General features: G+C 40.1%; 4 protein-coding genes across 6 annotated transcripts; 2 read left to right on the top strand and 2 right to left on the bottom strand.

Moving 5' to 3' along the window:
* Positions 1-15,675: 15,675 nt before the first annotated feature.
* nefma (neurofilament medium chain a) lies at positions 15,676-20,429 on the top strand. The gene is made up of 3 exons (XM_003444359.5): positions 15,676-16,922; positions 17,721-17,845; positions 17,956-20,429. The coding sequence occupies exons 1-3, from the start codon at positions 15,864-15,866 to the stop codon at positions 19,529-19,531; spliced, it is 2,760 nt and encodes a 919-aa protein (XP_003444407.1). The 5' UTR covers positions 15,676-15,863; the 3' UTR covers positions 19,532-20,429.
* A 2,986-nt stretch (positions 20,430-23,415) lies between these two features.
* On the bottom strand, positions 23,416-26,428 carry nefla (neurofilament light chain a). 2 transcript variants are annotated; one of them, XM_003444424.5, is made up of 4 exons: positions 25,282-26,428; positions 25,036-25,160; positions 24,119-24,513; positions 23,416-24,028 (listed from the first exon to the last, which is right to left on the bottom strand). In XM_003444424.5, the coding sequence occupies exons 1-4, from the start codon at positions 26,323-26,325 to the stop codon at positions 23,673-23,675; spliced, it is 1,920 nt and encodes a 639-aa protein (XP_003444472.1). In that variant the 5' UTR covers positions 26,326-26,428; the 3' UTR covers positions 23,416-23,672. The 2 variants fall into 2 exon arrangements, with proteins under 2 accessions (XP_003444472.1, XP_005451449.1); XM_005451392.4 differs by having other exon boundaries at positions 24,125-24,513.
* A 3,269-nt stretch (positions 26,429-29,697) lies between these two features.
* pgam2 (phosphoglycerate mutase 2 (muscle)) lies at positions 29,698-31,622 on the top strand. Its single transcript, XM_003444358.5, has 3 exons — positions 29,698-30,229; positions 30,346-30,526; positions 31,139-31,622. Exons 1-3 carry the CDS (start codon positions 29,813-29,815, stop codon positions 31,306-31,308), a joined length of 768 nt encoding a protein of 255 aa, XP_003444406.1. The 5' UTR covers positions 29,698-29,812; the 3' UTR covers positions 31,309-31,622.
* Positions 31,623-32,526: 904 nt separating this feature from the next.
* On the bottom strand, positions 32,527-38,739 carry LOC100691353 (syntaxin-2). 2 transcript variants are annotated; one of them, XM_005451389.4, is made up of 9 exons: positions 38,643-38,739; positions 38,282-38,326; positions 37,857-37,956; positions 36,835-36,909; positions 36,380-36,441; positions 36,106-36,214; positions 33,902-33,975; positions 33,641-33,778; positions 32,527-33,549 (listed from the first exon to the last, which is right to left on the bottom strand). In XM_005451389.4, exons 2-9 carry the CDS (start codon positions 38,318-38,320, stop codon positions 33,376-33,378), a joined length of 771 nt encoding a protein of 256 aa, XP_005451446.1. In that variant the 5' UTR covers positions 38,321-38,326; positions 38,643-38,739; the 3' UTR covers positions 32,527-33,375. The 2 variants fall into 2 exon arrangements, with proteins under 2 accessions (XP_005451446.1, XP_003444405.1); XM_003444357.3 differs by having other exon boundaries at positions 38,539-38,696.
* Between the last annotated feature and the right edge of the window lie 32,856 nt (positions 38,740-71,595).

Here is a 71,595-nt window from a genome sequence, read left to right as displayed (position 1 = left end):
GTTGAGAAGGTAATTTATCCATTTAAATCAGCTGTGATGGATCAAGGACACATCTAAAACCTGCAGGGACACCGGCCCTCGTGGACTGAGATTGGGGACCCCTGCTTAAGAGTATACATGACGCAGAGATAGAGAGGCATGTGGGAAAAGAAGGGAAAAGAAAAATGAAAGGGATAAGTATGCTTAATGCTCAAGCACATCAACTTTAATCCAAAGTTTTGGACATGTCCTCGCTGTTCTCATATTTATACAATGGAGAGAGAAGCTGTTTAAAAATGTATAAGGACTTGATGAAAAGGTTCTTCTGCGCAAAGACTAAGGAATCTGTGGAAATATAGTATAATGAAGTCATGATTAGGTCAAGAAGTAATCTGTACAGACACATACTATTTCAGAAAGTATTCAGTCTATTTTAAGTGGGGGTGAGCTTTTTGCCCATCTGTGTACACCAGGTTTCCAAAAATGATAAACAGAGAACATGTGTTTAAAATCTTCGCAAGTCACATCAAATCTTTAGGTCCCTAAAATGGTGTGTCCATAGATGGGATCTGAGATTGCGTGGAGCTATTCAAAGGCAGTTGCTGTCTTGACCTGAAGTTATCCCAGTGGGAGCTTGGTTTTATGATTAAAGTAAATGTTATGCTAAAAGGTCTCAGGCTGTGCTCCCTAAAGACCTCTCTTTTTAACTGCATTTATCCTTCACGCAACACTCATCACAGTATGATGCTTTAACTACCACGCAGTGATTAATTGCCAAGAAAGCTCTAAAAGATAAAGTAGTGTTGAGGTTATCATCCTTATGGGCAGTTCTTTTCTCGACACAGCTTTTTAGAGTTACTACTGTTGTTGCTTACTTAGCTGACTAAGTCATATGTTTTTATGAGTAGTCTTGGTAGTTTGAATTATTTAGTTAATTATCTTTAGCTCTTTAGGTTTTGCAAACTTGCCCAAGCTTCAGATTAATATAAGTTTTGATCTGTCGCGACTCAGTGTGCGGAAAGGTCAGTGTTTACTGACATCCTTAATTTTACATTTACTACATCAGGTTTTTGCTGTATTGTAAGACAGTCATCAAAATCAATTGTCCATTTTCTTCCACTTATCTAATTTGGGCTGTGGGAGGGCTGGAGCCTTTCCCAGCTGCCATAAGGTGAGACACAGAGTACACCCTGGAAAGGTTGCCTGAAATATAGTCAATTAAGTGCTCACAAAACCACATGTGCAATTAATGTTATCCAATGAGCTTACAATATTGAACATTAAACCCAATTTTAATCTACTGTCGACTGCGTCACTGATGACTGGAACAAACAGCTCATCACTGTGCAAATTTCAAACATTGACTTATTTCTGCCCAATTTTGCATTTTGCCAGCCAGGAAGTTGTAAAAACCACTACACTACGGACTAAGGACGTGACTAGAACTAACACTCACAATATCTTTCAATTCCAAAATTCTCAAAACGCAGTAGTACTTGATCTTTTTTTTAGGTATGTAGCATTTGTACCAAGGCTGCAAATTGCGTGGAAATGAGGGTAACAGAATACAATTTTAAGTGTTGTAGTCTATCTGCTGAAGAAGAAAGACACAATTACAGAAAACTACACATGGAAGACAGTGACCAGTTCAGCTGCTGCAATAACTCACCATAAGAAAGGCAGTCCAATTTACTGACGTGCCTAAAAGACCAGCCTCAAGATCTATTAAAAAAATTCAAACTGAGTAAGTTTCAGTTAATATTAGCAACATCCAAAGTGTCAGCCTTCTTATTTCATCCTCACATGCTATTCTGAAATAAACCATGTTCTGAAACTGTCATCAAGCTAACATAATATAACTAACGTTATACCTTGTAGTAATAATAAAGATAATTTATATATTGGATATAATTGAGATAATATGATATTAATGTATGAATTTTGTGACTGTTGTAAATTTTATTTACAGAAATGATATTTTTCTAATATTCTTTGTTCTGATAAATTTATATTTGAGTAGATAAGATAATCAATTTGGTTTTTATTGTGGTGTCATATTCACAATCATTTCATTTTTACTAATGTTGATATTAGCTACTAAATTTCTGGTATTGTAACATTTGACTCTTTGACTTGCTCAGTAATTGCATTATTATTTTTTGCATTTGGTTACTGCAAATAATTGCAGCGACCAACCAGAGTTTGAATATGCAACTCATTCAGTCACTTTTGATCAAAAGGCAAATTGCACAGGTTGCACTGCAATCAGTCTGAGTCAGTCTGCCCGAGTGAGGGCAACTCGTGCAGGATGTGACATATCTCTTTGCAATAAGGATCTTGACTCAAGTGGTTGTATTCTGGTTATGTTGCAGTTATATCGCTGTTAAACACCAACTTTGTCACTATTTATGGAGGAATTTCTGTTTCAGATCTATGTGATTCTGGCTGCACTCACCATGTAAGTGATTAATGTCAATTTCTATTTAATGTAAATGTCTGTGTTTATGCCCATTGTTTTCTCTAGTGTCACAGGGTACAAGCTAATTTATGACTCTCAGTGTTGACCTTGAGCTTTCTCTGACTCTGGTAAACTAGATTTAACTGCCAAATTCAGCTATGATTATCCAGAGAGGTGGCTGAAGAAAAAACAAAATGGTCTTATGAGTTTTTAACAAGGCTGTGACAAATGTTGCCATTTAGAGAAGCGAGCTTGTTGAATGCAACAGCTCAACAGTGTAGACAGGTCCTCTCCACTGCAACAGTGTTCTGCTGTGCTGCAGCAACAGATACAGTTACGTAATGAGTTTCAAAGCAATAGTTAACATTCCTAACACACACACACACACACACACACACACACACACACACACACACACACACCCAAGCGCACACACACGCACACACACACACACACACACCCAAGCGCACACACACGCACACACATGCACACACAGACACCAAATCCGACTTTGTTAAACCTCAGCACCTCGGTTATCACCCCCCCACCCCTTCCTTGCACCCTCCCCTTCTCCCTCCTCCCTCATTCAGCTGTATCATGATTCTGCAGCTCAACCTCTGCAGCATGACTCCACTTTCCTCTCTGTACCTCAGTCCCCCTCTATTTGTTGACGAGTCCAGGAGAAAAAGAAATGGCTTAAAATAACTGGAGGCAGAACTATAGTACTTTCACACTTACACACAGATATCACTGTCCTCTCTTTGTCATACATACAAGCACTGATACTGCAGACTTGCAGCATGACCACAAATTCTTGCATACATACAAACATCACAGACAGCACACTTCATGCTAAGTGGCACTTTAAGCATCACAGACACTTTAATCTTTCCTAATGTGGTTATTGGCAGACTGAGATGTAACAATACATAGCTATGTAATGTAGGACTATAATGTACTTATAATGTAGACCTTATAATATCCTTCAACACTACATAAAGAGCTTCATCCTCCCTGCAGCTCTTATTTAGAGGAGAAAAACCTCCACCTTTGTCTGTATTCTTGACACAGAGATGAACCTGTTATGACACAAAAGCTGAATTCTACTCATTTTTGGAATGAAAGCAAAGGAAAAAGTACAGATTTGAACAGTTTTTTATTACAGTTAAAGCATTAAAAAAGTTTTTGAACACATTTTTAAACCATTATTTCCTAAAAATAAAAACAATTTGTTTTTCTTTTTTTTGGGTTTATTTGTTTGTAAGAAATCTTCAGGTACCTGCAGTTTTCTATGTTTTCCTAATCTTATAGTTGCAAAATTTTCAGAAAATGTAATTTTATATCTGAGACCAAGTGTTTGCAATGTAATACCACAGGAAGTGTGACATATTTTAAAGCATTTTGTCTCTAAAAGTTTTAAGCGTTTTGGTTGCCCATCTGTAGACAGGACAGGAACTCCCATAATCTTGTGATTTGTAAAGATGTGGTTGACTGTTCTGCGTGAACTCAAATCTGCATATATTTTCCCAAATTGAATGTTTGAGGGGTTTTTTCTGACAAATAATTTGATTGGCCATGTTTTAATGTACTAAAAATGTTTGGCTTACTGGATTATAGCATGTCATCGGTATATCTAATTATTTTGTGTTGTTGTCGTTCATCATAATTATGTTGCTCCAGGAACAAAATGGCAACTGACCAATGAAGTTGCTATGATGTCATATCTTTGGAGTGTGGTGGGAAAGAAAAATCCTTTTGTATATAAAACTCTCTTCAGAACCATAAAGCTTTCATTGTGTGTGTGTTTTTTTAAAATTATGCAATATAACAAACAAAGTTTGTAAGGTTGGATTTGCTGTTAGCCAAATTTTGGTTTGCTTGTGATAGTTTTTGATGACATTAGGTACAGTAACTTCTTGGCTAATGCTAACTGAATACTCAAATAACGTGACTGGTGAGTTGCAATGTTGACCATTCACTGACACGGGGATATCAGATTGCGCTTCTGTTATTACTATGTTACTTTGCACTTATTTGTGGGTACCTGCTTATGTGCATGCAACCCATGCAATAAATTTGCATGTTATTCAAACATACTTGCATTAGCTGATACCTTGGGACCCTGCCTTATTGTCCCACTGTACTCACAAAGCAAACATGACTGCAGCTAAAATGCTAACTATGAAGCTTCAAAACAGAGCCTCTCAAACCAGTGTGTGAAGTCACTGTGGCTATGTTCATCTTTTATGTACAGTTTGTGGATTTGACAGTGCCTTTCAGCACCCTGTTAGCACCTGTCAGCACACCCTCAAGTCTTTTTTTTTTTGCTTACAAATGAGAGCCACAAACCCACTTTAAGACAACCAACAGTGTCTACAGTCCTCAGCACCTCAGGGCAATCTCGTCCCAACCTGATCTTGTCCACATCTGCCTGTTTTGCTGCCAGGTGAGGACATGGATACAATTTGATGGATATGAGTAAAGTCAAGCCTTCATACTCGGTGCACATTTGAGTTGACCAGAAAAATGTACCAGATAACACATTATACCATCGCCCATGCTGTGTACATTTCATTAAGAATATATTCTGCATCGTCATGATGCTGTTGAGATGCTATTAGCAAAGTTATAACCAGTTTGTTCATGACAGCTATACTAAGTACTATAACCTAATTATAAAAAGCTAAAGAGCTACAACACTATTTTATAGCAGAAAATGACATTGAAAGTTCATCACAGCAAAAAACATTACACCAAAAACATTAAAGACTCTTACCCCCAAGAAACTTTTAAGTCTCATTACCTTTCATGTCTAATATTTGTGACTGTTTAATTCAGCGTGGTCATGTGTGGGTCTCATTTTCATTTCCATTATTGTGAGTACACATACTGTAATCTATTCTCAAGTCTTCCTTTCAAAAGAGAACTTCATTGTGAGCTAATTAACAGCTACATTGTCTTATTTTTTTTTCTACTTTTCTGGTTTCTTCATTTGCCGCAGCAGAAAATACACACTGAGGTAATTTCCTCATGCATGGGTACTGAATAGACAATCCACAGAGGGCATAACACTAAAATGTCTCAAAAATGATGGAGGTGGAGGATGGAGACATAAAAAGAGAGACAGTGAATCTGCTACTGTGTAGGTGGAGACAACAGAGGAGGGAGGAGGGTTGCAGTGAAGGAGGCTGATGAGTGACTCTGCAGATTAAAACCATAATGTCAGAGCACCACAGATGATCCAGGATATTGGAGATAGATGGCCAGAACTGGAGCCATGCTGTTTGCAAGTGACTGACATTTTTAGGAAATAATATGTGCTTACCTTGCTGAGTGCCCTGAACAGAGAAAACAATTAACAGGAATGCAGTTTAAGATAAACACAATTAACTTTTGTAGTTTAAAATAGAAAAGAGTGGAATAAAAACATCAACACAGATTAACGGGTTTGATATTATCAGTGACTTTACACAGAGAAGGAAGTATTAACAGTTCCCTCTCTCATCTTGTGCACTAGTATTTTTATAGCCTCTGCAGATCGTGAGCATGAGTCAGGTCTTTGGGACCTTAGGGACGCACCTGGTTACTAGATTGTTCTTTTGGATGAATGTTTTTTCTTTGTTTATAACTGCTAAAAAAGTGTCAGATCAAAGGCATTTCAGAATGAATCCTAATGTATTATGAATGTAAGAGGCTGATTTTGTGACAAGATAAGAGAAGGAGAGAAGGGAAGGAAAAACTGACACTGATGAAATAATTAAGTAAGGGTCTCAGAGCATTTTCCCTCAGTGGGGTAATTGGGTTGAGTCTGCTCTGCTTCAGCTGATAGTTCACTTCCTCCTCTAGACGTCCAAAGCTGCTGACTTCAGCTTTAAATACCTTTAAAGACTCAATATGAGGCATTGCCCCATCAGCATGTGTGATGCATCGAGGCAGGAAAAGACGGGACACAGATTTGCTGTGTTCTCCGTGACTGCCTTGACCCTGAAGAATGGCATCCTCTACAGACATCGGGTCTACAGGGGATTTTGTGGACCTATTAGCAAACTGCAACATGTGTAAACGAATTTGTCTCACTGACACTGGTGCCGGGACACATCGACAACTGGCACAGCCAGTACATGCTGACACACATGGTTCAGGGACAACAAGAGCTCACATTTCCAGGAACAACATTCCTGAAGGCAGAGGAAAGATCTTCAGCCATAAACATTCCACACATCCTGAAGGTAGTTTTTATACATAGACCATTAGTTTAGTGTAGTATAGTTTAGCTTATCAAGGTCCACATTAAGTTTAGCAATGCAGCAGCTATTCATCCTGGGGTCACAAAGCTATGATACCATAAAATGAAAGAACAATTGTTACAAACATATGAAATATTAATCAAATTAGTGATTTTGACAGTATTATAGTAAGATAGTAATTGATTAAATATTGTAACAAGCATAGCTCATTTTGGTCAATACGCACTGATCCCAGCTGTCATAGCTGTATTGTTGCTGTGTGGCAGGCAGGATGAGGGCCCAACTGCAGGACTCGTTTGGCCATGGGAGTTTAACTGAAAATGGCAGCTTTATTGCTGGGAAATCCACCATAACATAAACTCACAAAAACCCCCCCAAACAAACAACATGGGAACATGGGAACTAAGGCCTGAAACACCGGAAAACTGGAACTTCAGCAGGACCACAAGAAAACAAACCTGGAACTGAGAAGCTAGGAAACTAAACAGGCGCACAAGGGAAACACACAGCAGTGAGGGTGTACAACACAACAAAAGGGCAAAGGTAAACACAGGGCTTAAATACACAGGGAAATCGTGAACAGGTGGGAACACAGCTGGGACAAATCAGACATAACGAGACAAAGGAAGCAAAGCAGAATACGCTGACATAAGACAAGGACTTCAAAGTAAAACAGGAAGCACGAGACATTCACAAAGATGAAGACTCAGAAACACGGACTTGACACTGAGACATGACTGACTGGATATGCAACATGGAACACAGGGAAGACATGACGTGACTGAAACTAGGAGCTAGAACTACAAATATAATATCAACAGAAAAACCACCAAGAAAACCAAAGCCATGAACAACAAATAATCAAGGGAATAAGTTAAAGAAACAACACCGTGTCACAGACCCAGCACCGTGACATAAGAGTCAGGATCAATATTAAATTAATAAAATTCATAAATTTGATTTCATTGTATTCGACTGAAATTTATTTAGCTATCTGTGAAGTTTATTAGATGAATATGACATTTTAGTTTAATTCTACTTTGCTTGTAACTTCAAATGGCAGTTCATAAGTAACTGAGATCACGCCATTCCTGCTATGGAATATTTTGAATATTTTTAATGGATTTTACTTAAATATTATGGTAGTATGTAATGCTTCTGATACTTTAAATAGTTCTCAGAAATATGGTTGTGAATAGGTTTGTTCTGTCAGTCAAAGAAATTGTTGAAAAAACCATCCTAAAGTACTACTTTAGTACAATAAAGTAGCACTTCATTGTACTACTCTATCATATGACATTTTGTAATACAAAGCTGAATTTGTATGTATTGTCATTATTATTATTATTATTATTAGAATAGCACTAATCTAACTTGATTTTTTTGTTTCACAAACACTGTTCGGGTATTGACCAGAGACTGTAAAAAACAAAAAGAAACTGGATTAATGTTAATGAAGAAAGACTCATGTAGAATAATTAGTTTTTTATTTAAATGCAAACCCCAAATTAAACACACAAACACAATTGCAATAATTAAAAATAAACATAACAATTAGTTCTGAATACTTTTCAAATACTTTGTTTTACTTGTAATGTAGTTTTTTCTTAGCTTTTTTGTGCTTTCTTATTTTGCTCTTCTTTATTTTCTTTGTTTCCTTTTTTCCTTTTTTCCCTTTTATAATGAAGATGAATGTGAGTACTGATTTTTCCCAGCACAATCATTATTGTATCCCTATGCCTAAACAAAAGTAATGAATCATTTAAAACACACAACCCAGTATGACACCATCACATGCTGATTGGTTGTTGTACACCATAAGTTGCATGGCTCTTTGTACTTCTAATGCCTGAAGACAAATAATAGTGACACTTCTATCAGCAACAGCAAATAATTATACAGTGTGGCTTTCTCAAAGTAATTGTAAGGTTTTCACTTTCACTAATCATACTGCTTGCTGTAGTGTGATTATTAAGAGTGTAATATCTGGATATCTGGAGTCCAACACTTTCAGTGACTAATGGCGATCTGACAGGAGGTCTAAGCAAATATTATCATAATATATAGCATAAATAGGCAATCTCATCATTAGTCTGAGCTCTAAATCATTTATCTGGAGCACCAAATGCTACAGATGCTGCTGAAGAAGTATGTTGAAGGGAATCACTTTTTTCAGGTTGCTTTTCAAACATTTTCTAGTGGAACAAGTGATTTGTGTATTTGTGCATTTCACATATACCTGTTTTCCCCTATTGATTTGTGGAAATAATCAAACTGATTTAGAAACTCAAAGGACTGAATATTAGCATTTTCCCTGCTGATGCCTGCTCCATACGATCAGTGTGTGTGTGTGTGTGTGTGTGTGTGTGTGTGTGTGTGTGTGTGTGTGTGTGTGTGAAGTGACAGGCCTGTCTTGGGTTTTTGCCAATCCTTTTCCCTGTGTGAGGAAAATGTGGAACAGTTTTATTTCTGTCTGTGGCTACTTAGCCATCCACAGAGGATCACCTATGAGAAAAAAACTCTGCTCGATATTAACATACACACACACAGAGAGAGAGAGAGAGAGAGAGAGAGAGGGAGAGAGAGAGAGAGCTACTGATGCATTGCAGATAAACTGCAGATCCTAGTGTAACCCCTCCCTTTCTGTTCTCCTTTGCAAACCCCTTCTACTGTTGTTCATCTTTTTTTTTTGCCCTGGCAGTATCCATGACATCACTTGCTCCCCACCTCCCACTAGCACCACCCCGTACAGCTATCTACAAGCTGTCACACCCTGCTTACCTCACCACAAGATGCTCTTACCCTTCCACCTCTCAACCATCCATCTCAGGAGGCATACAGCCAATCTTTGACCTTTGCAGAACACTGCAGACGAAAGTTTTCAGATCCTCTACAACACAAGATTGTTTAACAAATCATTATTGATTTGGCCTTGAGCCAAAAATCCATGGTTGTGCAGACTCTGGCTCTTGTTATTTTAAAAGTGAATTGTTACCCCACCTAAGAAATCTGTGGGAAAAAAAATGTTCTGGAAGTGTAATTTAAAAAAATGACGATTTCTCGCCGCCACCACCAGGACAGTGAAGTCTGGTAAGTTACAGGAGTGGATTCAAATGATTTTAGTTGCAGAATATCATCAAAACCTTAGAAAATTAACGCAGAACTTAAATTGTTTTGTGACAATGTAAGTTTACTTTTGTATTTTTCTCAATTATTTTCGCTCAACCTAAAAGACAATCTACAAATACATTTTCTTCCCTGGTGTGTGCATTAGAGCAGCTTTGAAACCCACCGGGGGAAAAATATGTTAATTAATGTACAGCGCACCTCGAAGGGGAGCTGATGAAGCAATAATGTAAATTCACCACTGACACTCCATGTGCCTTTGAAGTGCAATGTATGCACACACGTACACAAATGCAAATGAAGAAAGCAAGTGATACGGTCAAATATTTTGGCATTGTTTTAGAAATGATGTTATTCATTTTAAACCAAAGGTTTAAAATAAAATTACTGTAACACAGTCTTCAATGCATCACTTCAGAAATCACGCACGCATATATATGCATCAGTACTGAGTTATAACCTATGTAAGACATTTTTACAGTCTGGTGCTTTGAAGGACGCCAATGTTACAACTGCTAGTACTGTAGATGAATTTGACGAGGTTGTCAAGGTGCATGAAAATGTCATGTGTGGCTGTGTGCAGGCAGGAGTGCTGGACCCAAAGTGCAGACACATGGAGCAAAAAGGTGAACTTAAATGCAACTTTAATGGTGGATGGCAAAAAACCAGAAAACATTTGTTAAACTGGGAATACAGAAACTTAAACTGGCAAGCAGATGGCCAGAACACACAGCATGGGATGATGGAGATCATGGCACAGACAAAGGAAAACACAGGGCTTAAATACACAGAGGGAGCAATCAGTGACTGAGAGACAGAAGGGAAACGCAGCTGGAGCAAATCAGGGCTAACGAGACAGGGGAAGCAAAACATGATCGTGGGGCGATCGTGGCTCAAGAGTTTGGAGTCCGCCTTGTAATCGGAAGGTTGCCGGTTCAAGCCCCGGCTCGGACAGTCTCGGTCGTTGTGTCCTTGGGCAAGACACTTCACCTACCGCCTACTGGTGTTGGCCAGAAGGGCCGATGGCGCGATATGGCAGCCTCGCTTCTGTCAGTCTGCCCCAGGGCAGCTGTGGCTGTAACTGTAGCTTGCCTCCACCAGTGTGTGAATGGGTGGATGACTGGGTATGTAAAGCGCTTTGGGGTCCTTAGGTGGGGCTAGTAAAAGCGCTATACAAATATTTACCATTAATAAGTAATAACCTGAGACACGGATTTCAAAGTAAAACAGGAAACATAACACAGAGACGCGGACTTGACAAGGGGATACAGCAGACAGTGGAGACAAAGCAACTAAGAAACAGACAGAAACAAGAAAGCAGAACACGAACAAAGAAACCAAAAGACTAGAAATGATAAATAAAGGCAAAATCAAAGTACAATAATAATGAAAACCCAAAACTCTGGGTCGATGACCCAGGTCTCCTAACAGAAAGAAGATAGTCAAAGATGTGACGTTTGAACATTAACCCTTTCACGCATAGTGGTCACTACAGTGGACAGCTATTCAAAGGCTGTTTTCTTGTATTTGTGTCAGTGTTGATGGTATACTTGCACCTAAACCACTACATTGGACACTGATGTATCACTCCATACACGTCAGTTGTCCACCTAAGTGGATTCTGTGAAAAATTCTTTGAAAAGTGCATGCTTACAAAAAATGAAGTTCAAAAATCTTTTTTTTCATGCCTCAAGATAAATAAAAATACTTAAGAAAAAAATCCTGATTGAGGTTTTCATAATTCATGCATGAAAGGGTTAATCAAATGTCCTATTTTCATATATGGACCTACAATATAATATAAGTGTATACCTGTGAAGTCTCTCTGTACTGAGGAGCTGAGAATTATCAGCAGAAGTCCTAATTACTCTCCTTGTGTTTATGTCAGTCTGTTTATGTCTCAGTGTTAATCTTCCTCTCCTCTGGCTCATGACATACTGCTTCACCTCATGAATAAATAAGTGACAGAAAGGCAACAGGCAGCCATGTTAACTGCATGAAACAGCGAATCATTATTGTGGTAACTATTGCAATTATTTAGTTAAACTATAGATTCCCAGTCCTCTTGAGTACTATTACAAGAAGGCTACATTAAAACCCTTAGGTAAAGTAGATTAAGCTCTAAATATAATACTACAATTAGAGATGACTAAACTTGGTGACTACACCAACTAACACTCGTAAAGTCTCACTTTGAAGCAAAATATATGTATTTTGTAAAAAGCAGTCTTAACTCCTGCTAATTGATGGCTACCTATCTTCAAGTTGGATTTAACCAGAAACTGGGCTTTAGTTTGACAAATGTACTAATAAATTTTAAATTTTAATACTATGCCATGGTTGAATCTGGAAGTAGTCTGATTTATTGACTTCACAAACACGAAGCATTTGTCATTATCCAGTTATTTAGTTCAATTCAGTTTTATTGATATAGCAACAAATCACAAAACACAGTTGCCTCAGGGAGCTTGATGTTGTAGATAACCCTAAAATAACACAGAGAAAAAAGACAAAACCCCAACAATCAGATGATCACCTATGAGGACGCGACAGTGGGAAGGAGAAACTCCATTTTAACAGGAAGAAACCTCTGGGAGAACCAGGTTTAGATTGGACAATTAAACAATTGTTTGGACTTTAGTGTATGTGCTCTGTGCTTGAAGCTATTGACTCTCTGATTTTTTATTCAGTGTAGTTGTACCAAAGCACAAAACTGCTTCACAGTGGGAGTACTTCAACTTAACCAAAACTGCTTTAGGGAGAAATAAAGTTGGGTTAACTAAAAATAACTAAAGATACAGAGAAGAGCAGTAAATGTTAGGTTTTCACTTTATCATTACTATGGTCATATATGTATATATTTTTTCCATTTAAAAGGTAAAAGCAATATTTCTATCAGTGAAATGTATGTATAACTTTGAAAGTCTATAGCTATAACTACATGGAAGTCTACAGAATTATCATTAGTGCAAATATATTATTTTCAATACACAGAGTGTAGAATATGGAGTATGAAATTATTTTATAGGACATTTTTAAGCATGAAATATCACTCAGCTGAATGTAATGCAGAAAGTGAGCATGTGTTCACCAGTCATATAAATCATAAGCACATAAATAAATAATAAATAAATAATTATGACCCACAATTCACTCACTTTAGTCTTAGTTTTGTTTTTCATGACACTTTTAGATGGGAGTATTGACGCAAGTAAGATTATTCAGATAGCCAGGTAACCTCTGAAACAGGATGCGGCAACATCTGTTGATATTTATTGATTAACAGTAATACACCTTTAAGCACTATTTTTTTCATTAGTGAACTACTTTTGCAAATGACCACCTCTAGCTCTACACAAAATGGCCAAAAAATCAACAGCATGTATGTTTACAGGTGAATGTCTTACATATGTATGCGTTATTCTGTTGTTGAGAAAAGTTTGCTATCCTGCTGCTCATTTTTATGATCCACTCATATCCGCTTAATAAAAGGTCACGCTGACCTTGCAGCTTACTGTGAATATGTAACAGTACACCTCTACACTATGGAACTTAAGGTTGTCCGCACCTTGACCCCATTAAAACAGGGTACGCTTCAATACTGTGGAGGGCTCACTGCAGGTTGCAGACTGGGACAGACTGGGGCTGACTGGGATGGGCTTGTCTCCTTGTTAGAGCCTGTTTCTACTGCAGTGCTATTTGAAAACACTCCAACCCTTCTGCAGTGCGCTGGAGCCCAAAACTGATGTTGAATGACTCCCCTTTTTTTGCCCAACCCACCCACACTCACTCTAAGTTGTACATCACACCACCACCGCCCTCGTAGGGCATCCAAAAGCACCTCAAGGTTCTGAGTCGACAGCCCTACAGGAAATATATCTGTCTGAAATCCTGCAGGGCCCGAAGAGAACGTCATGGGACAGTGATCAAGGGCACAGTAAAGACTGCAAACAGAGAGACTGGGGTGTGGCTCTGGAGTATAATCACTTACAATACACGATGGTGCTTAAAATAGGCAGACATGCACAAACAGGGCAAGAAAGTCATTGTGACTTTCTCTGTATCCCTCTCTGTCTTCCTCTCTCTCTTTTTCTCTCGCCGTCTGCCTTTCTGTCTCTGGAGCAATCTAAAATTGGCCAAGCTTGATGCATTTGTACTGCCTGACTAAACCTTTCAGCAGAAGGAAATGAGGGGGGCACAATAAACTGTAGATCAAGGTGATAATTATTATTATTATTCGAAAAGCTTTGAATTCGAAGTGCAATCTCCAGATGTGCAATAAAAGTTTCTGTCATGGTCCTTATGTCCGCACTGGCTTTGCAGGATTTTAAATATGGCTACACTTGCAGAGGAGAGGTTTTAGAATTTTGGCAGAATTAAATAAGCAGTGGATGGAAAAACAAGGCGGATGCAGCTGTTTGTGGTGCATTATCTTCAACAATCATTTTCACATTGACCAAAGTCACCCGATATTTGAGTGAAGCTTCAAGATTGACAGGAGATCAATACCCTGATGGCCCAAGCCACAATGCAGCCAACCTACATACTGAGGCTTCATTTGTTGAGGGTGAAATGTCCTTATCAAATGCTTCGATAACTCACAAATCCCATGCAAAAATCCTACTAACTTGGAAGAAAGTTTACGTGCAGCATGTACAAATATAAACACTGACTGTTAGAGTGTTGTAGCTAAAACACATTTCTGTGTAGGTTGTACAGACTAATTTCTAAACAGTTCTGTAAATTATCCAAGATTATATTTTGTCATGTTGGAGATTAAAAAGAAAACAAAAGTGGGTTAATATTTTAGTTTTCACATTTCACTGAAGTTATCCCAAGTTATTGGATGAATACCTGATGTCTAGACATTCAATTACAAGAACAGACTGTGTCAGGAGTTGGAAAATTCAATGTACTTTAGCTGTGCCTTAACCCAAACATGAAAATTAATCCAGCTTCTCTATGATGATATTTTTCTTTTCACAGAAGTTTGGAAATCAATTAATAGTTAGAAGTGTCGGTAAACAGAAAAAACACTCAACTTTAAAGTTTGAATTATCTGTATGTGTGGCCATAGATGTTTGATAAGGTAAGTTATTTATTTGGGATGGAGTGCCACTATAACTCACTTGGTTGAGCAGGTTGCCCATATACCAAAAGGCTTATAAGGAAGGTACATGCTTTATTCCACCCTGGGCCATTTCCTGCAAGTCATTCCACCTTGATCTCCTCCTACTTTACTATTAGCTCTTTACTGCTCTGTCCAAGAAAGACTAAAAATCCCACCCCCTCAAAAAATGGCTTGTTTTTGATTACCCTGTGCAGGAGTGATCCAAAAAGACAAACTATGGACAATATTAATGTAAACAAAATAAAACTCAATTAAAAACATTGTCAGTTTAAGGAGAAAACAAAATAACAGGGAGAATACAGCATGCAGACACGAACACACCGAACACACACACACACACACACACACACAAGCTGTGGATCACTGGGTGGGCACTCCCTTTTACCTTCTTTATACCGTAATATTGACAAGAAGGATCAGGAAGTTTAATTTTCCAACCGAGAATAAATACAACTGATACTGCTGTTGAACTGCATGTTGCTGTCCATGGTGCTGAACTAAGAGGGGGTTACATTATTCTATCTATCTATCTATCTATCTATCTATCTATCTATCTATCTATCTATCTATCTATCTATCTATCTACTTTGTCAGGTTACTAAGCCGGACACCCACGTAGCCCGTATAGCCCACGTGGTTCAGGCTGAACGGGACCCCGGACCATTAGCAGACGGCCCGAGGGGGATGCGCCCTCCCCTCCCCCTCTTTCAGTGGATGGAACAAAATTGCCTCATACTTGCTTTGGTAGCTGCAGAGCCTCGGATATATAAGGAGCACGCAGAGGAGGTCTCAGTCGCTGTGAGAGCCACACACCCCTCACCTGCACGCACACATACACCCACATAAACGTTCGCCATACTCCTGCACGTCCTGCACCGTCCTCCTTCATTCTTGCGCACATCCCCTTCTGTGGTCTAACCGGATGAGTTACCCGGTGGACACTGTAGGGAGTCCCTTCAGGAGAACTATGGATACTAGAACGACCAGCTATGGCTACAGCCGCTCCAGCGGCACCCCCTCCAGCGGCTTTCGGTCCCAGTCCTGGTCCCGGGCCAGTCCCGGCTCCACCGTGACTACGTCTTACAAGAGGAACGTGAATATGCCGGTAACCCGGGCATACAGCTCAGCTGTGCTGAGCTCCGCCGACAGCGTTGATTATAGTCAAACCTCTATCCTGAACGGAGACTACAAGCGTTCTAACGAGAAAGAGCAACTTCAAGGGCTCAATGACCGGTTTGCTGTTTACATTGACAAGGTGCACTACCTGGAGCAGCAGAACAAGCAGATCGAGGCGGAGATCCAGGCACTGCGGCAGAAGCAGGTGTCGCGCTCCCAGATGGACGACCTCTATGACCAGGAGCTGCGGGAGCTACGGGAGCTGCTGGAGCAAATCCACCATGACAAGGCACAAATTCAGCTCGACACGGACCACATCGACGAGGACATCCAGCGGGTCAGGGACCGCTTTGAAGAAGAAGCTCGCATCCGAGAGGAGACAGAGGCCATAATCCGTGTCCTGAAGAAGGACATGAGCGACTCGGAGTTGGTGAAGTCTGAGTTGGAGAAGAAAGTTCAGTCGCTGCAGGATGAAATCGCCTTCATCCGCAACAATCACGAGGAAGAAGTCAGCGACCTCATCGCCCAGATTCAGGCGTCTCAGGTGACAGTGGAGAGGAAAGACCTCCAGAAGGCTGACATCACCGAAGCTCTCCGGGAGATTCGAAGCGAGCTGGAGGGCCACTCCAACCAGAACCTGCAGCAGGTGGAAAATTGGTTCATGTGCCGCTACGTCAAGCTGACCGAGGCTGCAGAGCAAAACAAGGACGCCATAAAGTCCGCCCGTGACGAGATAGCCGACTATCGCCGTCAGCTGCAGTCCAAGACGGTGGAGCTGGAGTCCGTCCGCGGTACAAGAGACTCACTGGAGAGACAACTTAATGACATCGAGGACCGCCACAACAGCGACCTGGCCAGCCTGCAGGTAAGAAGACAGCCCGGTAAGAGCGGTGAAGGTGGGCTGAGAACAGACGTTTTACTCCGAAACAGTGCGATTCTGTTTTGAAATGTCATAGATTATTCTTAAAGAATTGTGTAGCCTGTTTTTAAAACTTGATAAAAGAGTTGATGTTCTTAATGGGTCACATTTATGTTTTACTGACGCAGCATTTAATCGTGAGCCTTTAAAATCAAATAAAAAAACATTCACAAATATAAAATATTAGTTTCTATTATGTTTGACAGCTTCTGTAACATTTGTCCCCCTCTGCCTAACTGTGACTGTTAAGCACAAACACTTTCCTCTTAAGCAGGCTGATTGTATTCACAAGCTGGAGAGATTTCCAAGAGTCACGAAATGGTTAAAGGGAATCGCTGCAGCAGACTCTCTCTCCCTCTCTCTCTCTCTTGCTGAGTCAGAGGCAATGGGTCGATGCCTTGATTGGCTCTGTCCTTGCATCACACCACTGAGATTTTAGGGCGAGGGTGGGGGTGTATTGAAAGAGTGTGGAGGCTGCCCTTGAAACAGAGGCATTCAACAGCTCTAGAATACTGTATTGCGTCAGAATGTATTAAAAAGCAACAGCCTTGTTGCGCAGAGTCTGCAGAGTTTACAGAAGGACATGGGCAACACTGCAACAGATAATTCGGAAAAACTATTAAGGCTTCAAAAAATATTGCATAATACATGAAGACTGGTTTTGAGCACTAGACCTCGTATTGCATTTAAATTATTTGACATATTCAACCTTATAACAACCTGATTTTTGTGTATTTCACTCAGGAAACAATTCACCAGCTGGATAATGAGCTCAAGAGCACCAAATGGGAGATGGCTCGTCACCTGCGTGAGTACCAGGACCTGCTCAATGTCAAGATGGCCTTAGACATTGAAATAGCTGCATACAGGTACAGGATACACTCATGCACAATTGAAATTTAATTTTGAAACAATATTTGCAGAACTTTTCATATAAAAGCATACTTTAAATATCTGATTTATGCATTTGTTACACTAGGAAACTCCTAGAGGGTGAGGAGACCCACTTCAGCACTTTCCCTTACCGCCAGACTGTCACCACCACTAAAATCTCTAAGCCTAAGTCAGAGCCCACAAAGCTTAAGGTGCAGCACAAGTTTGTGGAGGAGATCATTGAGGAGACAAGGGTTGAGGATGAGAAGGCTGAAATGGATGAGGCCCTGGCAGAGATAGCGCAAGAGCTGTCTGCAGCACAGGAAGGAGAGGAGGGTGAAGAGGAAGAAGGGGAGGAGAAGGCAGAGGGAGAAGAAGCAGAGGGTGAGGTGGAAGAGGGAGAAGGAGAGGAGGGAGGAGAAGAAGAAGAAGTCGTAGCTGTCACTGAAGCCAAAGTTAGCTCAAGTGCTCCCAGCAAGGAGGAAGAGGAGGATGAAAAAGGTGGTGATGAGGGAGAAGAGGGAGAGGGAGAAGGTGGTGAGGAGGATGAGAAGGAAGAAGAAGCGGAGGGAGAAGGTGGTGAGGGTGAGGATGAGGGAGAAAAGGGGGATGATGCAGAGGGAGGTGATGAAGAAGGAGAGGGAGGAGGAGATGAGGAAGAAGTTGAGGAGACAATGTTGTGCACCAAAGCTCCAGAGTCTAAAGCCTCTCCTGACAAAGAGAAGGCTGGAGACAAAGAGGGCAGTGGAGAAGAGGAGGGAGCAGGTGCTGAAGAAGAGAGTGGAGATCAGGATGAAGATGCAGGTAGTGACAAAGCAGCCAAAAGTGGAGATGAGAAGGAGGAAAAAGAGGATGCAGGCAAAAAGGAAGATGAGAAGAAGGGAAAAGATGAGCCAGACTCAGAACCAGCTGTAACCCAGACAGAGGCTCCAAAAACTGAAGCTACAAAGGCCGAGGCCAAGAAAGAAGATGCTCCTAAATCTGAGGAAACAAAACCTGAATCTCCAAAGAAAGAAGAAGCTCCCAAAACAGAGGGATCAAAACCTGACTCTCCAAAGTCAGATTCCCCAAAGCCTGCGTCTCCCAAATCTGAATCCCCTAGGCCTGCCTCCCCCAAGTCTGAATCCCCTAAGCCTGCCTCCCCCAAGTCTGAATCACCAAAACCAGAGTCTCCTAAATCTGAATCTCCCAAGCCTGCTTCTCCTAAAGCAGAGTCTCCAAAAGAAGCATCCCCAAAATTTGGCTCCCCAAAAGCTGAATCCCCAAAGACCGAGACCGCAAAGCCTGAGGCTCCTAAAAGCACTGAAGACAAGACTGAGAAAAAGAGCGAGTCAACAGAAGAGAAGAAAGTTGAAAAGAAAGATGTTGCCATGAACGGTGACATAGACAAGAGTAGCCCTGAGGAGAAAGAGAAGAAGGATGAAGGAAAAGAAGCTGATGTGATCGCCAACGGCGTAGACGAGAGTCCTGTCAAGGAAGACGGCAGCCAGAAGGTTGTGATCACCAAGACTGTGGAGACAATCACCACCGGAGAGGATGGGTCAAAGCATGTCATCAAGTCCGTCACTGTGACCGAAACGGTGAAGGAGGCGGAAGAGATGGTGCAGGAGAAACTGGTCTCTACTAAGAAGACTGAGAAACACTCCACTCAGTCTATCAAGCAGGTGACGGAGAGTGAGTGAGCAGAGAAGGAAGGGGAGAGAACAACACAAGCAATCAATCCAGAACTAACATAACAAAGAAAATCATACAGCTAGAGCGATGTAATAAAGATAACCACTCTCAAACATACAAAACAAGTCAGAGCGAGAAGCCAAAAGTTAAACACTACAAATTTCAAAAATGCATGTTGAGTGAAAGCTTCAAACAGGCTTCACAGCAGACGCGGACAGGAGCAAGTGACTGAGATATTTTATTCTTCCTTATGTTTTTTTTCCTTTCTGCAGTTAGTGGGTGAGCTCATGAATGGGTGGGTGCTTGGGTGGGTGGGGTGTCTCTGCATGTTAGCTCAGGGGAGCGGAATACTTTCCTCTCTGTATGGTAGAAATACACCTTAAAAAGAGTAAATACTAGAAAGCAATCAATAAACAATATTACTGCGGAGAGGGTTTTTGAGTTGAAGCAAAAGTGGGGGACTGGCGGGTTGGAGGGTCCTCGATGCAGACATATGTATTCTACTGACGAAGCCTTACTTGACACGTGAAGATACCAACTGAGCCAAAAAGAAACTAACAACAACAAATACACAGCCGACAGTGACGGAAGAAATGGACGGAGATATGATAAACACAATACCATATACATCCATTTACCGAAGCAGATAAAGCTTAAGAAACCTAAAGAAACTCCTAGCCTTAAACATGCTTTTTATCAGTGTCTGTTATGTTTACCTGAGTGCAACTGAAAAAAAATATATACTGTAAATGATAGAAACATGCATTCCTGTATGCATAGGATGGACTTGAATTTAAATACAGAATTTAATGAGGTGCTACTGTTTGCAATCCCATGACTTTACTCATCATGAACAATTTCCCAGCAGCATTTGCTCAATAAATGTCATAAAGATCTTCAAAACGCCAGCTGTCTGTTGTCATTTTATTATTCTTTTAATCATATTTTTTGCAACTGTATACAACACTGCAGCAATACAGCATTACAGCTACGGAATATTACATAGTTTATTAGCAACTGAATGTAGTTACTGTAAAAGTGTTGCATCCTTCCTTCAAAAAACTTGACATAATTAAATACTAAGGTGGTAGAGGTGCTTGGGAGAGCTGTGGTGCTGTAATAATATTCCCAGGATGTTTTCAAAAAATATCATTTAATATAAAATGTGCCTTTGGTTTGTTTCCTGTCAACAGCAACATAAACCCAGCAGTGACGACAGATGTGATCACTGACAGGCTGGGTGCAGAAAATCAGTATTAAATAGGATCAGTGTCTTTTTTAAAAACCCACCACAAGGGTCCCAAAAGCCTAAGTTAATGACGTGGACCAGCGTGTGTTTGTGTGTGAATGGCATTTTTAAACAAAAACAAACAAACAAAAAAATCACATTAGGAGAGATAACAGAATATTAACTACAGGGAGCTCTTTGAGATAATTGGGAAAACAATGCTATGGGCAATCTTGGTTGGGTGTCACTGGTTAATCATTAGTATCAGCATGAATTTCATTTAAAAATAAATACATGGAAATAAAGTAACTCGTAGTTTACTCGCACTTCTCCGCATTGCACCAGTTTAGAAACATTAAATCCTGGACAAGCGAGTTTGGTTCTTGTTGCTACTTTTCTTTTTAAAGAAATCAAGCGAACTTGGCAGTCATGGAAGCTCATTTCTCTGGCCTCCATTCCTCTCTTTCTTTATCAGTAAACTTTAAAATAAATAAATTTATTAAAATAAATGTATTCTTTGTCTTAAAAGTGAGAAGCGTCACTTTTAAGCATCTAAGCATCCCTTTACTCGATCAGAGCCCAAGGCTGCTGCGCTTATAGACTATAGTATGGCTATAGACTGTATATAAAAGATGGATGCATACACACAATTCCTGCTAATCAGAGGTGGCAAGTAATGACGTACAAATACTTCTTTACTGTGCTTAAGTAGAATTTTTACTTGAGTATTTATTTTTCTGAAAACTTTTAACTATATTTCCCTAAATTTTTAAACAAATATCTGTACTTTCTTGTAGTGTTTTTATTATATTATATTTATATTAAGTTGTGTTTGCGGTACTTCAGAATCTGGCTAGCACTACAGAAGAGGAGGAAGCCTGAAGTGAGGTTACAACAAGCGAAGCAAAGATGAATTTTGCATTTAAGCTGATGATGTTTAAATTCATTCACTGACTTCCAACTTTATACAGTCTAGTGTAAAGACAGTATAAACAAAGTAGTGTCACTGTAGGGGATGGACATCAGCCAGTTCAATCCACAAAGAGCAACAGGTCAGCTGTTCACATCATGTACACCAAGAATATCTACTGAAGCTTATATTAGAAATTATTGTGAGTTTTGATTATTTTCCCCATGCTGATCCAGTACACAGATCACTACAGATCAGGTTTCCCGACCCGCTGAATCCCACTTTAACCCCTGACTTGTTTTACTGTTTAGGTGTGGAGGGAAAGTCCCCATCTGCAACGTAGGTGACAGAAAATAGCTATTTTTTAAATTCTCTTTCACTGCATGTGCCCTGTATAATAGATTCAAACACAGCAGTTTGACTGAAATTAGAATGTAAATGTTAATAATTTCTATATTCTCATATACTAATATTTAATTATTATTATATTAATATAGCACAAGGTTCAATTACCTTTGTACAAAAATGGCTGGTAGAATTGGGTAGCTAGTTGTTACATTGTTACTCTGAGTAAATTCAGAGCCTGTACTTTTTTGCTTTTACTTGAGTAAAAAAAGTTGCTTCAGTACTACAACTTTTACTGGAGTAAAGGCATCTGTACTTCTACTTAAATAAAGAAAGTCAGTACTTTTGTCACTTCTGCTGCTAATCAATGGAGGTAATCAATGCTAATAAACCTAAAATGCCCTAAAAGGCACTCACATCACAAACACTGGTGACATTTCCAGTTCAGTGACTCCCAGTCTACGAACAACAGCAGCCTGTGTCAGCAGACTCCACCCCTTAAATCACTATTCAAATGAAAACATGCCTTTTAATGCTCTGAACTTCACTACTCTCAATTCCTTGTGTAGGGATCCAATTAGATCACAATACTTTAAGGTAATTGGTGACACGAGTAAGACTTTTTTGATATTATTGGGATGATTTTCTTTTCAGTTCTTCATTGCTGTTACACAGTTGTAATGTGGTAGATGAAATTTAGCTATGTGTAAATGCCAACATATATATCTGTGATATTTCTGATAATATACTGAGCATATTACCTTAGCTTAATGAAGATGAATACTTTGCAGCCCTTGATGCTTCTTTTCTTCCTCAAAACCATTTGTCATTTTCCCTTCAATGCAATGTATAATGATCTCAGTGCTTTGAAGGACTAGGCTCGTGACTATCATTGGATGCTATTCTTAGAGGCAATGTGTGATACTTTGAGTAAACTACACAGTGAGTTCAGATACTCACTATAAATCTAGACAGCGTTCAAAAGTTACAAACTTGCTCTGTAACCCAGTATATGGTGAGCAGCAAGTGATTTCAGACAGTATAGAAGATGAAAGTATTAAACTGATTTTACTACTAAATAGTTTTTTTTATTTGTAAGATGAAGATTATGGTTTTTAAGCCACATTCTTCGATGTTCAAAATCAATCTTGAACTACAGCAGGATCTTTTGTGACAGTGTTTATAACACAGCAGGATAGCAATTATCTTAGAGGCAATGTTGTGACACTAAATGTCTGTATTTGTCAGTGTGAGTGCAGTAAGTGATTGGGCTGCTCACCTCTCTGACTGCTGAGGAAATAATAAATCAACACATGTCTCTACATTTCCAAGTGCTTATGAGGACTATATCATAAATCTGTATTCATGTCAGCATAATCTTTAAATCAGGGCTCAAACTCAGTGAGATGCACGGCTTTAAGAATAATTTATTTACCCACCAGAACTCTCACACACATACAATTACATTCACTCAGAACTGTGCAACAAGACCTTTATGGGCTATTTGGAACATTGGTAAGCATTTAACCTTGATTTGTTGCTTTAAATGGCTGTTGGACTGTGTTATTGAGCACCATGTTAACAAGCAGATCTAAGAGGACAGCGCTGTTGCCTCTACCTGTCTTTAAGCTGCAGTTTTTTTGTGGACTGTCTTGACCATAACGCTTTACTTTTTATCCTTTGTGCTCTTCTCTTCAGCTGGCTCAGGTTGGGCAGCTTTCTCTTCATCTTTCTCCTTTTTTGCTTCGGCTTTGTCATCTTTTTTCGGAGCAGCTTTCATGTCTTTGTCATCGGCTTTGTCTTCCTTCTTGGCATCAGCTTTATCTTCTTTCTCCTCACTCTTTTGAACTTCTTCCTCCTGCTCTTGTGCTTCATCTTTTGTATCATCTTCTTTGTCATCAGCTCCTTCTGCTTTTGCCTCCTCTTGTGCTTCAGTTTCCTCCCCTTCATCTTTTCCCTCTTTCTCTCCTTCATTTTCAGCAGCTTCTGCTGCATCTTCCTTTTGCTCCTCTTCATCACCACCTGAATCAACAGATGACAATTTAGTTACCATGACACTAATAATTGATATTTATTTGACTGATAGAACATGACTGAGCAAGTTAAACCAACCCTCGCCTTCTTCCTTATCCTCTTCCTCTACTTCCTTAGCTTCATCTTCTTTCTCACCCTCCTCCCCACCTTCCTCTTCATCTTTTTTCTCCTCTGTTTCTTCTCCCACCTCTTCTTCTTTAGCTTCCTCTTCCTCCTTTTCCTCCTCTTCCACCTCCTCCTCACCAGGTGGGCTGGCCTCTGCTTGTTGGGCGTGACTGGCAGAGATGATGCCTTCAGTGGTGCTGACACTGGAGCTGAGCAGGCGTGAGGTCATCAGGTAGGAGGTGCCAGAGCTCAGGCTGGAGAAGACAGGCCTAGCGAAAGAGGGCGCTGACAAACTGTGGCTGTACAACGGGGACACTCCCCCAGCCATGCCTACGCTGAAGCGAGACTCCTCCCCTTCCAGGAGCTTCCTGTGTAAAACAATGAAAAGAAAGGATGGGAGATCAGTTAAAAGCATCGGTCTTAAATGTAACAGTAAGTGGCCATTTATTTGCTCTCAGAATTATATATTCTGAGATGACGTGCATAAAATGAGGGATTTCGTAGCAAAGCCAACAATGAAGTCATTTTCCACTTTTGTTTCCCCTTTGATGGCCCTTTCCTACCGCTTTTACATTTAATTCAAGTACAATTTGTTGGAATCAGTGTTAAAGATTAATCCTGTAATTTAAATGAGATATTTCTTTATAATATATTTTGCTGTGAAATACAATAGAGATACCTGAATTCCTCAGTACCTTCTAACATGTCTACATGATTCATCTGTCAGACATTAAATGTAAAAAAACTTCACTGACTCTGATACATATCCAAAAACATCAGTTTCATGCATTTCCTAGGTGCCTCTAAATAGGAGTTTCTATATAATTTTGCCACACAAAAAAAACCCCCCTTAATCATTTATCAGACTCACTCCCTGTTTCACCTATTACCTGTATGCAGCAATCTCGATGTCCAGAGCCATCTTGACATTCAGAAGGTCCTGGTACTCCTTCAGGTAGCGTGCCATTTCCTGTTTAGTGCCCCTCAGCTCACTCTCCAGTTCTCCAATGGTATCCTAAATAAAAATCAAAGTTAAGTCTTGTTTTATACAATGAGACAAAGGGAAATAACATACTGCAGGATCAAATGAAAACCTTAAGTAACACACTTCAAAGATCTGGACCACATTTACAGACCTGCATAGCTGCTATCTCTGCACTCTGTTTCTCCTCCATGTCATGCAGCTGTTTTTCCAGGGATTCATTGAGGCCTCTGCATGCATCGATTTCCAGTACGCGGGCTTGTAGCTGGCGTCGGTACTCTCCTGCTTCGTCCTTGGAGCTTCTCACAGCATCAGTGTGCTGGGCCACAGTTTCAGTCAGGGAGCCTACCTTGCTTCTGAACCACTCTTCAGCTGCCTGCATGTTCCTGGCAGCCAGCCTTTCATACTGGGACCGGATGTCCCTGAGAGCCCCAGAGAGGTCCGGAGCGGCAGCCTCAGATTCCACAGCCACCTGCACACCCAGCTGGACTTGGGCCTGAAGTTCAACCACCTCACCCTCATGAATCCTCTTGAGGAAGGCCAGCTCGTCCAGCAGGATTTCCACACTTTTCTCCAGCTCAGCCTTTGCTAAGGCAACCTCGTCGGCCTCACGACGGGCCTCCATCAGCTTGCCCTCAGCTTCTTCACGAGCCAACACCTCCTGCTCATATCGACCCTGCAGAGCACTCAGGGTTTGCTCCAGCCTCTCTCTCTGACTTAGGACAGCCTGTTGTTCTGCCCTAGCTTCATCCACAGCTGCTCTCAGGGACCGGGCCTCTTGCTCATACAGTGCTCTCAGGCGGGATGGCTCAGAGTGCCTTTGCCTCAGCAGCAGCAGTTCTGCCTCCAAGGCACGGTTCTGCTGCTCCAGCTCACGCACTCTCTCGATGAAACCGGCAAAACGGTCATTAAGGTCCTGCAGCTGGCTGCGCTCTTGTGTGCGTACAGCTCGGAACTCGGAGCTGATCTGGGCCGCTTGGCTGAGTTCCAGCTCCAGGGAAGCGGCTGGTGAGGAAGAAGAGTAGAGCACACGGCCAGGAGAGGAGTACTGCAGACGGGAGGAAGACAGTGGGGATGCATGAGTAGAGAAACCAGAGTGGGTTCTCCCTCTAGTTACCACCACACGTGCAGGAGGCTCGGCAAAATAGCGTCTGTACGATGAGGTGGAGTAGTAAGGGTCATATCCGATGCTACTCATGGTTGAGTGTTGGGAGGAAAAGTTGCTCTTCCTCTCCTCTTTCTGTATGTGTGCGTGTGGAGGTGTACGAAGGGCTCGGGTTTAAGTCTTGACTGCTTGCTGCTGCAGCAGCCTGTGCTTTTATAGCTGGATGGTGGGGGCTGACGCAAGCACTTCCTGCACCCTCTGACAATGAAGGCTTGATAGGTTTACACTGCAATGGCAAGAAATGAGAAAGATACGAGCCATGGGAATTCTTGGAGGAGGGAAAAGAGCGAGGGCTAAAAGCAGAGAGGAAGAAAAACAGTTTCTAAATAAACTAGAATATAAAAACAGCTTTTTTCAATAATTTTTAAGACTACAGCAAAACTTTAAAAAAGTCTATCACATGGCCACTTTAAACACATAACCCGATCTTTTTAAGAAACTGTACAGTTTTTACAGTAATTTTATGTTGTGAAAATGACAAAACGTCACTCAAACACATTTTCTGTCTTCTCACTCACTGCAGGAAAAAGGGTGAGGGTGGGGCCGGGGTGTCCTCATTTGACAATCGTGACACAGCATCTCTCCGTGTGGTGGGGAGCAGAACTACAGCCATGGCCTCAAAACACCTGCAATGATCAAAATCCCACACAAACAGATGGCATAACACAATTAAAGGCCTGACTTAGAGTGCAGCTAAAACAAAGTCTCAACTATAAATGAATACAACATGTATCGTACGGTATAGCAAAGCCTGCAGAAATACCATCATTGACTTTGATTTTTGTCAACAGGCTCTGCTGTTTGCTGTTAGAGGTTATTAATTATTATGTGCAGGGTGTGTTTAATACTCTTTTTTGATCCTTTAGTTAAAGAATATTTACTGTGATTTGTTTTTCTGCAGAAGTTGAAAATTGTGTGTTCACCCAAATACCCCCTCTGCTATATATATATAGAACAAATATTCTCAAAAGCATCATATTGTCCATAACAGCGACACAAGATATTTAAAATATTCAGTGACTAGTTACATATTGTGTTGCCCTCATGATTTGAAACAGGAGAAAACATATCCATACTGCTACATATGGCATGTGTGTGTGTGTGTGTGCGCGCGCGCGTGCCCCCTGCATTTGTGAGATAAAGAGTTTCCGTTCAAAGATTCATTTTTCTTTCCAGCTTTATGAATAAATGAAGTGCATTGCAGTGTTTTGCACCATGAATTGTGCAGTTTTGTGTAATTGTCTATTGTTGTATATGGGAAAGCTCTACAGCATGTATGGCTGGTGTACTTTGCCTTTGCAGCAAAGGCCCCTGGTGCCTGTAGGCAGTGCTGTGCCCAAATAGAAAGGAGGCAGGTGGTGGGAGGTGGGGGGGCTTCAGTGGGAGCTGCATGGGCTGCGCTCCTGGCTGACTCATCGTAACAGTTGTGATCACACAAACTCCCCCGTGTACACTTTTTTCCCACCGTAACAGCAGTATGACAATCTGCATCGGGGCGATTTCTGGCAGACAAGGAGCTTACAGGACCTGGGGAAATAAAACAGAGAAAGCAGATCATTAACTTCTCTTCCCAAACACATTAAATCACTTACAGCGCTAATTTCCAGGTTGGTACTTCTTGCCTCTACGATGCTGACTAACATAAAAGCTCAGCCTACATGTGAAGACGACATTATTATTGCAGTCAACATTGCTAGCATTTTACAAAAAAGGATGCAGCATCATACTTCTGACAAGAGCAACAATTTTGTGATTCATGATAGCATCTGCTGTCTTGGTGGAATAAACTAATAAGATGCATTAGTCCAGTTTGACCACCAGAGGGCCAAAAATACCATCCATCCATCTATCCATCCATCCATCCAGCCACCACCAGACACAACTTAAATTAACATAATAACTGATTGTCTATTTGGTAAATACAAGTATTTATATTATATTTATTTTCCAACTTAACTTTTCCCATTCTGCAAGACTTGCCAGACAGTTTTTTGATGGTAGGCAGCACACAGAGAATTTTGGTTGAAAGACTACCCATCATTCCCATCATTGTCTGTTAAACATCTTGTACTATCCATAAAAATTAAAAAATAGCAACTTTTCTTCTTCCTTGTCACAATCCTTCTCATTAGTTTATACTCCGTATAGAAGAAAAACTCAGTGTCATGATCACATGATGCAGGTTGGCGTCATGCCTGGAGTTCCATTAATATTCTATTTTTGGATTATTGTATTTCCTCTGGATCATAAATTTGATTGTTCAGGACCCAAGGCATCTACTTTGCCTGACAGCTCTGCAGCTCAGTGCCCCTGCTTTGTCAGCTCTTTGTCTATCAGTGTATTTTCTCTTCCCAGCATTAAATTTAATGAAAAATAATGAACATGTTTGTGTGATATGTGATTATTTGTCTCAGTAGCATATGTCATAGGTTCACTTTGGTGGAGTGCCAGGCCTTTTTCTATTCAAGACTAAGGATACAAAGTCATTAAGTTTTAATCAAAGAATGCAGCAGAGATGGTGCCAATTTTCTATCATATGGTGGAAAGTGGATTATTGGATTAGTAACTCATTTTGTTTTCAACATACCTCTAAAACATTCTCACTGTAATTCACAAAGGTTTTTTTATGTTGTGTTTTTATCTCATAAAAACAACTTTCATGTAACACAATGGTAAACATAATCTACATGATACTAGAGCAGCTCCTAGAGGTGATACATTGAAATAACACCTTAAATATTACCCTGATTACAGATTTGACACTGACTTGATAATGTCTCTATGTTGCACCAAGATAAGCCCTTCGTACAGACTTTTGCACACTCCTTTTATTGTTTATGCACCTTTATCTTGTTCTTTAGATATTATCTTCTTTATGATAATAATTAATTGTTGTTTATAGAAGTGAGTAAATCTAGCACTAGTAGTCAGCCCCATAGTTTTTTTTTCTGCTGGCACTGGCAGCTACTGTACGCAGCTGTTTGGTGACACACTGAAAATGGAATTTCTCCAGCCATAGTGGAACAGAGAGGACCTGCATGAGTCGTATGGTCACTGTTGTGCCCACACAACAAATGCCCTGTGGACAAATATTTACTAAACATACAAAATCATCACTGTGCAGTGAGTTGAAGAGTGAGGAAACGCTTCATCTCAGCATGAGGTTACAACTCTGATCTTTACACTTTTCTTGCACAGATGTCAGTTTAAAAGTCATGTTGCTATTCTGGATCAGTATCTGACCTCTGGCCTTCCCAGACACCACATGTCCCAGGATAGAGGCCTGGCTCTATTGGTCCTCCCAGTGTGTCCATCAGAGTATGAAGGCCTCTCACAGGGGGAAAGTAAAGAAGGCCTGTCTGCTACGCATTGCCATGATCCAGGTTGCTATAAAAAGGGTGTGGTATGCTGCCTTGGGCTTACTGTTGGTGAGCCAGAGTGTGTGTGAGTGTCCACAACTTAGGAGGGCTGAGGGCTCTGTGTCTTGTTTAAGTAAAAATCTAGGGAAACAGTATTAAGCATGGCTGCCGCCCATCGTTTGGTTATTGTCCGCCATGGTGAGAGCGCCTGGAACCAAGAGAACCGCTTCTGTGGCTGGTTCGATGCTGACCTCAGTGAAAAGGGTTTGGAGGAGGCCAAGCGTGGTGCCCAGGCTATCAAGGAGGCAGGCATGAAGTTTGATGTGTGCTACACCTCTGTGCTGAAACGTGCCATCAAGACCCTGTGGACCATCATGGAGGGCACAGACCAGATGTGGCTGCCTGTGATTCGTACCTGGCGTCTGAATGAGCGCCACTACGGAGGCCTCACTGGACTCAACAAGGCAGAGACGGCTGAAAAGCACGGTGAAGAGCAGGTGAAGATCTGGCGTCGTTCCTTTGACATCCCACCTCCACCCATGGATAAGGACCACCCTTATCACAAAATCATCAGCGAGGTGAGACAAATGCAAAGTAGCTTAATCATTTCTAAGCTTAAAGAGCTCCAGAATTTGCTTGAGAGTGCTGTCAGTTATTAAGCTTTTGTACTTTGCGGTGTTGTTTTTGCCTCCAGTCTCGGCGTTACAAAGGCTTGAAGCCTGGTGAGCTGCCCACATGTGAGTCACTTAAAGATACCATTGCCCGTGCTCTGCCTTTCTGGAATGAAGTGATTGTTCCTGAAATCAAAGCTGGGAAGAATGTCATCATTGCTGCCCATGGGAACAGCCTCCGTGGCATTGTCAAGCACTTAGAGGGTAAGCACTGTGGACAAAGCTTACAAACAGAAAAGAAGGAGAAGGTCAGACACATTAGATAGAGTGACTTAAAAAATGACGCTGCAAAACACTTAACAGTGAAATTCTTTCATGATAGCCAAAGACTTCTGCAAAAAGTTGACCTGAATAGCCAGTGTCACGCACTTACACAGACTTTACACACATACAGACAAGAGTTGTGGATTGCATTGTCTATAAATAGCAGCAGAGGCTCACACCAGATCTCAGGGACAGGGTAGAGGGTCATGAGCTTGGTTCCCATTACAGTCACGACCTTTATGTAGAAAGGTTGTACTTTTTCAAGGAGCAGCCCAGAGACGGATAAGGGTTTTAAAGAGCTTCAAGGGCAATAGTAAATGTCAGATAGGAGTGGCAGGTCCAGTGTTGAGAGACAGAGGCAGACCTGTGGGAACTTAAAATACACTGAGATATAAAGAAAACGTGCTTTACTTTTTTTTCTGTTGTTCAACATAGTCCTGTCTATGTTGCTGGGATTCTGACAGACTTACAGTACAGTGTATTGTATCAGTTACATCCCCCTGCTGCTGATCTCCACATGTCTCCATCTGCTCTGTCTGCTTGCATCACCAGGTATGTCTGATGCAGCCATAATGGAGCTGAACCTTCCCACAGGAATCCCAATTGTGTATGAGTTGGATGCCAACCTGAAGCCTATTAAGCCCATGTCTTTCCTCGGTGATGAGGAAACTGTAAAGAAGGCCATGGAGGCTGTAGCTGCCCAGGGCAAAGTGAAGAAGTAAGCCAGACTCCTTGCGGAGGCAGAAAAAAAGACTGTTACCCACCTTCAACCTTTTCCTCTAATCTATTCTATTCGATCCTTGTTGTCCATTCCAACTGGGGAAACGTTTAATGGTTCTTTTGGAGACGGGCCACTTTCAGCCCATTAGCCTACTGTTTGCTTAAATGACAAACACAGGGATGACCTTTCAAAGCAAAAATGCAGGGCCTAACATTTGATGTCATCACACACCACTCAGTCCTTTGTGGCCAAGCCCTATTTTGTGGGCCCTCGCCAGCCTGGCACAACCAATAAAGAAACCATCTTTTTATGTAGTGCTGTATCAGTTTCATTGTCTTCCTTATCTTCTTGCACCCCTTTTCTCTTTTTGTGTCTTTAAATGACATCGTCATCCTTATCTCCCATCCTTCTTCCCTCCCTGTTTGAAAATCCAAGCTTTCAGCAAAGTGCTAAAGGTGCTGTGAAATCTTATCCAGGAGCTGTAGCGAGGGGAGGAGGGGGGAAGAGAGTGAGAAACGCAGCCTAATGGATAAGTCAATGGGTTCAACCTGGCAGCAGTCCCATAATGCAGGAATATGCTTGCTCATCCTCCACTCCAGTTAGATCTCACTGAAAAACGTGCACACGCAATAATTTTAAACAGGTACCTATTGCACTTAAGGCCCAGGTAAGAGTCAGTGTAGACAAGTGACTGCAGTCATTGGAAGAAACATAAATGCAGACATTTCCAGATTTTTCTTGAAGGTGGTGGTTTTGGTGGACTTGTCCCTTTTGACAAAGTGTTGCTGAAAATTAATGCAAATTTATTCCGAGTGCCTTTTTTGTGCAATAAAACATTTCTATCCTGATGGGAGCAGTGTCTAGGATGACAATGCCTCAGTTTACACAAGCTTGCTGAACTGTTTGGTAAGTATGACAGTGACATCATCATAAATCATCTTCTGGCTTCCCCCATCACTAAATCTCCACACAGTGCAGCACCACAGGAAGATGCTGAACTGTTATTTTGGCTAAACCCCAACCAAGACATCCTTTGGAAGAATGGTTCATCCCTGTACAAGTTGTTCTCATGGCTTAATAGCATAAGACACTTTGTCATCTTCCTGCAAGTACATCCAGACTGTTTAGTTGTGCCCTTGAAGTGATTTTATGTGAGGAGAAATTCTTCAGGCCTGCGACAGCATTCTAATACAAGCCTTTGTTTTTTTTCACAAAGTTACACCACAGTAACATTCTTTTTGATTGTCGCACATTCTCATCTTGTTAGCAAGCTGAGGTCAGAGCACGGGCTGCTGCTAAAGAGGAGAGGGCCGAGTGCTTAACATTGCGGTACAGGAAAGCTTGAAATCCTAACCTTCTAATCAGTCATCCAAATGTTTCTGAATGAATGTTTCTGCTACTATTGCCCATATGGCTCGCCACTGTGAGCACTAAAAACAACATATAGCTTTTTAGCTGAACCAAATCAACTTAAAGTTGACCTCCACTTACATTATAAATATGATTTTGCCTGTGTTCTGCCTTCAATCATCAAAGCAATCCCTTCCCCTCTTTAATTTGTGCTATCATAATAAAAGACCCATGAATTAAGTACCGCACCATTCCTCGCAGGTTTATTTTGAGATCGGCGTGGTCAGTTTACAGACATTTTTTCTCAGTTTAACACAGTGTTATATTAAACCATTAAAAAACAAACATTAAAAAAACAAAACAACACAATATGCAGCACCATAGTTTTAAAGGGCAGCAAATAGAGAAGGAACACTGTAGTGTTGTCATGACACCTACTGGCTAAATAAGAGACTGAAGGAAAACATAAAAGGGGCTGTTTTGGCATTTCTAAAACCTAAACTCTGAGGACTGGGAATCTAAATACACTGACTGAAGGTGGTGTTACGAAGCTGCTGCCTTGTCCACAGAATCGTTTTACTATTATCAAATGAATTCTTTTCATTAAAACAACAGCGTCATCAAAATCCTTTAGAAAGGAGCCTGAGGGGCACACAGGCAACATAAATCAGATAAAACTGACTTCGATGCACATCGGGACATTTGGTGTAGTCACTGTTCACACAGGATCAGGGGCACTATTTTTCTTGAGGGACTTCAAGAAGTTCGGCCGAAATGTTATTTTATAAGGATTCTTCTTGTAGTCAACTGCTCTGCTTGTTTCTTCTTTTGATCTGTCTACATACTCTGCAGCAGTTGTGACATTTCTTTCTATGTTGTTGATTAACTCGCCCTGGGAGAAGAAAAAAACATAATGAATGTCATTCACGAATAAGTTACATTAATCTTCATTAAACATTCCCAGGCCAGGTAGCTTGTTTTACCTGGAGTTCCAGCAGCATGGCAGTGTCAACAAATATCTCGTGCAGCTCTTTAATGCTGGACTCGAGGCAGAGGATTTCCTGATGGCGAAGTTCAATCTCAGTCAGAGCCTGGCTGGAAATCTGACTGTCAGAGGTGATCTGTGAAAGAGAAAATGCTCAAGCTGGGTTTGAATTATCATATAAATGGCTTCAAACTTACAAAAACTGCATATCTGAGTGACCCAAAAAAAAGATGAAAAAAAGATGTTAAATTCCACTCACATCAGATATGAAGATGGCAAGATTGTTACGTTCCAACATCTCCTCCATCTCTTTATCTGTAGTGCTTTTATTCACTGAAAGTAACAAGAGATACTAAATAAGTTTCATTATGTGTGTGGAACTTAATTTATTGAAAAACAACTAAATAAATAACAACAGACAAAGACCTATTTTGTGCTGCCAAGGATGGCAGTTAGATAGTCACCACAGGATGGCGCAATTACACCTCAACTTCTACTTACTGCTATAATGATATACATTAGTCTGTTTACTAAACGTACTACTGTACATTTAAATTACAGTGTATCATACTGTGGAGCAAGACAGCTTAAGTACTACACTTAAAAGCAGTTTTCACAGATACACTGCACCCTGTAACTATTCTAGATGTTATCATGGGGAACCGCATGTATGAGTGCTTATTAAACAGACTTTCACCCTGCCAGCTGCTTAGTACAACATCAATTGTAGATTTGAAGGAAAAAACAAATCAAATTTAATGGCATTAACATACTGGCAATTATCATAGCATACTGGCCACTTTTATAGGTACACCTATTCAACATCTTTTTAACATAACTCTTTATTCAACCAATCACATGGCAACACAGTGCATGCATTTAGACATGCAGACATGGACAAGGTGACCTGTTGAATTTGAGCACCAGAATGTGGAAAAAGGTGATTTAAGTGACTCTGAATGTAACATGTTTGTTGGTGTCACACTGGCTACTGTGAAACTGTTGATCTACTGAGATTTTCCCACACAGCCATCTCTAGGGGTTTTTTTTAGGGAATAGGCCAAAAAAATACCCCATGAGTTTTCGGGGCAAAAATGCCTTGTTGATGCCTGAGGACAGAGGCGAATGGCCAGACTGCTTCAAGCTGATAGGAACGCAACAGTAACTCAAATTCTCATTCTCATTACAACCAAGGCATGCAGAAGAACATCTCTGAATGTAGAACACATAGAACCTTGAATGTGATGGGCTAGCAGCAAAAAAAACAACAAAAAACCAGTGGGTACCACTCCTATCACAGGAAACTGAGTCTACATTCACATGGACTCACCACAAATGGTCAACAGAAAATAAGATAAACATCGTCTGATATAATGAGCCTCCATTCCTGCTGTGACATTACGATTGTAGGGTCAGAATTTGGGGTAAACTACGCGAAAAGGTGGATCTGTCTTGCCTTGTAGCAATGGTTCAGACAAATCTGCATCAACTGTGTGATGCTATATAACCCGATATCACAGCAAAGAGTCCTACAGATACGTCGATCCACCATGTCTATTTCACGCTTTGTCTCTCAGAAGCGTGAAATGGACATGCATGCAGAGGAGAGGAGAAAATATATTTAAAGCCAAGAAGTCACTAGTGACCACAGAAGGTATGAAGTTCATTTAAGCTAGGTGGCTAATATCTATTTACATCCAAATGTGTTAGTAAAGTGTGCTTAAACGCTTTGCTGTATTAATTTCATGTTAACGTGAAATGAAATATCTCCCCCTGCAGCTCAATGCAAGTTTGGAGAGGCAAGGCATGAAATGGACCGGTCGACCAGCTTGTCTAGTACAGGCGTTGCTGTCATACTGGGTTCTGCCATCATGTCAATATGAAACAAAATCTCGAGGAATGTTTCCAGCACCTTGTTCAATCTATGCCATGAAGAATTAAGGTGAAAGTTAGTCCAATCTCTTTATTAGATAATAAGAAAGTGTATCTAATAAGGTAGTTTGTGAGTGCATGTAAACTGTAAGGCAGCACTGTTTTTAACAGGAATTGAAAGGACAGTTTGCTTTACTGTTTAAATGTATAAAATAACTTCAGACTACAAAAGGAGAAAAAGAAAACTGTAAACATGACATATAATAGAAAGCTGGTTATAATACTGTGAAGTAGTGAGTCATGAGAAAGAACAATGAACCTGACACTTATTTACAATACAGTGCTGACCATAAACTGTAGACTGTAAATTGCTGCTCCAAAATGACACCAGCTTATTATCCAAAGTGCTACTACCATGCAAACACCCTCACAGTGACTTACACTAGTGTAGGTTTTGCTGCTAGTAAAGCATTGGCAGAAGCGCCCTCCATACAATGCAGTATGGACTGGTGTATGAAATAAAATCCATTTACACAACCTGACCTGAGGATGAGGAGGGACAAGTGCTCCCTTTTAGATTTGGCAACTTACCAATCTCCAGCTGTCTCTGAATTTTTGCCTTGCATTTTTCTCTGAAGGAAATTTGTGCCTCATGGTAACCCTTCATGACTTCAGCAAACCACCGAGTCAAGTACGAGTGCTGTTGAAAGAGAGCCAAAGAAAGAGAATGAAGTGAATCAATTCAAATGTCAATAAAGAGACCTCTGTCAGGAGTAATTTTGTCGGGCGTGTTTGAGACTGCAAAGGAGTGTCAGACAATCATTTTGCACCTGGTTTATGGCAGGAAATAAAACTACTTGCACACCTGGTTATTCCTAATACGTTGGGCTACTGTAGCTCCGGTCTCATCTCCAGGCTTCTGCATTGCTGAAAAACAATCCGATCTAACATGAATACACGACCAAGTGAAAACTAAACAAAGTCTGCTATGTCACAGTCCTTTTCTGCAGTTACAGTAAAGAGCTCAGTGTTATTGTCAGCTTGTTTACAAATGGCATGTCGAGTGGGCTACACCACACTTCCTTTTTACACATTTACAAGTCAAATCCTGTGTTACGAACTATTCACACTGTATGAGGAACTCAGCTGCACTGATCCTCCCCACTTTCATTATACTAAACAATAACAACACAGCTAAATATGCATTATCCATATCGAAAAAATTATTAATTTTATCTAACTACACTGAAGCATGACAAAAACTTACCCTGCATAAAAGCTAATTTTGCAGTGCTTTACAAAAAAATTGTGTCCACCTACATTTTAGCCTTGCTTTGATTAACTTAGCATTCTTCTTGGTCTCATTGCTCAGCAACTCCAGCTCATCTTTGTTTCCTGGGAAGAACAAAACAAGTTCAGAGGAAATAACTACTGTGTGTGGTGAATATCACCCAGGTGCAAATTATGAAAGACGGGTGTCAAAAAAGGGTTAAGTTTTATACATAGTGCTTTTGTGATGTTCATATTATATATGCAATTTTAAAAACAGTTGGGATGTTGTGCAAAATGTGAATAAAAACAGAATGCATTGATCAGCAAATCTGATAAACTCATATTTTATTCATAACAGAAAATGTACAATTTAAAAAAAACATTTTGTTTTAAATGTCATGTATGTAATGTCATGACATAATGTAATGTCATGACATAATGTAATGTCATGAGTAATGTAGTAAATGTGTCAAAAAATTGGGATGGGACAAGAAAATGTTAAAAAAAGGTTTAAAAAAAGGTAAGTGGTACTAAGAAGAAAGAGCTGGGGGACTGGCACCAGGTCAGTAACATGAGTAGGAATCAAAAGAGCATCTTATAGAGGCCAGTGAAGTTGCATTTTTGAGTATTAATATTGTCTACTCAAAAATAAACTACAAAATGCACTGCTGCTATACGCACAACAAGTCATTTCTTAATAACGGTGTGTAAAGAATACCTAACAGCACAAGCTGGAGACGGTTTAATTTGAGGTACCTAGTGACCTTTTGCACGCTACACTGTTATTATCTCCATCTGTGGGTGTATATATGTGTGTGTGTGTATATGCAGATTTTGAAGCTATATCTAAACTTCCTAAGCATGTTGATCTGTGTAACATTTACCAAGTCTGTTGCTGTACAAACAGCTGCAGGTGTGTTTGTCAAAGGCTGTTAAGTCCCTTCGTTTGTGTGTGTCTTGTTGCTGTTGTGTGACACGGAGAAGTTGAGACAGTTTGAAAGCTTCAGCATAACAATGAAGAATTCACTTTTGTCCTTGCTTCTTTTTGAAAAAAAAAAATCAGCACTTACTCTTGTCTTGACTCGGAAACGCGAGGATGGCAGCTTGTCTTCTCTCCACATCCTCTGCTTGACAGGAGATTTTTTCAATGAGGCCTCTCACCTCCCCCACCTACACATGCACGGATGCAAACACTACTGTTACACAGCTTGGAACACACAACATGAAAATATTATATGGGGTATGGTGGTGGGAACTGGTCTGACAGCACACATGATACTTTGCTTTTGTGAGGCTAACACATTTCTAGCAAAATGAACACACGTTTATCAGACAACCACTGCCAGAAATTACACCTTTAAATGTAATTACACAGTCTATGACAATTAACTACTGTATAAAGTATTGCCTTTCAAATATTGTACATATGAAATTTGAGCTATTTTAGGTTGAGTCTCAGAAAGAACAGCGTAGCTCAAAGCTGTGTCATGTTTACCGTTTTGAAAAAATCCTCCATGTCTTTCGTGGCCGTCATTTCGTCCTTTTACAGGTGAGGAAAAAGGATATTTAGTCCGTTAAAGAGATTTGAAAAACACCACCTTTTACAGGGAAAATCCCTTTAATGTTTTAGCATTAATATCTAATACTGAAAAACAAAATTACAAAGCGCGCTGCTGGTATAAGCGAGACAAGCTGGATGTAGGCTTTTTTCCGAGAAAGTCTTTTAACTTTAAAACCCTGTTAAAAACCTACCAAACGGCTAAAATGCGGTCGGCATTACGGCGAATACAACGACAAAAAGAAGAATCCCTCGTAATACTGTTACTTTCGGTATTCGCGATAAGGCTCGGCCTCACCTTCACTGTGCCCTTCCTCTTGTTAGCACAGTTCGATGAGCTCACCTGTGTAATAAAGTGCGCTGGCACGCAGGCGCGTTACCGTCACAACAAAGCAAACAAAGAGCCTATCCTGCGGCTAAAGGTACTGTACATATGGAGCAGGTGTGGGAGTGATGCACCTGCCGTCTGTTTACTGTAGTTCACCGAGACTTACGTATTTCAGTTTAAATGTACTGGTTTAATTTTGAGCTTGAAGCAAGTAGCTAGTTTAGAAAATTTTGCTGACATAATAAAAAAGGCAGTAAATGAGCAAAAAAATAATAATATTTTGGGTTAGCATTAGAACGATACCAGGGAGTGAGATTTAGGGGAGATTTCCTACACGGGAATTAACCAGTACGAATCCCAGTGCTAACATACTGTATGCTGTGCGGCTAACTGCAGCCAGGACACAGCTTGTAATTGCCCAATACCCACAAATACCTTATTACAAATGTTTGGTAACAAGCACTAGCTAACTGGTTTTAATGGTCAGGTCTTTTTTTCCCTTCAACAATTACTCAAATCACACCGGAATGTGTACATACTGTACACAGAATAGTTTTACATAGAGTGCACTGTACTTCACTGAAGAATGTAACCATCACAGTGCACCAAAATATTTAAATTACCTCATATGAAATAGATTGGTCATAGCATAACACACAGCTGTTGCTATCTCCCCCTCTCTGCTTCCTCTCCCAGCGTCACTTGCCAGTACCACTTCCCTCTACAGTATATGTTGCAATTGTTCACACAGGATGAGTGTTAAAATAATAATTCATGCAAGAGTTCAGGGAGCTTTTCTCTAGAAAAAGCATGGTCTTAGGATGTGTCCACTTATAGAAAATGAATACATACAAGTTTTCTTTGTCTAAAGCATTTAAATAAAACAGTTGGGCAAAAAGTATTCCCTGGTGAATTGCAGAAGACCTTGCACTGGTGAGGGCAGCCTGGCTCCTTATTTACAGGTCATAAGGGTTAGCTAACCCATTTTCTATGTTCTGTTAGCTGCTACAGCTAACCTATAGCTTCCTAGTAATTTTTTAATTAAGTGCATTTAAAAAAATGAATTGGTTGAACAAAAAGTGAAAATCCCTGCCTTTTTAAAATTGTTTTTTGTGTGTGTGTGTGTGTGTGTGTGTTGTTTTTTATTGTATTTGACTTTTGGCTGAACCCCCTAGCTGTGGTTGGGTCCTGAGCACACAGAATGCCCATTGTATAATCTGGCCCCAAATTTCCCTATTGAAAAATTATTTCTTTATTATAAAGTGAGAAAGAATAGAGCAATAAATATTTTTATACTTCAGCTGAATATTGTTGGTTTTCAAGGCTTTCTGTCTTGCAGTTTCAAGTAAAGCTTCTCGCAAGCCTCGGGTCTGATGGCAATAAAGAAAAAACCCTGCCCAATGTAAACACAACCATAATCCTAATTTATGATATTACAGTATTATGACACTACTTATCTCTTCTTAGTCTCTTTTGCTTTGACAGCAGAAACAGGTTAGCATTACTTTCATATCATGTGCACATATTATTAATTTGTCCATCATGAGGAAATGAAAAAAAAATGTACTGAGTAAACTCATAATGATTTCCGTGACACCTTGTATCATTAAGAAGTAGCTATGTCTCAGGAGGACACAGGCTATTAATCTGGAAGTCATGGTCTGATCCAGTCTGGATGTTGAAGTGTCCTTGAGCATGACAGGCCTAATGAATCTCAAAAATGTTCCAAACTTACCAGAAACTGCAATAAATGTTAAAAGCATAAAGCATAAAGGGAATTTAAGTGGTAAAAAAGGTAAATGGATGAATAAATAAGTAAACAAATAAATGAAATCCAGTCCAGTTAGAGTTAGCTTTACATTACCATCTGAAAATTTGGAGTGGCTTGTATTCAAATTGATGCTCTCACTAAAATCTATTTTAGAGGTGTAATAGTATCATTATTTAATAGTATCATTTATTTCATTTAGTTTTCCATTCATTGTTCCAATAATGTTGCTTCTAATGAAAGTTAAACAGCCAAGAGAAAAAGTTGGTTACTGCCTCACTGGGTATCTGGGATGTTAGCTCTGTGAAACCAGATAATAACCTTAAAAGAGCCAGATGGATACCTAGAGATCTTTGCCCATTATTGTGGGATAACATATTTGTACAGCTGTAAAAGGACTCTCTGCCCTCTTTATAATGACTTTAGAAAATCAAGTATGTTCATTTAGGAAATTTTAGTGATCATCTAAAAATTATAAAATATGTAATAACTGATTCTGTTTCTGTAAAATAAAAGTAGACATTTGGCTAAAAAGGTGTTTAAATAAAGACCTTTCTAACCAAAACCAATATTTGTTTGTCGTTGCATTGTTGCTGAATGCAACATTAACAAACGCAACATTTGCTAATGTTAATTTATTGACAGGTCTTTGTTAATGTTGCTCAACGCTGCAACGTGATCACACACCTCACATCTGCAATAGTGGCAGATGGTCAGAGTTCTTATTCAACTTGTGCAATGACAGAACTGAATAATAAGAACTGTTGGTAAAAATCTTTATTCTGATATTAAACACTGGAGCTCAAGATGAGTGTGTTGGCTCCTCCAGCAGCTCGTCCTCCAGCTGTTGCTCTATAACTCTTCACTGTGGGGGTAGCACAGAGGTCGACAGAAATAGAGGAAAGGCAACCCAAGCTCCTCTTTAGTCATCAAAACAATTTTCTGACAATAGAAAGATTTGTAACACTGACTGTGTCAGCGTGGTCGAATGTCCCTATTATCAGAGAATTGGTGAATGTAGAATCAAGACTCAGGTCTCCAACCATATTCAATGGAGTTCAGGCTACTATCAAATTATCAATATGGCAATTAAACCTCAGTTTTTGTTAGTGTGCTGTGTTGTACAGCATCTACCCACCTGAAGGTCGCTGGATTGAGCCCTGAATCTTCCAGTCTGCGTGCCAAAGTCTCCTTGGCATCCTGAGCTGCCCCCAATGCATCCATCAGAGTGTGAGTGTGTGTGTGAATGTTAGAAAGCACTTAAGCATAGATAAAAGCACTGCATGAATGTGTGTCTGATTGGGTGAACCAGGCTTGTAGAAAGTGCTTTGAGTGCTCGACTCAATAGAACGGGACTATGTAAGTGCCAGTCCATTTACCATTTAGTCTACAGGTGCTTCTACTGTGAATATTAGTAGCTTTCTAAAAATGATTCATTCTCATAAATATGAAAATATACGAAACAATCTGCTTAAATTTATAAGTGGGAAATCTCATGTAATGTGGCTATAAGGCATAAGGCACAAGTATGCGTTTATACAATATTTATCACGTCCTTTTTAACAAAGCCTAGAGTGGAGTGCACATTAAATTTACCCTGAAATTTCTCTACAGTGCCCACATTCAGAAAGATAAATGCACATTGTTAAGTGCATAAATGCAAGAGTTACATTGCACATGCTCCCCATGGCTCCTGCTTATATATCAGAATAGCTGCAAACCTATTCAGTAGTTGCTTCCCTTGATTATCTGATCAGGGCCTTTTAACTCTTCCCCAATCTTTTACATACATAAAAAAAATACAAAACTCTTTTGAGGTTCCAGCTTCTTCAGTTTTATATACAGTCTTTACATGTTTTCGTTATCCTGCTCATGTATCTTCTGATTTCAACCGTGGCTTTAGCACTTGCATGCAAGCACATATTTTTGATGTATGTGTTTATGCAGTAAGCTATTTGACTCTAATTTAATAATTTAAATCCCCCAAATCAATGTTTAGGTCCATATGTTCTTCTTCAGGCTTGTGCCAAAGAGAAAACGCAGGTAAAATCACTACTATAGTTTAGATATTGTCAAACAACCACTTAATTGACATGTGGTGGTTTTTCCCTAGCTGCATGTTGGTCACCAGTTTGTGGGGATTTGGACTGATTAATAAGAACAAGTTGTTTTCAGGATTACATTATTAAACTCAAGTACTGTGTAGATGTTCCCTTTCCTGCAACTAAGTGAAAAAAAACAATGAAATGTTTTCAATTCAGTGTATATCTTGAGTAGTTCCACTGAAAAACTTCATAGCAGTTTCTACATCCTAGATTTCAAAGATCTTCTGTGACTCGTTTCAGTTGGGTTCATAATTTATTCATGATGGCTGGCTGATTAGAAATTATTATGTTAGCGCACTTTTTTTTCTGTGTAAGGAAATGATGCAGATTTCTCCTGGTTTATTTTTCTCCACTCCCTTTTAGTGTAGGTGAGCAAAAAGGGATTTTAAGTATTCCATCCATGCCTCCACCCCTGCCATGTTGTAAACAGAGGTGCTGTTGATGTTGCGCTCATCAGTGCCTGCTACTCCATGGAAGATTAGAGGGAAACCCTGAGACCTCAAGAGAGAAAAAATTGCGTGCGTGTCTCTACATTACCGTCTTGAGAAGGAGTTTACATTTCCATTTCCTTACCAAAAGGTTTTCTTTTGGTAAGTTCTCCATCATAAAAGATTTCATTAGAAATGCAGGATTTGACCTAACATTGATTGGAGAGGAAAATTAAAGGAGGCCGGGAGGAGGAGCTGGCCGTCTGGTTGGGGTCTGAGCTGGTGGGCTGCTCTGCTGCTGCGGTGACCTGCTTGTCTCCACCACAAAGGGAAGGGAACCATCTCCTGGGTTTGGGGCTGATTGCCTCTCTGGACGTATTGGTCCCTGGACCTGGGAGTATAGAGTGTGTATGGGAAGTGAGTATGTGTACGGCGTCCATTTCTTTGTCTCCATGTTGGGTGTGTGTGTGTGTGTGTGTGTGTGTGTGAGAGAGTTTTTGCATATGCGTGTGTGAGGGAGGGAATGCATGCTTGTGTCTCTGTGTGTCTCTTCTTCAAACCTGGCCCAAGAGTGTGTGCATGATAACATTTCCATAAAAGTCTTTGATGGTGTAAATGTTCTTTACAAGGTCAGAAGGTAGGAAATTGAAATAGACTACTGTGTCAGAGTTCTTCACAGTGAGTGGCATGACTGTCAGTATCAGTAGGGCAAATTCATGTCCACATATATAAAAATACCATCACATACTCATTCATGGAGCTATGAAAATAAACTTGGTATGTAAAAAATTAATGAATCTGTCACAGTGACTATTTACATAAACGTGAGTTAAGATAATGGTTTAAAATAACTGCCCAAATAAATGTAACCACAGCTGCCGAGTGGCGAGACTTCCTAAACAGACCATGTTCCTGTATTTAAATCAGTTGATTTTGATTTGATTAAACTTTATTGTCATTCCACATGTATAAATACAGGGTAATGAAATGCCCTGTATGCATCTAATCAGAAGTACAAAGAGCAGTAAGTGCAATAAGAGAAGATTATATACAGATAAGGGTAGTATAAAAGGTGGGAATAGTTATGTACAGATTATGTACAAATAAGTTAAGTATACAGATGTTTATATTTCTATACAGAGAGCAAATATACAGATGTACTACAGACAAATGTAGAGATGTACTGATGTATACATATGTAGAGATATACAGATGAACTGTATGTTCTATATGTATGGGTTAGCATTAGAACTATACCAGTTCTAATGGTACATACTATACTTGTATGTTCTTTACTGATGTTCTATATTGCTATCCAGACGGGCAGATATACAGATGTGCTATGAAGAAATATACAGATGTGCTACATATATACAGATGTACCGATGTGTGGTAAACAGATCTACAGTAGTGGCAGAGTAGCGCTCTGAACATACTATAATAGTGAACAGTGTAAGTGTAAGTTTGTACTACAACAGAGACTATGCTATGTCAGTGTCCTAAACTATAGCAGTACCCAATGTGAGCATACAGTGAATGTTGAGAATGAATGACAGTCATGATCATGGTCATTGGGAGGGATAAGGGGAGGAGGGGGAGGAGGAGTGTAGCAGGTTAAGTGAGTGTGTATAGAAAGGTTCAGCTTGGGACTGAGTTCAGTAGGGTGACAGCTGTGGGGAAAAAGCTGTTCCTAAACCTGCTGGTTTTAGTCTGAAGGGTCTTGTAGAACCTTCTGGAGGGGAGGAGCTGGAAGAGTTTATTGGCAGGATGAGAGGAGTCCCTGAGAATGATGCTTGCCCGGCGTAGATGTCTCTTCTTGTAGACATAATCAATGGCAGAAAGTGGAGTCCCTGTGATGCGTTGGGCGGTTTTCACCACCCGCTGCAGTACCTTGCGGTCAGCAACAGAGCAATTCCCATACCAGACTGTGACACGGTTGGTCAGGATGCTCTCAGTATGTCAGCAGACAGGTGGTTCTTCTTCAGTGTTCTCAAGAAAGAGAGGTGCTGGGCCTTCTTGACCAGGCTGGAGATGTTAGTTAAGGACAGATTTTCAGAGATGTGGGTCCCCAGGAACTAGCTGGAAACCCGTTCAACAGCCATGCCATTTATGTAGATGGCGACATGGGTGTATCTCTTGTCCTTCCTGAAGTCCACAATGAGCTCCATGGCTTTGCTGGTATTCAGGATCAGGTTATTGTCAGCATACCATACAGGTAGGTGCTTTACCTCTTCCCTGTAGTCAGACTCATCATTGTCACTGATGAGACAAATCACCATGGTGTCATCCGCAAACTTGATGATGGAGTTGGATCCATATAGGCCTGCAGTCATAGGTGAAGAGGCAGTAGAGGAAGGGGCTCAGCACACAGCCCTGTGGAGTGCCAGTGTTGAGTGTGATGGTGGTAGAGCAGTTATGGCCTGACCTAACATGCTGGGGTCAGTTGGTCAGAAACTCCATAATCCAGTTACAGATAGAGTTGCTGATTCCAAGATCCACAGGTTTAGTGATCAGCTTGGACAGAATAACTGTATTGAATGCTGAGCTGAATTCAACAAACAGCATTCTTGCATAAGTATTCTTGTTGTCCAGGTGTGAGAGTACACAGTGAAGCGATGTGGATACAGCATCCTCTGTACTCCTATTGCTTCGATAGGCAAATTGGTGAGTATCCAGTGTGGGGGGGCAAGCATGTCTTGAGGTGTGCCAGGACCAGTCGCTCAAAGCACTTCATAACTATGGCCGTGAGGGCTACAAGGCGATAGTCATTCAGGCACGTTGGTGATGAGTGTTTCGGCACTGTCACAATAGAGGTGGTCTTGAAGCACGTTGGTACTACTGTCTCGGCAAGCGACAAGTTAAAGATGTCTGTAAAGACCCCTGCAAGCTACTAAGCACATGCTCGAAGCACACATCAAGGAATGCCGTCAGGGCCAGCAGCCTTGCGAGCGTTGATACTGCTCAGTGCATTATGGACATCTATGGTGGTAAGAGTGAGGGTATGGCAGTCATCAGAGGGTAGGGTTTTGGAAGACTTTTTCTTGTTGTCAATACCAGCGTAGAAGTTGTTTAGCTCATTGAGGGAGGACACATTCATGGCTGTCTGTGTGGAATTGCTGGGCTTATAGTCAGAGATGGCCTAAATGCCCAGCCACGTGTGTCGTGGGTCATAGTTGACAAAGTTTTCCTCCACCTTCAGCTTGTAGCTGTGCTTGGCCTTCTTGAAACCCCTGGATGTACTGTAGGGCCGAGTGTCACTTGATCTGATAGCATTGTTACATGCATTTAGTAGAAGCCGCACTTCCTTGTTCACCCATTGTTTCTGCTTTGGGTACATTATAATCTGCTTTTCTGTGGTAACATTTTCAGTTGTGGTGTTGATGTATTCCAGTACTGAGTACATGTAAGAGTCGATGTTAATGTGGGAGCCACAGGTGGCCTGAGAAGCAAACATGCTCCAGTCCGTGTTTTTAAACCTCTCCTGGAGTACAGAATCTACTCCCGCTGGTCACACTTTGATTGTCTTCACTGATGGTTTCACACGGTTGATGAGCAGTGAGTAGTTGGGGGTGAGAAACAGAAAGGTGATCAGACTGTCCCAGGTAGGGGAGGGGCTTTGCCGTGTAGGCTCCAACAATGTTTGTATAGATTGGATCAGGTCCAAGGTTTTACCCCCTCTGGTGTGGCAAGAGACAAGTCACCCGCTACAATAAATGCAGCCTCAGGGTGTGCAGATTGTTGTTTGCTAATGGCTTCATGGAGTTCGTTCATAGCAAGCTTGGCATTAGCATCCGGTGGAATATATGCAGCTGTTATTATGGTGGAGGTGAACTCCCTCAGCAGATAGAACTGTCTACACCAAGTTTTTTTAAGATAAATGCACAGTCTTTCATCTCTTGTCTTACCGGAATCATCTGCTATTCTTTCCGCCCGGAGAGTGTGGCATCTGACTAGCTCGATAGCATTGGCAGATATTCCGCTGTATAGCCATGTTTCCGTGAGTATCATGACATTACACTCCATAAGTGTCCTGTTGTCAGTGATCCAAAGTTGCAACTCATCCATTTTATTTACCAGGGACTGCACATTAGCAAGGAAAATGCTAGGTAAAGAAAGCTGGTGCGGTGTTAGCCTTGGCTTAGCTGTTAGCCCTCCGCATTTCCCCCGCCTTTGTTTGCGGTCCCTGCACCGTCTTCGAGCACTTCCTGTCGGCCGAGCAGCCTGCAAAGTGTTGGGTGTTCTTCTTATTTCAGGGATGAGTCGAAGGTTACTGATAAAACAATTGAAGTTATGTAATCCTATATCCAAAAGCTCTTGGCCGGTGTCAGATGTAAAAGCGAGGATGTTCTGAACGAACAGACCCGAAATGAGCAGGAATAACACTGCTAACTTGCAAAATCTGAAGAGACGCTGGGCCTCACGTGGTGTATGCACCGCCATCATCATAATCTCACAGTTTTATTGCTATAAGTATGACTTACTCGTCTTTAGTTCTTCTCATCTTGTTTTTGTGCACAGTGTGGCAGATCTTCTTTCTGCTGAGCCCAATGTTGTTAAAAAAGAAAGGCAAGATATTAAAGCTTGTTTGAAATTGTATCCCACTGCCAAACATATCAGTTACTTCAGTTACAAAGCTGTGATCACACTGAATTTACTGTCTATAGCCACTGTTGCTCCTGCCAAAGTCACCCATAAAACAGACTGCAGATACACAATAATGCCTACAGGGCACAAAATGACACTTGTCCTTAATAAGCGTGTCACTTACAATGAAACATAAGAGAACAGAAAAAAACAAAACAAGAACGAATACGCACTTGGACACTGAAAACACAAAATCTAGAGAAGATCAGAAAATAATTAAATGCAGTAAGTATAAATGAAAGTAAAATGAGATTTTAAGTCTTATGCTATAGTTTTTATGCACACTTGACAATCTTTTTCTATCCCAATAATATTTGTATTTTTGAGTCTCACATGCTGCCTCTTGTTTACTGGAGCCAATGAAAATGTGGGTCATTGCCTCAGTGTCTGGGACCCAGGACCAAGGCTAAAACACAAAGTGGGACACCTGGTCACCGTCTGCACACATCTGACATAGGTTTGGATTTTGCACAGCATGATGACGCATCGCAGTGCTACAGGCACAGGTGTAAATAATTAATTGGATGATATTTGAATGACAGTCATTTAGCTGCTTAGATTCAGTGGCCTGTTATGTATGCTGGCTCATGGTCACCACTAGCCTTCCTTAATGAGACATTTGCAGCACCTGGGCCTCTGTCTGGGGCTTTCATTTTATATCAGAACGTGCTCAGCTGTTTGTGGATTAACTATAATTCTTGACTCATTTGGTATTTTAGTAGCTCAGTGGTAGCATCCCTGAAAAATATAAAATATGCTCAAACTAAACCAAAAGGGTTATGTTTTAAAATATCGCACTGTACAAATAAGAATCTTCCCCCTTTGTGTCCCCTCCCACAGTACATCAAACTTGCTAGTGTCAGATGAAGATTTCTCACAGCCTTCATTTACACTGTTTGTGGTTAATAGTAATGGTATACATCCAAGTCAACAGCCACTTTGCAATTGCCTCCACACAAAAAGATATTTAATGAGGCGGGCATACTTGCACAGATGAAGTGTTGGTAGTATCAAGCAACTAAGAAAGAAAATAGCAAAATGATTCAAGCTTTTTCAGGTTCCAATTCCAAAAGAGTGTTAACACTGCACACAAATGTATCATCAAAAAAAAAAAAAACCTCAACTAACTAAAGTAAGCAGTTTGTTACCTACATGCTGCCTTACAAAAAGTACCATCTCTGCATGTTTGTGTCACTGCACATTTGGCACAGCTTTTAGGAAATGGAGCACAGCTGCAGGCTACAAAAAATAATTAAATTCAGGTGTAGAAATTATGCAAGCACTACTAATTCTACCTATTGTTAATGCTTGGCCTATAAATCACTGATTAATGTTGTACATTTTCTGTGATAGTATGTTTGCACAGTTGCTGAACTTTTCTGAAAATAACTTGAACAATATTTAATCCTTTTATTTGCTGCCTGTGAAGAAGAACCCGAAGAGAAATAAACAACAAATCCTTCAAAAGCCTACTGGCAGATTATTTCATGTGACACACACACTGACCAATAATCTTCTATCAACCAGAAGTAGTGGCTTTCATTATCTATCTATCTATCTATCTATCTATCTATCTATCTATCTATCTATCTATCTGTCTGTCTGTCTGTGTATATATATATATATATATATATATATATATATATACACTCAATGTGGCGTACAACACTAGAGGCCAACTCCAAGCCCATAGCACAAGTCACCATCAAGTGCGGGATCTACCAAGGAGATGCTCTGTCCCCACTGCTGTTCTGCATAGGCCTGAACCCCCTCAGTGAGATCATTAACAAGACTGGCTACGGATACCGACTACGGAATGGAGTTGTATTGGCATACAAGCTGTATGCCAAGAGTGAACGAGACATCGATTCACTGATCCACACTACCAGGATATACAGCAATGACATCGGGATGTCATTCGGACGGGAGAAGTGTAGTCGGATGATAACAAAGAGAGGGAAGGTAGTCAGAACTGAGGGGAGCTACCAGAAGGCAACATTGCAGACATAGAGGACAGTTACAAGTACCTGGGGATCCCGGAGTCGAATGGGAACCATGAAGAGGCCGCTAGGAAAGCTGCAACCACCAAGTACCTGCAGAGGGTCAGGCAAGTCCTGAGGAGTCAGCTGAACGGTAAGAACAAGATCCGGGCTATCAACACCTACGCCCTGCCCGTGATCAGGTACCCTGCTGGTATAATAAGTTGGCCAAAGGAGGAGATAGAAGCCACTGAAATAAAGACAAGAAAGCTCCTTACCATGCATGGAGGGTTTCACCCCAAGTCCAGCACCCTGAGGCTGTACGCTAAGCGGAAGGAAGGGGGCCGGGGACTGGTGAGTGTCAGCACCACAGTCCAGGATGAGACAACGAACATCCAAGAATACATTGGGAAGATGGCCCCAACTGACCGAGTGCTCAGTGAATACCTCAGGCAGCAGAAACCCAAGAAAGAGGAGGGAGACGAGGAACCATCATGGAAGGACAGGCCCCTGCACGGTATGTACCACCGGCAGATAGCGGAGGTGGCTGATATCCAGAAATCCTACCAGTGGCTGGACAAAGCTGGACTGAAAGACAGCACAGAGGCACTAATCATGGCAGCACAAGAACAAGCTCTGAGTACAAGATCCATAGAGGCTGGGGTCTATCACACCAGGCAAGACCCCAGGTGCAGGCTGTGTAAAGATGCCCCAGAGACAATCCAGCACATAACAACAGGGTGCAAGATGCTAGCAGGCAAGGCATACATGGAACGCCATAACCAAGTGGCCAGCATAGTGTGCAGGAACATCTGTGCTGAATATGGCCTGGAAGTTCCGAGGTCAAAATGGGAGACGCCCCCAAGGGTGATGGAGAATGACCGAGCTAAGATCCTGTGGGACTTCCAGATACAGACGGACAAAATGGTGGTGGCTAACCAACCGGACATAGTGGTGGTAGACAAACAGGAGAAGACGGCTGTAGTGATCGATGTAGCGGTTCAGAATGACAGCAACATCAGGAAGAAGGAACACGAGAAGCTGGAGAAATACCAAGGGCTCAGAGAAGAGCTCGAGAGGATGTGGAGGGTGAAGGTGACGGTGGTCCCCGTGGTAATCGGAGCACTAGGTGCGGTGACTCCCAAGATAGGCGAGTGGCTCCAGCAGATCCCGGGAACAACATCGGAGATCTCTGTCCAGAAGACCGCAGTCCTGGGAACAGCTAAGATACTGCGCAGGACCCTCAAGCTCCCAGGCCTCTGGTAGAGGACCCGAGCTTGAAGGATACACCGCCCGCAGGGGCGTGCTGGGTGTTTTTTATATACAGTATATATACATATATGTATGTGTATGTATGTATGTATACCCTAAACCAGGGCTTCCAAACTCATTTTACACTGTGGGTCACATATAGCCAAATTTGATCTGAAATGGGCCAAACCAATAAAAAAAAAATTAAAATAAAGTGAAAAAAAGTAAAACAATGCATCACAGTTTTTAAACATGACAAAGAAATGCTGCTGTTGTAAAGAAACTGGTTGGCAGGACTCTTTCCTTGCAGTGGGCTGATTTGGACTCTTTGGTGGGGCAGTTCTGGTCCGTGGGCCTTGTGTAAAAACCCTGGCTTAAACCCAACAAACAGACAGCCTTTCTGTCACTATGTCTCTAGCTACCGTACAGATGACATGTTTTATACAGATATTATTTCTTAAGGATAGACCTGAACAAATTTATTATCTGACACATTGTGTTGATGGGATCTAATATACATTTGACATGCATCAAGTTGTATATCTTCATATCACAGGATGTAGGCATTTTGGCCACTAGAGGTAGCTTCAGGATTACATTCTAAAGAAGAACAGTGCATTTTCTATTTTCCCTTTGGCCTCTAAGCACAATGCCTGAATCAGCTCTTATAATATTTACTTGACAACTGAAAAATTCGGTGCAATTTCAGGATATCACATTGATGTGTAGATGCCGTCTCAACTGGCAACTAATCAGTAGATGATTTATATCTTTATTTTGAGTCAGCAAAAGGTGCCATACTGTATTTTTGTAATGGTGAAGCTGCAAAAACACAACACATCACAACACTTATTATATATATATATATATATATATATATATATATATATATATATTTTTTTTTTTTTTTTTCTTGAATGGAAATCGTGCCGGGATAATTACAAGGAGTCTCATAAATTAGACTGGCCGCTACACATTCTCTTACAGCCCCTGCGGCAAATCCTGCATTTCCTCAGATAGGTAATTCTGTTGTTTTGGATAGTGTCCTGGCCAGGCAATAATGAGCTCATAATTACTAATTAGCAGTCTGACCAGTCCAAAGCTAAAACAGACTTAGCCAGCCAACTGTCTCTGCCAGCATTCTTGCCCCAGTGCCTACATCACAGACAACATGGCTCTGTGGGATAATCGTGATGGAGCTTAAGATGTTGTGACTTGCCATTGCAGTGCAGAGGCTGGTGGGACTGCTTCTTGGGCACAGTCTCTAGTAGTGTCATACTGAATTAGCTGGACTACTGAATCAGTGGATTGATTGTCTGCTGTTTGGCAAGTACAGACAGCAGCAGAAAAAGGCAGCTGATGTTCTCAAAATGAGAATGTTTCAATTACATGATTATGTACAACTACGAACCTCTATTTATTTGCTCTGTTGGCCTTTTCATGTCTTAAAGTTAATAAGTCAGTTGTGATTTTAATTTAAAAATATTTTACCTAAAATTAGTACAATGTTATTTTATTATTTATTATGTCACAAATTCTTTTGAAATTAATGCTAAATTATTATAAATGTTTAAAATATGTACAAAATAGCATTTAAAACCCCACAATAATGGTATGCAGTATGTAAGTATATTACTTAATGCATTTATCAAAACTTGTCTATAAAGCATGTATAATGGTGACATGATTTTATTGTTAACAGGGAGGGACTATAACACCTTAACATGGCAGTTCTTCCTGTGGAGCGGTGCAGGCCTGCACTTTTTCTTGTTAACAGATTTCAATGTGAATCAATAATGCTTGCTTGTTGCCAGGCTCAGCAGTGCTTAGTAGTGATTTCGCGGACTGGTACACTCAGAGTAGACAGGCAGGCAGCTGGGAAGCGATTTTGCTACATCACTGATGATGAGTCCCCAGTGACGCAGCAGCATGAAACCAGTGGGGGAAAGTCTATTGGGTATTATATTTCAGGTTACCTCTCCATCTTGTCAAAGCACAGAGAATTAAAATACATTGACAAGTTCCGACTCTCACCTGGCATAAAAAAAATCAAACAAAACAAAAAAACCCAATAAGCAATTATAATTATAATTATACTGCTGCGTTATGTACAGCATACAAAATGTAGAGGTCAAGGTAAGGGGTTATAGGAGTCTCTGTAGAGGAGTATCTCTTGCTTTTCTTCTCTTTTACAAGCTTACATAATTTAATAGACACACACCTCTGCTGTTCCTAGTCCTTCTCTGGTGCCTCCTCCTACATTTCAATGAGAAATTTCATTATCTATTAAAATACCACAAGGCATACACTTATGTGGTGATTTTCTCCAGTTCAGGAGGTAACTGCAAGCAAATGTAAGCCCCCCCCTACACACATGAAGCTGTTGATTTCCCAAGAAGGGTGCAGAGGTTGGTGCTCAGTGCAATCAGTCTTAAATGTTTCATGATTAAAAGCCACATCTGATATAATGATGTAATGCTCAGTGGGAGGACAACGACAATAACACTGGCAGGTTGAGCTGCTGTGAGGCCCCAGTACAGAATCACAGTAAGGTTTTTATGAAAATGGAAATGCCCTGGGCTTGTCAATCAGGGATGGTCAGAATACAACAACCTTATTTGTGCAAGGTTGTGGATTATACATTTATACATTGTATACTTTGTCTATTGTGTAGTGGCTCCATAGCATTGTGCTTTACATATTTGCCTAACAAGTAAAGATCCCTGGTTCAGGTGTAAAAAATCTGCCAAATCAAACATGGTAAATAGGGGAGCAACTGAAAATATCTTTTTTATAATTTATCTACTGCTGCTCAAGTTATTGACTTCCTGTATTTCCCAGAATGAACTTCAGCATCTCTCATTGAACTGGCCCCGACAGGGGAGTTACTGTTCCAACTGAGATAAAGCATGTCACAACCTTTAACAGGTGGAATCGATTAGGGATGGCGATTCGGATGCATCTGTTTCTCTAATAATGGATTTCTCACTGTGTGATTATTAAATGTCAGCAATGAAACAGCAAACAAGGAGCCAAGCATGGTTTGATCTTCTATACAGAGAAAAATCATGCCTCCAAATGTCAGCGTGGAGCAAACTTAGTTAATCGTTAGATATTTTTAAATAATAAATCATTCCAATCATCGTTAATCAAATAATCTATCAGTATTATTTGACATTTAATGAGCACTGTTACAAAAATCCCGTTACAAAACAGATTCATTACTTCAGTCAATATTCTATATACAGTATATCAGCAGGATCAGTGATTTTTAAAGAAACCTGTTGCAGGCAATCATCTGCCCTCTGGTGGATTATCTGTTAACTGCAGTCAGTAACAGGCGTTTAAACGAGATATCTGAAATGTATAATATTTGCTAGGGAAATATGTCGCCTAAAAAAGTTACCAAAACAGATTGCATTCACTTGGTTACTGATCAATTAACTTTGAAGGCAGTGATTCAACTTAAAGTTCTTTTTTGTTTGTTGTTTATTTAAAAAAAAAAAATCTGATGTTTATTGTAAAATAGTGTCAACAATGTATTTGTCATATGTGATAAAGTTATTTTTAAACCACCCAGTGTTTATTTTATTGTATTTCATTATTCAATTTTTGTTTAAATACAATTTAAACTAATTGTAGATTGTCATCTTAAACATTTAAAGAGTAGAGTATACTGCTCTCATCATAATGGCCGCAAAACAAGATGAACAAATTTTATTTATTCACTTATTTTTTAATAAATATTTTTATGACCAATAAAGTGCCTAAAATCCCTGATGGATCAGTGACTGTGATACAAAATAAATATATATTTGTAAATGATTATGTCTTTATTACAGGGTTACACAGTCAAATTGACATGGCAGTGACTATCTTTCTTTCTTTCTTGGATGAGTGTGGAAAGGAAAGAAGAGGGAGCTCTGTTGTCAGAACAAGTTTTTACAGATAATTACTAAAGCCATTCACACTGCCACAGCAAATTCTCTAATTAATCTTTGCATATGAAGTGTTTTGAGTGTTTCTTCCAGTTAACTGAGCCAATTAGGAACTTAGTTAGGAAATAAATAACTTGCTTCGTTACCACTGCTGGCCTCACTTATTGTTACGGCAAGTATTACCAGCATCACTGATTAAAAATCTTAGATTGTTTATTTACTTTTCTTACGTACCACAGCTCTGTCAAATGTGGATTTAAACTACTTCACAAAGCCACCGCACCACACCCACATAGAAAAACAAGAACTGTCTACCAGGCTGCTTGCATATAGTGACTCCAATCATGCCTCCCAGGATTAACACCATCTCCTGCTCTGACTAAAATCAGCTGACTTAATTCTTTGCGGCATAGATTCAAAAAGGCACTAGCATCATTATGTGTTATCCTGCTGGAAGCAGCCATCAGAAGATGGATAGACACACTGTGGACTCATGTAGGCTGTGGTATTCTCAGTTAATAATTACTTTACTCGAGATTCCAACCCTCCTGTGTGAATAGACCATTTAGCAGAAATTGAAAGTCATCAGACGAAGCAAAGTTTTTCAAATCTTGTGTTGTCCAATTTTGCTGAGGCTGTGAGAATGTATTCTCAGTTTTCCGTTCTCTGGTGTTGTCTTCTGCTATTGTACCATCTGCCTCTATGTTTGATGTTTTGTGTGTTCAGATGTGCTGTTGTGTGTTCTGCACACCTTGATTGTAATGACTGTTTAGTTGAGTTACTTTTAGCTTCGTATCCGTTTGAAGGCCGTTTGTCTCTGTCCTCAGGGATCAATAAGAAGCTCTGAAGCTCTGTTTGCGCTTCAGCAGTACGCCTTCACCATGTGTATATGCCTAAATGTTCTGCTGCTGCCACGTGATTGGCTGATGATGAGACGTTGAACGAAAAAAGAAAAAAAAAGAAAAAAAAGAACAGGCTTACCTAATGAAGTGGCTGGTGAGTGCATTTTTTCTTAACTTCTCCATAACCCCAGTTACCACTTTATACTATGCTGGACATTCAAGAGCAAATGTGATTTCACCACACATTCAATATCTGTTGATATTACACACAAAACTCTTATCAGTGCTGTTAATGCTTAAATAATCTACTCATGGGAGTCCAGTCCAAGAGCACAACACTCTTCATTAACTTCTCTGTCGCTCTTCTAATAATGTGTTTTGTGGATTAAATTGCATGCACTGTGGGATGCAAATATTACTGACACGCAGGAAATTGAGGTTGCATAGACACAAAAGTGTAAAAGCTGAAGATGTCGTACTTACACTTGCGAAACTCCTCTTTGCGCCTTTTAAATTCACGTGAATAAATTTTTCTTTAGAGTACTCTCACCTTAGCTGAAGACCTTGTCACGCCGAATATAAAGTGCTGCAGCTCATTCAGTTTTAGGATCTGTTTTATTCAGAGTCTGTTCAACTGAAAAAAGCAAAATCCATCTGTGATCTTACACATGAAATACATCCCTTGTGAGGTTTGTGATGTAAAATAACAAAGTAGCTAGTTTAATCATATGCAACTGAAATCTATGGCGTTTTCATCAATCACTCTCTGGTTAAGGAGATATACAGTCTAGATTACAAAAGTAAGGCTATATCACATCTCTGCATTTGCTCCATTGGAGTGTGATGTGAATATAAAACAGGCCTTGCTCCAAGTATGCAGCCAAACATACCCTGTTATGTTGTATATAGAAAAATAAATCAGTAAAATGTTATGTTGGCCTAAGTCTCGCAGGCATGCTGGAGGGCAAAGGCAGATAGTGTATCGAGATCCTTGATGTTTACCTTGCAGAAGGAGATGAAAGCTGTTATTGGTCTCCCCATCGATTTAACTGCCTGCGACTGCTCTGAGGGTCAGTCTCTCAATTTTCTGTAATTTCTAAAGCCTTGAGATGAAAATTCAATTAATTGAAAAAAAAGAAAGAAGAAACCAACCCATAATTGTAACTAAGTGCTCTTTTTACGCATGTACCACATATTGACACATGCGGTCTAGTGTGTGATTATTAGCAATTTAAAATAATTCTGAATTATTTTTGGCAGCTGCCTGCACAAATCATGACAAAAAGGCATCTTGGCTCGCTCCAGCTTTGTTACTAAAAGCCATTTTTATGCTGAGTGTTTTCTCCCAGGCAATCTGGCTTCCACACTTTCATCACCTTTTATAACAAGCTGTGAATGCCATTTACGCAAATGGCACAGGATTTCATCTTTAGCATAAAACTGCAGAAGTTTTTGTGCTTTCCTTTTAGTATCAGAGGAAACCCTCTGGTATAGCTTTTCTTCCATAATTCTCTTCAATAGATTTCATAATTTATCAGAACGCATTGCAGTTAAAAACTCAAAATGACAAATAGCAGCAGAACAAACAAACCTGGAGGAGGATGATTATGAAGAAAATGAAGAAAAATGATTCAACCAGAGTTTCTGTACATCACAAAATGCCAACATGTTCCTCTCTCTTTTGCTGTTTGTACTTTGATTTAAAAAAAAGAGCATTAAGACGCTGTTAACTCGAGCAGATACCAGTGCGAAGCAGACAAAGAGAAACATCAAAGAGAAACGTGAAAAACGAGAAAAGAAAGTAAAAGCTATTACAAGAAAGAGACAAAAGCCTTGTGAAGCTCAAACTGAAATTCAAACTGAAATGTTGTTTTGGGGACCTTAAAACTGTTGATTTTCATTTTAAAACTGTTCCTAAACCAATATATAATGTTTACCCCTTTGGTGTTGCACCATGAAGGCCATCCGGTGTCTGCCAAATCAAAAAATGCGCAGCTACCCGCTGCGGCGGCCACTGCAGCTGAAATGAGCTTTTAAAAACACAACCACAGGGGGCCACAAGGCAGTGCAGTCCTAGTGCTGGCCCCAAGCCCGAATAAATGGGGATTGGCACTTGGCGTAAAATCTTGGCCAAGTCATACATATGACACATACAACAGTGCATCTTAAGATTTCCATACCAGATCAGGGACCCGTGTTAGCAATCATCCTCACCAGTGCTGTTGGTCAACAGGGTGCCAGTGGAAACTGGGGTACAGTTGCCTAAAGAAAGACAAAGGAAGGGGAGAAGGGGAAGGCATGGTAAGAGACAGCGGGAAGGAAGGAAAGGCAGGAGCGTGGAGGTGAGATTAGGGATTGAACAAAGGATGTTAAAAATGGAGCTGCCAGGCAGGAGCAGAAGAGACATCTAAGAGGAGATTCATGGATCTAATGAAGGAGCACACGCAGCGGTTTGGTGTGACAGACGAGGATGGTAGGGATAGGGTGAGATGGGGAAGATGATCTGTTGTGGCGACTCCTGAAGGAAGCAGGCGAAAAAAGAAGAAGAAGACAGATATACAACATTTACATTTTTAAATTAATTAAAAAAAATCTGCATTATGGTTTACTTTAAGAGTGATTTAGTATTGATAATTATATACTGATATAATTTGCCTGTCTTCTGTTATCTTTTAAGTAGCACAATAGCTGAATTTCAAATGGAATCACTCCTGGTGTTAAGGATGTGACATGAGGACTCCGATGCTGGATGCACAAAAAGTTAAATAACCAGTAATTGGCATGAGATAAACCCAGGAAGGTCAGATCAGTGGGAGTGGGTTTGTATGTAGGGAATTCAGTGGGAGTCGGCAGGCAGTTGGACAACGGACTATGTCAGGATGAGTCAAGGCTGGTGAACTGGAGAAAGTGTGAGAAGGAAGGAGAGAGTAAGAGTAGCAGAATAGATAGGCAAACAAATACAAGACAAGCAAAATGTTATACTAAGTGACTACAGTGAGTCTGAGTGAACTGTACCACACTAGGTGAGATGGTGATCTGGCAATGAATGGAAATTGGGACCCCAGGTTTACACTGTAGGTGAGTGATAATGGACTCCATGTGCTATCAACATGCGCGAGAGAGAAAGAGACACTGGAGTACAGAGAGAGAGAGAGCAGGTCGACACTGCAGGACAAGGGAACCATAGCAATATGTTGTTGCAATGGTAGTTATTAAAATCCACCATTAAAAATTTCAAATACATATTACGCTGTATTCCATTTTTGGCTTTTAAGTATTCCTTAAAAGGAGGTTAGCCTTAATGATAGAGGATCCTTATCAGTCCTTATCAGTCCATCAAACATACCTCAGTCATGTTGTCACAGCTTAGTAGGTGAATAAAACCCAACCTAAGCAGCAGAGCTTTAAATGTGATGGAACAAATGTAGAACATCTTAATTTAGAAAAAAATATGTTTAACATTTTAATTTTCTTTTATAAGCTTTGCTGCTGCAAACAAATGTCTCCTTGAGAAGCTATAAAGTGAACGGGCATCTGAAGACTACAGCAGACAAGCAGGTGTTTGTGCTCTGTGTTTATCCAGGATACTATGGAAAATCTTTTCACAGAAAGATTGTAGTTGATTGTTAAATTAGAATTCTGAGTAAAATATTTTGCACCTGCAGCTCCTCACAATTACAAATTATGTCAAAATAGAGTAAACGGAATAAGATTTTTAAAGATTTTTTGAAATCACCCTCTTGATTTTTTCATATTTACTAAGTGCAGGTAAAAAAATTATATATTATAAGTTTATATACATGAATGCATTGTTCGACACACTTGTTCAATATAAGTATGCTGCAGATATGTGCGGACAGCTAGTGTCTAACAAGTATATTATGATCATTAAAAAAAAACTGGTAATGAAGAGCAGCTGTTAAGCTCCTTTTTCCAGAAAAAAGATTCTTCACAAATTAATTATGCATGAACAGATTTAGGCTCTAAATCACAGTGTGACAGACTAACACACTCTGGAGACTTAAAGTTCTAGCTGATGAATCCTCAGAGGACATCCTAGCCTAAATCACATTAATAAAGGCAAGTCTCCAGTTATGATACATTCTGTTCTTGCTGAGTAACTGACAACCTCAAACAAGTGCCTCTGCATGTCTACAAAATGGGCAGCTTCCTATCAGTATGCTTACTCATAAAGCATGACTGATCCTTTCTTTTAGTAGCTCTAGGAGGAACTGTTGGCTTTAAGCATAGTCTAACTGTTTCAGTGGAGGTAAATGATTGCAGAAAGCCATGAAATGTGGCTCAAAACTGCTCTGGTGGTAACCTCACAGGACGTGAACCTCGTCAACTTCTGGAGGCAACTCAGATCACAACCATGACAGCACAGTAAAGAAAGACAACACTGACATACTCAAATGATAATCTCAACATATAAAAATCAGATCCAAAACTCAGATATGGGTCTGAGTTTGGCTCAGAGTTTGGCTGGGTATGGCTCAGAAAAGCAGAGCTCTAATTACATAATGAAAAGCATGCCGATCGTAACAGCCCTTAAAATGGTTTAAAGAAGACTGGAAATGTGAAACTGAAATAGACAGAAGCTTAAAATACAGAACAAAGTAAAGCAGCACAAAATCATTTAAAAATATTGGCCTTTGTCTTCTTATGGAACTCTACATTTTATTTTAATCAGTTAAAACAATAATTAAACTAAATTTAAAAAGAAAATTAAAAAGAAAAAATGTAATGACAGTAATTGTGGCGTGTGCAGTTATCAGACCTGGAGGTTTTTTGGATATATTGATTTATTAATTTTTACTGTGCAACCTCAATTCTGTAATAACCATCCATCCATCCTCTTAACTGCTTATCCAATTTAGGGGTACACGCTAGATAGGTAGCTCATCTATCACAGGCAATTCTGTGATACTTCTGTCTGTTTTGCAGGCAAAGCATGTTTAAAATCTACTCACAGATTTTCCAGGTCTGGGGGTTGGGAGAGCCATTCTAACAACTTCAATTTGTGTTTTTTTGAAGTTGTTCGTGGTTGACATTGCTTTGGACTCGATGAACTGTGCCTCTTTTTAATTTCTTGACTGACTGCAGAACAGTTCTTCCAGAATTTGTTGCTATTGAGTCGAACTGATTCTGTCCTTTTTCTTTTCAGTGTTACTTGTGCCACTAGGTCCTGCACTACACCAAAACAGAATATTTTCACCCCCAAAAAGTTAGTAATGATTGTCAAATATAGGATCTTATGTCCTTCAAATACAGTTGTGGTCAAAAGTTTATATACACTCATCATGGGTTTATCATGTCATGATAATTTGGGACGTTTAATGATTTCTTTGAACGCTTCTTTTGTCAGGGTGGAATGACTGTACAACACACATGTTCAAGATCTTTAAAAAAAAAAAATCAAAATTGGGTCAATGGTCTATGATGTCCAACTCCAGGCCTCAAGGGCCGGTGTCCTGCAGGTTTTAGATATCACCCTGGGTCAACACACCTGAATCAAATGATTAGTTCATTACCAGCCTCTGGAGAACTTGAAGACATGTTGAGGAGGTAATTTAGCCATTTAAATCAGCTGTGTTGGATCAAGGACACATCTAAAACCTGCAGGACACTGGCCCTTGAGGCCTGGAGTTGGACACCCCTTGTCTATGATTTCCTGGTACAGACCTACCTTTTAAGCATAGTACAAACATTTTCCATATTGTTGAGTTCAGGGCTTTAGGAAGATCATTCCAGAAGCTTAATGGGCCTTTTCTAAATAACTGCAGATTCTGAGATCATCAGCTCAAACAATTGTATGTAAGGTATTCTGATATGTGACCACTTTGCCAAGATCGGGAAGAGCTAGTCACCTTCTGATGAGAGGAAATTGGTTACTATGTTTAGGAACAAATCAGGAATCACCAAGGATCAAGGCTGCCAGCAATAAACTGGAAACCCCTGGAACACCATCCCCTGTCCGCAGTGAGGTGCGGTTTACATCACCGTGGGCAGAGAGGGTGCCAACCAAGAAAGAAATCCCTGCTCCAAAATGGATACCTTCAAGCTTGACTGCTTAAAAAACTGGGCCCATACCAGGAAATCAACCAATTGAACTTCTTGGCCAATTCTGCCAAGAAGACAGATCAAATACCATCTCGATTAATACAAGAAGCTTGTTGATAGCTTCCAAAAGTACCTGGTTGAGGTGCAAGGGACATTTAACCAAATGTTATATATACTTTTGACCCTGTGTGGATTAGAGAAAAAAATTCAATCTTGTGCACCCAGTTCTTTTTTTTTTTTAAGTCATTAAAGATGTATGCTGTGTAAAAAGAGCAGTTCAAAGAAATCATTAAAAGCCCAAACTTGCCATGACGCTCATGCTCAAAAAGAGTTTATGTAAACTTTTGGCCTGAATTGTATGTCTTTGATCCCACAGAGCTCAATTTTAAATCAGTCTGTTCAAAACACTTGTTCCCAATGTTTCTCAGTCACAGACTGTCTATAAAAGATGGGCATAGTTTCTGCTCTGAAATGTAAAGTCAATACGAAATGACTTAAAGGTACAGACAGTTGTTTTTGAGTTTATTTAATAGAAAAAAGCATATTATACTCAATAAATTATATACATCTTTACATCTTTAATAGCAAACTTATGTCTTCTCATAAACTAAGAAATAATCCCCCAAAAATATATATGTTTGACTAAGATGGACATTGCTGTTCCGCCTAATTGTGTTTTAAGTATGCTAAATACGTAATAGACAAAAGGGGAAAAGAGAATCCTTCACATTCAAGATATTTGATCATCCCTTCACCAAAGAAGAAAAAACACAAATGTAAGAGGCAGCATGTCTGTCATCTGGATAAAATATCATCCTCCTTTTCCTCTCCTCAACCCTAATCTCTTAAACTGAAGTCAGGGCTCTAACACACAAAATCCTACATAAATAAGCTTATTTACTCCTGCTATTGTCACAATTTCTTAGCAGTCTGCAGATTAGACATGTGACCCTCCTGCTTTTGGACAGCTGACAATGTAAAAAACAACAAAACAGAACTCCGTTATCTGGAATGTGCAATCTACTGACATCTAGTGGTGAGATTTTGCACACTTAAACTTTAAATTTCCTTTTTTTTTATGGCCAGAGGGGATGACTGGTTGCAAAAAGACAACAGATTTCATGGAAAATATCCCCCAGCTGAATTCAGAGAACACTTTGCTGGCGAGTTTATCAGCTCAATGGCTAGTTTTCAAGTCACACTGAATAAAAAGTGGTGTTCACTTTGTAAATTATGATCACCATCCGTGTCCAGAGGGATGATAAAGTTGGGTATGTTTTATTATGGAACTGACAGGCGCTTTGGTTTAAAAAAAAAAGCTAAGCTAGATTGATGACAGGCATTCACTAAGCATTGAATAATGTCATCATGATGGTTACGTCCATCTGTTATGTAGAGTCTGTTCTTTAGAAAGGACAGGAAAGGAAAGGACTTGCTTCTCTATAAAGCAATGGATGAGAGCGCTTCCACGTCTGCAACAGCTAATGCAGCTCATTTGCAGTCAGATAGAGGTTTTATAGCGGGTCATGCAGACTTTCTTTGTCTTCCAGGCTTTGTCTTAACTTCCACAAATCACCTTAAATGCCATTTGTTAATGCCATTTCAGACATTGAAACTTGCAAAATGGAAAAGGTTAGATATATTTTATAGCCTTCTCCTTCTTTGTAGGCCTTAATTAGCTTTGTTATCAGATTCTCCATGAGGCAGAGGTTTTTGAGTGTTACCACAGGGATTGAAGAGTCATAAAATCTATCATCTCCAAAATTATATTCAATGGAAGATTCCTAATGACAACTCTTGCCCTGCCTTACAAGGTCTAATGAGCCATTTAATGCCTAACAGAGGAATAACGTTTATACACAGAAGAGCGTCTAAATTGTCATTGGTTTCACAATTACTGTTTAAATAATTTCTTTTTAAATCAATAAAATCACAAGTAACATGTATTCTAACCTGTGAAACGCTCATTGTTAGTGTCCGATTGCGACAAAGTTTGTATTAGTTTCTTTTCTCTTGAAATATCAACAAAACAACTCTGTAGAGCTACATTATCCACTTTGATCAACTTAATGCAAAGCGTATTTTAAAGAAAGTCTTGAGACTTTTATTTGGTCTGAAGTTCCCAAGTACACATTAAGATTTCTGGTCAAATTCTAGTCAAAGTGTAGGAAGGATTTGACCTCTAGATGTCAGTCTTGTGTGAGGAGTCTCAGCTACTCGAATGTAAAAGTATTCTGTTTTTACCCAGTGATTGTAGCAAAGCTGAAAGTTTAACCAACGCTAATTACTGTAATCACTATTGTTTACTTTCGTTATGTGATGCTGATTGAAGCTGAGTTTGTCTCCCCTCTGAACCCCCATCAGGCTTTCATTGTCTTCGGGCTCCAAATCACTCCCAGAGCTATCTGATGAATGTAAAACATGCAGGATTGCTTTGGTCTCATTGCTGTCTGGTTAGGTGGCTGTGTCTTGGATTACTGTCATAGGTAACTTTGGCAGAAAAGAACACCCCAGGTCCTCCTGGGGGATGAAGAGCTAAATTTGATTTTCATCCTCCTCTCTGCTTTCACCTCATGGTGAGGATTACACTGTAAGGTTGTTTCACATTTCCAATCCTTACTTATCTCCCCAACCCTTTTGGCTCAGAACCCTTTAAAGGAAAGTTATGTCTCCTTACTCTGTGATGCTGAATCACAGGGTGTATTATATGTGGATGACAGCTGTAAGCACTTCAGTTAAAAAAGTGACTTCCCCTTCTCACCTCATTTTATTTGAAGAACTATCTGGCTCTGGAGCGTCTTTCATGACCGCTTGATTAATTTGCACCAAGAAAGTACAACATTAATTTTTTAAATTAAAATTTAAACTAAATTGAGGTACTGTAAAAAGCCCAGAGGAACTCACCATTTCTTCATTTTGCTGGAAAACTAGGAAAGGGCTGCTGTGATAGAATTTATAAATACAGTAGACGGAAATAATTATTTGAGCAACTATGCTGACTTACAACAAAATGAACAGTGTCTAGTTTTTATGCTACTTTGATTTCAATAGTCTAAGAGATAGACCATCAAAAATCCAGATAATAAATTGATTTGCATATCATTAAGTTAAATAAATACACAATATTTGATCCACAATATTAGGTACTTGGTGGAGAACCTCTTGTAGGTGTTTCTTGTTGTTGGCTAGCAGGTTTGCACACATCTCAAGGGGAATTTCCGTGCACTTCACTTTACAGAAAATCTCTAAATACCTTTGGTTTCTTGGCAGCTGTTTGGCAACTCTAAGTTTCAGCTCCCTCTACACATTTTTTTATGACTGAGGTCTGAAGACTGGATACTCTGTGATCTTAATGTGCTTCTTTTTTAGGCACTCCTTTGTTGCCTCAGTGTTCTGTGTTTTTTCTACATTAAATAATTATTTCCCACATTGTAGCTCCAAACACGGACATACAGCATATAAGGAAAACAATTCTACTGAACTTCAAAGTCAATACTTGGTGTGATTGATTTTATCCTACAAATGCAGCCCCATACCATGACAGAGCCTACACTGTGTTTTACAGATGGCTCCAGACATTCACGTATTTTTCTTCTCTCCTGCATTTCTTCAGACACATTGATGATTATTTAGGTCAAACAGTTCAAATTAGGATCCATCACTGTTGGTATTGATTTTCAGTCCAGTTCTTGTGTATATTTGGCATACTTCAGTCTTTTCTTCTTGACAGCCACCCTCCACTGAGATCAGTTGTGATGAGGCTTCAGTGAACAGGATCAGCTGAAGAGCCAGATGCATTTCTCAGGTCCTGGTTCAGGTATTTGCTGGATTGCTTCCAGTTTCTTAAGGATATGACTTTCAGATACTGTTTATCTGCTGTAGATAGTTTAAAACTGTAAAACTGTGCTGTATGTGTAGAAATCGGAACAGATTTTTGCATTTTAGTGACAACATTCTTAAAATGAAAATGGTTGGGTATAAGGACTGGAGTGAAAATGAGTGAAAAAACTAAAAACGAACATCTATCTCCTCAGTACCAAAACATAAAAGTATGACGGATGAATCAAGACGTTTGCCTTTTGCTTCTTTTGATTTTAATAATAGAGATTTAAAAAAAATTATGTATTGCCAATAGCTTTTAAAATCATTTCATATTTGAGATTATATAAACATGTTACAGATGTTTATCGAATATACAGATGAAACTAGTGCGTAAATCAAGGCACTGAACAAAATAATATTATGTCATGATTGTGGTGCTCCTTCTGGGATACTGATGTCTGTGAAAACCTACAATATGATCACGGTTTCTATATCACCTGAAGCAGATATTTAGTATTTCTGTATACCACACTCTTGTTATGGGCGTATTAACAACGATGTTTTTTTTTTTCCAGGAAAAAAGTCTCCATAAAGAAATATAAAAGCTCTGTCTAAGTCCCTAAGTGATCCCCTTGATCATATTTATTCTGTTTCTGTATCACCTCTTACTCCTGCAATATTATCACTTGCCTGTTTAATAATTTCTGCTTGTCCTTTCACCTGTCCCCCATATTTTATTCATTTTGCCTGTAGCGAAAGGATAGATGCAAAAGCAGAGAAAGAAACACTGAAAGGACAAAGGGAATTCATCTGGTGGAGAATCAGGTGGGTAAAACACTGTTTGACTGAATGTCTTTAAAACAACACTGTTGAGGATGTTAGCGCATGAATGGAGAATCTCACTAAAATGTCTAAAATGTGCTCACCCCCACACTGACAGCACGCACACCTCCTGGGTCATGTGGATCGCTGTGCTTGTCATTCGTCACCACACATGTCCTTTTGATAAATGGTAAGGGCAAGAAGGCAGGCATGAGAAGACAGCAGAATAATTCTAATTTGTATTCTATTCATCCAAACATACAGTTCTTATAGAGAGGATCTTCCTATTGGTATTTAAAGGAGCATTCTGCAGTCTTTGCTTTGATGCATAGGAGAATGGCTTGGCAGTTGTCAAAAATCATTCCAATTTAAAATATTAGCCTGTGAGGCCTCTGTAACAAGACGAGATCTTAAGAAGCATGGGAATATACACGGGGATACCACTGGGCTATGTTTGTCCGTTTTATGTATGAGAGCTTAAACTTTAGTTTTAAACTGCAGGAACGATCGATAACTGAGGACTACCTTCGACCGTCTATCTCTCTTAACAGAATAAACCATACCACTGTCCATGCCTAATGGCCTGGAACTGTTTACAAGGCTAAAGGCAGAAGGAAATGTATAAAAGAGTCTAATTAAGTAATGCATCTTTACTCTTAATAAAAAAAAAGTAAACGCAATTTGAATTGTGATTCCTTTGCTGCTGACTGTTTTCTAATCCATTCAATGCCTCCTTCATTTACCTTCATTTGTGTTCCTGATCACTCTGCTAATTTGTTGTCTTTTAGGGACTTTTGTATTACTTCCAAAAAGCAGAACAGAATACAAACCAATTAAAATCAAAAAGGCACCTGGCACAGAACATAAACACATATAAACTACAGTACATATTGCTTTTTTGTCTCCACAAGAGTGAGTTAGTTGTTGATGGAAGGGGAATTTATATGGAAATATATTTAATTTATATTTCATGCAGAGAAGTCTGTGTAACATGAATAAAGCTGCAGATGGTCAAGAATGTGACAGAGATAAAATACCAATCCATTTAAGCCACAAACCAATGTGCAGAACACTTGAATGTAAGTAATCTACTGTTTGAGAAAAATGATGAAAATCGTATCTCCAACTCAGATTTGAAAACTTTAAAACATGACTGTCATGAAAGTAAAAGTTTCTGATTTGCAGCCACATAGTTATTTTCCGACAGGTCCTTCAATGAAAATGAAAAAAAAAAAATGCTATTTATGATACAGTTCTCATTCACTGCCCTTATAAACCACCTGCAAACTTTTATTTTTTGTTTAGCATTCACACTGTTGCAGATCAACAACATAAAAAATTCAGACAAAGATCTTCTTTTGTGCTTTTGCATATAGGGGGCACTGGGAACCAGAGACGCACGAAGGAAAACAAACTTTCTTTGTTGTGGAGAGGCTAAACATCAAATCTGTTATACTCAGGGTGTTAGGTGAAGTTGGGAAGAATTAAAGCTACTGAGACTCTTTGCTGACTTCAGAGCCAACCCGCTTTGTTGAGTGACAGGACTTTGAATGTGTTTACCATCCAATTTGCCTGTAGTCTTTCTCTGTCAGAGAAAGTGTCAGCAGAATTTTAATAAAGATGGCAAAGGGAGGAAAAGGTTAACTTTCTCATTGTGTGAATAAAGTACTTCACAGAGAATACACAGGGGAAAATTATCAATGTGGTGTGCAACACGGTATTTACTTATCTACCGTAGGACACACATCTATTACTTTTAGCTAACCTAACTATGACAAACCGGTCTCTAGGCCTGCGTGAGTGAAGCCTAAACTAACAGCTAGATATTCATGCACCACATCTTTTTAAACACAAAAAATCCCTCTTTGATCCCAGGAGGAGAAACAAATCCCTAGGGATGGTTGTTGTTAGGATGCCTGGGTCGTTGACCCAGGGTTTTGAGTTTATTATATTTATCATTTCTAGTCTTTGGTTTCTTTGAAGTTCTGTCTGATAGTTTATGTCTCTGTGTTATCCTTAGTTGCTGTCTCCCCTGTCGGCTATATCCTCGTGTCCAGTCAGTGTCTGTGTCTGCCCTGTTCCCACCTCTGTTCCCTCTGTAGTGCTTGCCTGTGAGTCTGTCTGTAAGTTCAGTCTGTGTTACTTCCTGTTTTACTTTGAAGGTCCGGGTCTTATGTGAATGTGTCTGGCTTTGCTTCCTTGTCTCGTTAGTTCTGATTTCTCCCAGCTGTGCCCTCCTTCTGTGTCTCATTCCCCTCGTTACTTCCCAGTGTACTTAAACCCTGTGTTTCTTTGAGTCAGTGTCGCGTCGTCCCCCATGCTGTGTGGATCTCCCTGTGTTTCCCGTGAGTTTATGTTGTTTCCCAGTTTAGTTTAGTTTAGTTTGCTTTGCTTTGTATGCTTGTTTCCCTGTGCCAGCAAATAAAGCTGAGTATTTTGAGTTCATCCCTTGAGTCTGAGTCTGCACTTTGGGTCCACCACTCCTCCTTGCCAGCCTGCCACACAGCCAACCTTAACAGTTGTATCAGGAAGGTTATCCCCGCCCCCCCCCAAAAATCTGCCAAATCAAACATAGGTAGCTACCTGCTGTGGTGAGCCGTTGGGAAGAAGGGAAAAACAAACAATATTCCCCCGTCTTACCTTGTGAGTAGGCTTTACATTTTAGGGCGAGAGCCATTTATGGAGTGGACTAACCTTGCCTAACTTCCAGGTATTTTAGAGGAAAGGAGACACTCCTTTCCTGCACACTTCTTTTCAAAGGTGTGAAAAAAACAGTTAGACTTGGCTCCATCATTATAAGGTCACATAGGCCTTCGAATTTTTATAAGTAAGTTGTATATGTAAGTTCACATCCAGTCGCTTTTTTTTTGCAAAGCCTGGATGACTGAAAATGTTCACAGACACACATTTATATTGGAAACAAGGAAGACAATTGAATAATAGAAAATCAGTTGTGCACATCAACATAATAATTATTAAAAACAGATGTAAAAAATAAAGGTATAAAAAGGCAAGATCAACTCCATAATACAGTCTAAGGCCTGTAAAGTACAGCATATTCAAGATGTGCGATGAGGAAATGTTATTTGTTTTTCTTAAAAATGACTTGCAGTAAAAAGTATTTTCTTGTAAAAACCTGAGTTGTTACGAAGAAATCTGTGTTAACACTCAGAACAGAACAGAAAGCAAACCATTAAGTCCTACAATAAAGCTGACGTCCAAACACCTGACTTCCATCTGTGGGATCATATTGAAATACAATCCCTCACAACTTTTTCTTTCACCCGTTTACATACTGAAGCCATTAGGAGGCTTTAGAAATAACATGGCACTTTGGGGCATTTGCATTTGACCGACAGAAAATTAATCTGCCATGAATACATCATCAGTGGAAATTTTGCATAGTTTGAAAGCAAACACAACAGGCAGGCTTCACTAAAGTATAATGCCAGCAAGTCGATACAACGTTTTTGCACTTTTGTGATGGTGGAAGAACAGGACACGGTGACATTTTATTTCTGTTGCACTTTGCTGGATCTTGTCCCACGCTAACACTGTTGTCCATCATTTCTAAGTCAAGCAATTGGCCTCTGAACAGGAAGAGACAAGGGGTCACACCAGGACATTAACAAGCAGAAGCTATTATTGGAGCACTGCAGGGAGATGTCAGTCACCAACACAAACATTTTTTGAAGGCTTATACAGCGTGCCTAAGTACACGCATGCACAAATACAGTCCCACCCGCTTTCCTCACACGCACATGCACATGCACGCGAACACACGCACACACTGATACTCACTGTGTCACTCAAGAGGATAAATCCTGACAAGCATATCTTCAGCCTCTTAACTCTCAAGAAATCTTCTAATAAGTGGAAACGAAGACTTGATTAGAAAATAACTAACTCAAACTTGTTAAGATTGTGTGAGACGCCTGAGGTTTTAAAAGGAAGAATTAGGAATTTCCTGTAGTAAGGCAGCTTATTCTACAGCATATAACTAGTGGATGGCAAATAATACAGCTGCAGCCTTGCTGGCTTGCCAATACCTCTCTGCTGCTCAAGTATGCTTTGTCCAATCCAGGCTTAGAAGCCTGCTTCTTCATCTTACCGGGCCCTTGGGGTGTCACCAGAAGGTGGTGGGTGCTTATCGTGGTGCTGCCATGACAAACAAACCACCTTCTGGCATCTGCTCTTTGCAGCTACAAAAGAGTTTTTCTGTAAGCTCTGTTCAGACTCTGAGGCTTTGCCAGAATACAGAGAATCCTGCTCAAAGGTGAGAGTGAGAGTCAAAATGCCAAACGTTGGCTGGTTCTAGCTTCTCAATGTGATGATATGCTGCTTTTTTGGTTGAATTTCATTGTAAAGTGGGTATTTTTTGGCATCTCTTGCGCTGTAAAACAAATGTGTGTGTGTGCGTGAAGGCGTTCGTGAAGGCATCACACGGATTTCTGGGGAACTATCAAGGGCATTTTCTTTTCCATCTTCTAACACAGGCAAAAATCCAAAATGGTCACAAAAGTAACCCCTAATCTTTCTACTCCTCCTCACACAGCTTTGACAAAGTTCCACCAGTATTTTCCAAACTTCACTTGAATCTTCTCTAAACTTGAGTAATGGATAAAAATTGCCACATAAAATGGCCATGGCCGTGAAAAAGTGTTAAATCACAATAATTCACGTTAACCTTCGTTTCATATAAAACAATCTCTGCTTGAAGCCGAACATTTCTCTGAGGATATTGTGTAAGGAAAGCTTTAGCGTTTTTCAAAGTGCTCATCTTTCAAATGATCATCAATGTTCTTTTGTTTACTGGCCTGATGCTGAGCTCTTTGGCCAACAGAGGAATAGAGCCTGAGGTAAGGAGGGAGACAAAGGCCTGAAGAAAAATCAATGAGAAGACAGCCCTCAGCTCACTCCCACCATGCATGAAGGGATCATCTTCAGCTTGACACACTGTCGTAAATGATGTTTTATTCCATGCCTATTGTGAAGTGTAAATATTTTCCATCATTTCCAGATCTAAAGCGTGTTTCAGCACGCTTTGAGTTTTCTGTTTCTGATGTAAAACGCAGTTCTTGTATTGTTTGTCTCAAAAAAAAAGAAAAAGAAATAAAAGATTCAGGCCTCATTTTTGCCAACCTCCTCCGTCCACTATAAAGTGCAAAATTTAACAGCTCACGTGTAACACAGCAGTTGAGATGGGTGTTAAAGAGAGCAAGATCAAAGGGCAGTGCTTCAGAGATGTTTTCTAAAAACGT

The sequence above is a fragment of the Oreochromis niloticus genome, linkage group LG7, assembly GCF_001858045.2.
Source record: "Oreochromis niloticus isolate F11D_XX linkage group LG7, O_niloticus_UMD_NMBU, whole genome shotgun sequence".
Taxonomy (NCBI): Eukaryota; Metazoa; Chordata; class Actinopteri; order Cichliformes; family Cichlidae; genus Oreochromis; species Oreochromis niloticus.
This window is presented reverse-complemented; position numbering and strand designations above follow the sequence as displayed.

Excerpts from the sequence above, each read along its gene's own strand:
- pgam2 (XM_003444358.5), top strand. The coding sequence starts at position 29,813 with ATGGCTGCCGCCCATCGTTTGGTTATTGTCCGCCATGGTGAGAGCGCC. Across the intron at positions 30,230-30,345 it reads ATCACAAAATCATCAGCGAG|TCTCGGCGTTACAAAGGCTT; the intron begins GTGAGACAAATG and ends TTTTGCCTCCAG. Across the intron at positions 30,527-31,138 it reads CATTGTCAAGCACTTAGAGG|GTATGTCTGATGCAGCCATA; the intron begins GTAAGCACTGTG and ends TTGCATCACCAG.
- LOC100691353 (XM_005451389.4), bottom strand. The coding sequence starts at position 38,320 with ATGACGGCCACGAAAGACATGGAGGATTTTTTCAAAACG. Across the intron at positions 36,910-37,856 it reads GTTTCCGAGTCAAGACAAGA|GAAACAAAGATGAGCTGGAG; the intron begins GTAAGTGCTGAT and ends TGTTCTTCCCAG. Across the intron at positions 36,442-36,834 it reads AATCAAAGCAAGGCTAAAAT|CAATGCAGAAGCCTGGAGAT; the intron begins GTAGGTGGACAC and ends ATTGTTTTTCAG.
- nefma (XM_003444359.5), top strand. The coding sequence starts at position 15,864 with ATGAGTTACCCGGTGGACACTGTAGGGAGTCCCTTCAGGAGAACTATG. Across the intron at positions 16,923-17,720 it reads GCGACCTGGCCAGCCTGCAG|GAAACAATTCACCAGCTGGA; the intron begins GTAAGAAGACAG and ends TATTTCACTCAG. Across the intron at positions 17,846-17,955 it reads ATTGAAATAGCTGCATACAG|GAAACTCCTAGAGGGTGAGG; the intron begins GTACAGGATACA and ends TTGTTACACTAG.
- nefla (XM_003444424.5), bottom strand. The coding sequence starts at position 26,325 with ATGAGTAGCATCGGATATGACCCTTACTACTCCACCTCATCGTACAGA. Across the intron at positions 24,514-25,035 it reads ATCGAGATTGCTGCATACAG|GAAGCTCCTGGAAGGGGAGG; the intron begins GTAATAGGTGAA and ends TGTTTTACACAG. Across the intron at positions 24,029-24,118 it reads GGATAAGGAAGAAGGCGAGG|GTGGTGATGAAGAGGAGCAA; the intron begins GTTGGTTTAACT and ends CTGTTGATTCAG.